At 34.9% G+C, this 72,089-nt stretch overlaps 1 long non-coding RNA gene and 1 pseudogene across 1 annotated transcript; both read left to right on the top strand.

Moving 5' to 3' along the window:
- Positions 1-4,750: 4,750 nt before the first annotated feature.
- On the top strand, positions 4,751-9,615 carry LOC130054366 (uncharacterized). Its single transcript, XR_008802676.1, has 3 exons — positions 4,751-5,679; positions 7,264-7,354; positions 9,315-9,615. It is a non-coding gene; the product is annotated as an uncharacterized LOC130054366 (long non-coding RNA).
- A 10,502-nt stretch (positions 9,616-20,117) lies between these two features.
- On the top strand, positions 20,118-69,415 carry LOC125682710 (receptor-type tyrosine-protein phosphatase epsilon-like; annotated as a pseudogene).
- Positions 69,416-72,089: the final 2,674 nt, after the last annotated feature.

The raw sequence follows: 72,089 nt of genomic DNA, 5'->3' as shown, positions 1-72,089 counted from the left end.
ACGAGTTTTGAAAACATTTCGTCAAAAAGAGAGTGTTAAAAACGATCCCCGGAGAGGAAGGCCCCGAGTGATAGATGAGAGGGGTAATCGGAAACTTTATCGCTTTCTGAAAACTAACAGAAGACAATTTCTTCAAGACATTACATCAACTTTTAATAGGAATGAAGGTACAAATGTGTCCATGAGAAATGTTCGTCGTAAGTTACAACAGGAAGGATACAGGAGGGGCAAAATTAAGAAAACGCTTACAATCGCTAAAGTCAACAAACAACGCCGAATTTTGTGGTGCCGAGGAAAAGACATTGGAAACCTGAACAGTGGTAGAAAGTTATTTTCTCAGACGAAACACAGGTAGTCATAGGACAAAATAACTCTGTAAGTTTGTGGAGAAAATCGTCCGAGAAGAGGAAACCTTACCGTCTGAACCAACCCAAAACGCCCGTGAGAGTAGGTTGTATGTTTTAGGGGTGTATTACCTATTATGGTATTGGTGTTCGTGTACCTGTTGATATAAATCTAAACTCAGCAAGGTATATTGAATTGCTGGATAATCACTTATGGCCCGTTGTTAGCAATTTTTTTTTTGAAATCAGCAATTTATTTTCCAAAACGATAATTCCACCCCCACTCCTCTAGACAGACCAATACTTGGAAATAAGAAAACGGTATTCCAAAATTCAACTGGTCTGCACAGTCCCCGGACCTTAATGTCATTGAAAATTTCTGGCGTTGTATCAAAATCAAACTGTCCCGTGAGTTTGATGATATTAAAAACCGGGATGACCTAATGGCTGCAGTGACAACAATTTGGAATGACCTCTCTCAAACATATATCCGTAGCTTCCATGCTTCAATATATTCAAGACTACGACAAGTTATTATTCAGAAAGACTTTGCAACAAAATACTAGAAAAAAAGGTAAATAAATAATGTTTATTTCATTGAAAGTTGGTTTTTTTCATGCAGCTGTTATTTACATTGTGATGACGTGAGTCATGTTTGTTGCAATACTTTTGGCCACTCATATTCATCAAAACAGAAGCTCATTATAGAGGTTTTATTAATTGTTTTGAAAACAAAAATTGAGGTGTTTACTAAGTTTTCAAAATAAATGGATATTGATCCAAGTTGTTCATATCTATCGTGTATCATGTATAAATTTAGGTAACATGTCTCATTTAAAAGTCAAAGTTTCTGAAAGCACAAAATGAACATGTTTTAAATTACAAAATTAACGTTTCACTTGTTTGTTTGTTTACATAAAAAGACTCGAGTCTTTGTTTACATAACACAGAATCAAAGCTAAAATATTGTTCTTATCCTTGCATTTAGACGGTCCAAATTTTGGATGTAAATATTAAATGAGTTATATTTATAATTCTCAACATAAAAAATGAAAAATATTAATCATCGAAAAACGCGAACCAGTCCCTTTAAAAGCTACTCAAAATCCTATTGATTTTGGGGGAAATGAACAGTTTTGGATAGTGGGAGTTTATCAATGTTGAATTTTTCCATGAATAAGATATTGTATATATAACTTCTTTTGCAACCTATTCACATAAAATACATGCCGTGAAATTAACATGAGAAAAGGTTCTATAAAAGCTTGATTGATTGACAAAACTATCCTATTACTGTCAAATATGCTCTGTATCAAGATGTTCTAAACACGGTAAAAAGTCATACTTATCATTGTTATAAAAGTCCTGTTATAAGCTTTAAGAATTTAATTTCATTGGAAATTTTGAAACCATTTAAGGATTTGTTCTTACATTATTGACACTTTTGTTAGGGTGAAGGTGCCTAAATACGAGTAGCAATTTAAATGTATGAAAAGCACTGTTGATATATATTTCTGTGACAGTGACATGTTTTGAGTTTCTGTGACAGTGAAATATTCATGTGGAATATTTTGTATTTCTGTGGAATGTTGTGTAGTACTGTAGGGTGTTGTGTATTCCTGTGAGATGTTGTGTAGTAATACAGAAGATTGTGTATTTCTGTTTGATGTTTTGTATTTTTACGACAGGAAAAATGGTGTGTATTTCTGTAGGATGTTGTGTATTTCTCTACGATGGTGTGTAGTTCTGTGGAATGTTTTGTATTTCTGTGGAATGTTGTGTAATTTTGTAGGATGTTGTTTATTTCTGTGGGATGTTGTGTATTTCTGTAGGATGTTGTGTATTTCTGTTGAATATTATGCAAGGTGAAGATAACGAACAGTGATCAATCTCATAACTCCTATAAGCAATAGAAAATAGATAGTTGGGCAAACACGGACCCCTGGACACACCAGGTTGGGATCAGGTGCCTAGGAGGAGTAAGCAACCCCTGTTGACCTTCTATATTATGTATTTCTACATAATGTTGGGTATTTATGTAGGATATTAGGTGGTTTTGTGGGATGTTGTGTATTTCTGTGGGATGTTGTGTATTTCTGTGGGATGTTGTGTATTTCTGTAGGTTATTGCATATTTCTGTAGGATGTGTTTTTCTGTTGGATGTTGTGTATTTCTGTAGGATGTTGTGTATTGCTGTGTGATGTTGTGTATTTCTGTAAGATGTGTATTTCTGTAACAATGACATGTTATATTCCTGTAACAGTAAAATGGTGTAGCAGGTGTGAACAAAATCTACATTGTGTACTGCATGACATTTTTACAGACTGGTTTGATGTTAAACAACGTTCTGAGGAATGTAACGGTTTTATGTTTCAGTAGCAGACAAAATGTACACTGTGTACTGAAATTTTAAAACTCATTCATGACTTGTCTTTTATACCAGGGATCCGTTTTTGCCCAACTATCTATTTTGTATTGCTTGTAGGAGTTATGAGATTGATCACTGTTCGTTATCTTCACCTTGCATGTAGTAGTATTTAATTCTAATTTCTGTTTCGTAAATTGTGAACCTCAATAGAATTAAAAAAAAATATTGAAATAAATTCAAAGTATGATGAATACTAGTATTGCTATATACCTAAACAGATTTCTTATATAAAATTAATACGATTCGAAAGTAAAAATGTTACTGTTAAACCAATTCACATATACTTTTGACCGGGCAATAGTCTACTTTATTTCTGTTGGCTATGTAAGTCACGTGGTTCTCGCTCTGCTGCTATGATTACGTAATGGTGATGTTCACTGAGTTGACTGGTGAAGATACTGAATTTATTAGATGGAACGCAGAACAGAAACACGAAAAATGTAATTATTGAATATTGATTAGGATATTACGTATATTTTCTTTTTAACTAGTGGATGTGTTTATAAATGTATACAATTCATCTATCATGTTAAGTCAACAAACATGTGCATCTAGTTAACAAAACAGTTATAGACTCCTCGACTTTGGGCAACAGACCCGTTATCGGGTTATACAAAACAGCTGTTGTTATCAAACCCCGTCAATAGCTGTGTACTATTAGATCCGTCAATAGTGAACAAGAGTATATAGGCTATCACTCCCTTTCTTCATCATGCTAGTCTACGACTTGAAAATATCATATCGTGGTTGACTTTTTGGTTGACTTAAGTAAATCATTGGAATTGACAAATTGACCACCAGGCAGTGAGATGAATTAACATTATAGCCGTATCATCAAAGATGGATTTTAAATTTGGGTATGTAGATACGTACAATATCATATTATGTTTCAGGTTATCCCAAATTTTGTATGACTAGTTACTTACTTTGAGACAAAATATAATTATCTAGACAATTAATGCTGAATTGTAAGGCTGGGATTAATCAATATTGTATGACTTACTTGTCCGTGTCGTTATTTCAGATGATTCAGTCGATGATGATGAGAGGATCTTCAAATCCACTGATGACACAAACATCTAGCGAGACACCAGCGAAAAAACGGAGTTAAAGTTGATATTATCTCGAACAAGCAAGGAAAAGAAAGATAAGTTCCCCGTTTCAGCAAAACAAAATCCAGATTATCCGTAATGGTGTCATAGTTTCAACAGTAATGTTATTGTTGTGAAGTTTAAGATTACGACAGGAAACCATTTTATTATTTATTTTAATGTTTTCTATAGTTTTAGCTCAGGCGAGATTTTCTAATCACATTTTGTCTGTCACATATCCGTCCGTTCGTGTTGTCATCTGTCTGTAAGCTTTTGACATTTTCCAGAACCACTGGGCCATTTTAGGTTAAACTTGTCTAAACCATCTTTGGGTGTAGCTACATATATGTTGCTCGCTGGGGAATTTTGGGACAGACCAGAAAGCTACAGGGCCATCCCATATAAAAACATTCGATTTACGGCGGAGAAAAATGGGCACTGTTGAGGCCTTGCATCTTTGTGTCCCTGCATCGCCGTCTCAAAAAAAAAACAATTCTAACATATTTTCACGCTACACTTGATTCTAAACACCTTCAAACATTTATTATAACCCCATGCGAGCCGTAAACCTCCAACTTCAAATGGAGTCGTTTGTTCACATAAGGCCTCAGCTGTGCGCATTTTTCTGCACCGTTAATCGAAAGTTTTTAAAAGGGATGGATATATCGCTCTCTCATGGGTTGGTCCAAATATTTTCAAAGAGAGCTACATATCGTCAGGTATCTAGAGTTGAGAATATTCAAGTTAGTTCAGATGTAGGTCAATGCCCCTTTCAATTGGATTAAATTTAAAAATTTTTTTTTAATAATCATAAAAGGTGACTCAGTAGAGCAATGTGGGTCACGGCCCTCTCGTTTAATCTGTCATAAGTTTTTAGCACTTTCAGGGGCTTTTGTTTTGTTTTTAAAACAGCTACAATTTGTTTCACACTGGTGCTAACTATATTAGGACATTTAGGTTAGATATGCCTAACATGAAAATTATCATAGCTTATGTAGCCCTTGGAGCTAGTCGTGTTTTTAACTTACATACTTTACTGCAAGGCATGTGGGTCTACTGTTAATGTGTTCTATTTGAAGAGGAATTTCATTTAATATGATAAAAGAAAAGCGGATTTAAACAAATATTCACTATAAAGAAAGGGAAAATATTTTGAAAAGAAAAGTTCAAGTAACCAAGAAGATTTTTAGAAATTAAATTATCCATTGTGTTAAACATGATGATATCTCTATTTCAAACGTTTACGTATGCAAGACAATATATCATTTTTATCGTATTATATTGTCTTATTTAAAAATGTCAGTGCGTTGAATACCCAAAGTCTGTGGAGTACTTGTTAGGAAGTTTTACAGAAATCACATTTTGAAACTCTGTTCACAGAACACACATTATGAAACGCTGTTCACGGAACACACATTTTGAAACGCTGTTTAAAAACACACATTTTGAAGCGCTGTTCACAGAAAACACATTTTGACGCGCTTTTCAAACACCACACAATTTGAAGCGCTGTTCACAGAAAAGACATTTTGAAGCGCTGTTCATGGAACACACATTTTCAAGCGCTGTTCACGGAACACACATTTTGAAGCGCTGTTCACAGAACACACATTTTGAAACACTGCATAACAAAATATTTGATTTTGTTCATTTTCAGATGAGCTGTCCCCCTTCATCAAACTCACAAGCACTGCTCTTGAGAAGAGACTCCTTGTATCCGATGATTTATTGAAAAATAGAGTCCCTGTTTTTAAAAAAAGGCACCAATTATTCCATTTTCATTGGCAAATAGAGTCAAACCACCCATCCTTACCAGGTACAACACTGAAAATTAGATCATATATGACAACTGATATACTACACCAATCATATTATCAGGTTAAGTGACTGTTTTCATGGTAATGTGATTTTAATATTATGAATGTTGTCATGTCATGATATTACTATGATATTACTATAGAAAACTGTAAAGCTTGTCTCCAAAATGTATTCACATATGCATGTAGAATTTCAAGATCTGTAATGGAAAAGAAAAGACCCAACACCAAATAATGAAATATCTGCATGAACATCTTTATATTTTCATGTGCAAGATATATCCAAAATAAGGATTTGTCTTTAAAATTGTATTTTAAGTAACGTAATGATCCGTGAAAGTAGGGGCAATTTTTTTGACACGTCAAAAAATAATAATAAAGAATTACGATTGTCCACTGATTTCATTTTCCGTAAATAACCCGTAAATAATTTGTAATAATTCATATGTATCGCAAACTGGTCGCAAGAACACGCAAACTGCTCGTAAGAATCCGTAAAACACTCATAAAAAGGATTTTTTTTTACGAATCTTTGCGGTTAGTTTACGATATGTTACGGATAGTTTACGAGTTATTTAGGGATTATTACGAATGCCTAAGTGATATTTACGATTTCATTCACGTCGGGTTACAATCACTTTACGGATTGTTCATAGTCATTACGAGCGCCTTACGTATAGACAAGGGTTATTAGGACAACTATCTGTTTGCATCAGCAATTTCAGATTGTTGCTGACAATAGTCGACATGACTGTAATAAACGGTGTCATTATTTTCTCATTACCGTATATACTCGTCTATAGGTCGGTTCGCCTGTAAGTCGGTTGTTTATTTCGTAGGCTATTTTGGAGGAATTGGCCATTGAGTCGCTTATAAGTCGGTATAACTATTTTTCAAGAATAAGTTGACAATTTCAAATCAATGCTCTAGTGCTTTCACCCTTGTTTCAAATAATATTTTGTGAAATGCACTGATGAATAAAATCATTAAAATATGTAAATACTTGTACTTTATGCATATAATCCTAGAATACGTGATTAATATCATATTTTCAGTCACTGTTAAGCATGGTAATCTTTGGAGTACGAAGTTGTTAAATAACTACAATACAATGCACTGTCCAGAAAAAATGCTAATCTTTATACGACTCGCCTATAAATCAAATGTAGAGTTTTGGACCAATTTTTAACTCCCCAAAATCCGACCTATTGGCGAGTATATATGGTACCTATTAATTAATATCATGACATTTGCGCTGTTTTCTATCACATGTATACTACTCCTGAGTGAAAAGGGTGAATGCAAATTTCAGTTCAGAACATTACATACCTTTAAAACAACAACAATTGGATTATTTCACCACAATATTTCAGTTTTTAACTTCTACTACATTAAGCGTAAACATTTGTATTACCAGCAAAAGAGCAAAGCTACATTGGATAACACATAAGTTTATCACCTGTATGTCTGTTTATCTGTCACACTGTTTGATGCTATTACAAATAGCACAATGTATTTTCTTCGAAACACTCTGATTTATCATCTTGTAGTCTACTTAAGTTGCATCTTATTCTGCTCATTAGGTTAAACCAACAGCTGGCATTGAGAAGGAAATTCTTCCCTGGAAGCAAGAACTGACTAAACAGGAAATGAAGCCATCCACCCTTGTCAAACGTAAGTGTCTACCATCGTCAGGGGTTCAAAGTTCATCAAGATTAAAGTCTTTTTACTTTTTGATTTAAATTCAGACTTAATGATTAGAAATACTGCTAGTCTAGGGTACTTGCCTATATTAGTAAATGATAAAGGAAAATAAAGGCATTCATTATAGATTTAAATAGGTGAAAAGTGAAGATAATGAACATTGATCAATCTCATAACTCCTATAAGCAATACAAATAGATAGTTGGGCAAACACGGACCCTGGATATACCTAAGGTGGGATCAGGTATCCAGGGGGAGTAAGTACCCCATGTCGACCGGTCACAACCGTCTTGAGCCCTATTTCTTGATCAAGTAAACATCGTTATCCGTATTCAAAATTGCTGTACCATGAACGGTGTAACAATTGGTATGAACCATGTCAGACAGCATTTGAACTAATAATAGCTTGTATTGCAAACTAAATCATTTTAACGACCATAAAATTTGCGAAATGCTTACTTTAAACGAGATTATTGTATCATCACTGTTTGTCAGTAGCTTGCTTGATTTAAAACCCAAAAATACGCGGAACAACCTCTTGCATGTGGAATCAGTTGAGAGATATGAACTCCATGTACAGGTGATAATGGTATATTTCTACACAAATATGGGGAGTTGATGGAGAAGCTGAGATCATCCCGTGTGTCATAAAGTTGAGTTATTAGTTTGCCGATATATCTTAATGTCGAATTGAAGGCCATAGCAAGAGATCTGTTCTTCTCACGTACAAGTTTCTGAATAGATTCTGGTTCTTTTGAATATAAACACAGGTCAGCTTACAAAGGAGCATAATTTGTGCTCATGGGAATTCCGAATTCCGACATGAACATCAAAGACCACGAAGATATTGTCAATGAAGAACTTTAGCATACATTTTTTTTTACTTCGACTTCAGAATACTAGGCCAAGTATGTGTCTGTGAGCCGGTGAATTCTGTAGAATAGGAATAAAATGATTACCCCAGTAACTTTCATGAATGATTTTGTAAGATATATCCAATTCTTGATCACGGAAATACATATAGAAAGAACACTTGTCATTTACTTTTTATAATGCTATCAACGTGTATATTTAGCTGCCTGTAAAACATATATCGCTGCGTATTCTATGTCCCTGGAACACTCTGCTTGTTTCCCGGTCTCTCCATATGGAGTCATGATATGAATATGCATATTTTTATATATAGTATGCACGAAAGACTGTAAAGTAATCTTTATATTCCTTTATGACCTTGAGATCGCCCCCGATGTGTATTGTGATTTGGAATAAAGAAAACAAACCCTTGTACATATCGACTCGGCACAGGTGAAAGATGACAATATTTTATTTCGAGCAAGGTATATTCTTAAAGGTAACGAGTTGCATATTTAGGTTTTCGATACGGAAGGTAGAATATTTTGCCTCGTTTAGATACAATTTTGGTGTGAAAATGGAAAATGCCCAACATTTGAGTTGAGATTATGGAAATTGCTATATTTGAGAGGATATTGTACCGATCTGTATCACTTTTTAAATTTACCATATCAATGTCGACATGTTAAGTCCAAACGGCAACTGATTTGAGTACATCTTTCATTTGTGCCGATGTGATAAACAACTAAAAATCTAGCGGATAAAAGTAGTTCTAAGTCACTTGTATGACGACGTAATAATTAAGCGAAGGATTTCCCAACGTGATACGATGTTTGTTTATGTATTGACAATTGATTTCTACTTAAAATATACGACGCTTGGAAGAATTTTACTTTAATATGAGTATGCTGTTTTTACTTGTTATTTTACTCGGAACACATTAACCCCGATCTGCACCGGTTAGTAAAGTATGCTTTTACTTACTAGGCACCTGATTTCACCAAGGGGAAATGTCTCCTGCTGCATTCTGAAAAATAAATGCCATTAAACTTCAGGTAAATTTGATTTTGTTTTGTAGATGGCATAGATAGGATACGAACGTTTTACACCTCAGACGACGCCTTCAGCACTCATTCTGTAGTGTCAAGCTCAGAGCGCAAAGTGAGAGCTGATATGGAGGAAAGTGAAGAGGATGCAGAAGTTGGTACGTGGTTAGACAAAAGTGAAGAGCAGTTTGAACTTCGTACGTCAATAGACATACGCCTGAGTATGTTGTCTCCCGTGATATATCATACCCATGTATGTATGTATCAATATGTTGTGATTTTGTAATCTTAAACAAATGATATGCCATTGCACTTCCTCAGACAAACATGGTTAATGATTCGTAAAAATTGAAATAGTGAGTTATATCGTGTTATCTTTTAGAGTGTGTCGAAACAGTGGACTTTGGAGGCATTTTTACAGAACTACATCCAAACTCAAAGTTTATGGTCATTATAACGTTCTAGCTTGTCAATACAACATGTCATTGGGTCAAATGATGTCTGACATGTATCATGTCAATTGTTAGACCGTTTTACACATGGATTTTGATTACGGATTACTCCGTTTACCTGATCAAGATATAGAACTGACAGCAGGTATGACTGGTTTTGTAGGAATGTCAACTTTACTAGGATATCCTAGTCAAATGCTCGGAGGCTTTAATCGAGCGATAAACGAGTACTCAGTCAAAACCACAGAGACTGACAGGATAGAAGTGTACATAAGTTATCAGTAAAGTTTAGCGTTTTTCCATCATGCAATCCTTTAAGAGTATGTCCAAACAGTGGACTTGGGAGACATTTTTTACAGAACTAGATCTAAAGGCAAACATATATGATTTACTTGATCATGAACGAATTAAAAGCAGTTTAAATTCATCTTTACATGATTTGTACTCACAAAACACTGAAGCGTTTAGAATCGATAAGCATTACTAAAAAGCTATCTCATTGAATACTCTACTGTCAAAACTTTAGTGAATGATCTGTTTAAACGAGCCATAGTTGAGTACTCCTTGACATTCCTACTGGTTATTTAGGCATGTTTTATCCTCCTATGCACCACCTTGGGTATGCCTTTGAGTCTGTGTTTGTCCAACTCTATATTTTATATTCCTTGTGAAAGTGATAAGATTGATCACTATATTCTTCACCTTTTCTTTGTGGGACATTCTCTGAGTCAGTTTTTTTTTTATTGTTTTTCTATGTATTCCTCCTTTGTGAATTATGTTATAGGTATTCTAGGGGTGAGGAGGTGTTCATTATTCTGTGTAGGAATATAGACTTCTCATGTGAGTTATTGCAATGCATTACGGAGGTTGAGCTGTGCTTTGTGAGATGATTTATACCAAAAACTAATTAGCATGACAAATAAGAGATTTCAACAGAAATATTACATTAGAGATAGATATTTGACATAATTAACATGCTACGTTCATTGCCAACTGATGTACATGATAAATTTCAGTCCACTATCAAAAATGATAACAGGTTGATAATATAAATTCTTTGGTTGTACATGGTATTTCTGGCATATCTAATCGTGTTTGGTGGTTGGACCAGATAGAATGTTGCTCATAAGTAATAATGAATAATTGCGGATATCTTAAAGACACCTTAATCTTAATCAAAAGAAGTCAATGACTACTAAATTAAGTAGAGGACAAATGCTTAGTACATCTGTCACATCATAAACCTACATTACCTTTAAAAAAATCACACAGTTAACACTCAGATATAATCAATGTCTCAAATTATTGTACAATAAAAAAAAAATCATTCAGTAAATACACCCACTATCTAGAAAACTTCCCAGACTTGTACTTAATTACAGTCAGATATTTTAATTTGTCCATGTATTTCTTATATTGACACTATGACATGATGACCACTAGGTTATGTGCTCCTGTATTCAATGTATATCTAGTTCGTCAATACAACCTCGCATTGGGTCAAATGCTGTCTGACGTGTTTCATACCGATTGTTAAGCCGTTCTTGGCACACTGATTTTGACTGCGGATAACTCCGTTTACCTGATCAGGATATATGGCTCACGGCGGGTGTGACCGGTCAACAGGGGATGCTTACTCCTCCTAGGCACCTGATCCCACCACTGGTGTGTCCAGGGGTCCGTGTTTGCCCAACTATATATTTTGTATTGCTTGTAGGAGTTATGAGATTGATCACTGTTCGTTATCTTCACCTTGCATGTAGCATGGTGTACACTTATAAATGCAATATAATCCATACAATTTAAAACTACAGAGCGTCATGATGCCGATGGTGTATATATTCAATTTCGCATATAAAAGGTGAAGATATAACAGCGATCAATCTTATAACTCTTATAAGCAATAACAAATAGATAGTTGGGCAAACACGGACCTCTGGACACATCAGGGGTGGGATCGGGTGCCTAGGAGGAGTAAGCATTCACTGTCGACCGGTAAAATCTGCCGTGAACCCTATATCCTGACGGTATATGTAAAGAAATTGATTTAAGCATATAATCTGATAATTAATCCTGCAAGATTGTACATACTAAACATAGCAGCTCATTTACGTAGTCAGTCAAAAATGTACTGCACAAAAAATGTAGATTATAATACTTTAGTATCTTAACATGAGCAATACGCATATGACTATACAATTATAACTATAGATATATACAGTAAACGCATATGTATTTTTATATCCTATTTCAGAGTTATTAAATATACCAATTTCTGAACCCCTATATCGGTGTTGTGTTATTCATGCTAAAAAAAATCTACATGTACATGTAAAGAAAAAGAATAGTAGATACTTACTATTAGATGATTACAGTACTCTTGCTTTAATCAGGTTTCACAGCAAATCTTTGTTCAACATATAATTCCGAGAAAATTCGAATCGAATATGTTTTGATGAGACGCGGTGTCAACTTAATGCATTGCCATTGGTGTCGATATTCGGTCATTGTAATACAAAAACACCATGGAAGAGAATATAAAACAGAATTGTTCCACTGATTTACCTTTTCACCATGTAAATATACTATGTACTATATGTTTTCCTTTTTTAAAATATTAAATCAAATCAGTATAATTTAAAAATAAATTGAACAGTCCTAGCTTTAAGATTATCATTTCCAAAAATATTTCATTTCTAATTTTCTATTTCTCAAAATTGGCTAGAAATATTATAATTAATGCTTATTATGATAATTGAATATACTACCTTAGTCATTCTAGTTCACATAACTTGATATATTTAGTAATATATAGGTTCATGAACATTGTACATGGTATTGTAGGTTATTGTTGTGACATGTATCCCGAAATGGCAATTCTTTAAACATTTAATAGCCTGATATTAAACGTCGTAGTAAGAGAAAAGTGTAAAAAAAAAAAAAAAAAAATATGGGAAAAAGAAAAACATTTCCCGAAAGCCTATATCCCGAAAATTATTTAATACGGAAGTTATCAATATCCCAGGCTAGGCCATTTTTCATGGTTCGTGGGTCATGTTCTTTACCTGACACGCTTACTCCTCCTGGGCACCTGATTCGACCTCTGGTGTGTCCGAGGGTCCATGTTTGTCCAACTATCTATTTTGTATTATTTATGGGATTTATTAAATTAATGACTGTTCCTTATTTCCCCCCTTCACAGAGTACATTCAATATTGTTCAAATCAAGCTATTGAACCGGAAAAATAAAAACTATTTTTTGTCATGAACAACAAAACCGTGATTTTCAAACTGATATACAAACATCCCCAGGTACTCAAATTCATGTTTGTTTAAATCATGTCCCTGTGGGGGTAGGGTGGAACCATGAAAAGAATCATAATTTTACATGATAATATAGAAACATCATTGTAACAACAGCGTGTTCATGATTAGTCATACAAACATATCCAGGTAGTACAGATTCAAGAATGTTCAAATCACAACTCCTGGGGATAGGGTCGAATCACATTAACCCCCTTTTTATGGCAGATAGGCATTTTTTACGCATATCCGATATAATATGTGAAATATTTGTTTAAAGTCTGAACATGAGGGCTATAATATTTAAACGATAAGGAAAAATCAACAAATAAGAAAGAAAACATTTTCTGATTGAAATATATTTTTCTTTAAATTTATGGAGGACAAGGTTAGTTATATTGTATTAAAATGTTGGGTGATTTTTTACCTCGCATTCTATACCGCATTCGCTGGACATTGTGACGTTTTGAATTATTTGTGTGAAAAAGGTATAAAATCAGACTAAAGTTGGAATAGCAAAAGAACATACAGTTGTTTGTGATATACTTGATGAAAAATGTTAACTTTTTGAAAAACAATGCCGATTGTTATCACTGGTTCACGTGACAGCACATCATCATAATATTGATTATATATTCTATGGCACGTGTAATAACTTGACAGTTTATTGATAACACAGACAATTACTCCTTTTTCCATATCTAAAATGAAATATAATTTCATAGTCCTTGAACGAAAACTCCAGCATCGTCAAAATGTGTCATAAAATAGTTCATCGGGATTGAGAGTTTGTCAAAACAACCTGTATCCACGTGTACACAACATAGCGTGGAATAATACTACTCAGAATCCGAAAGCGAGTTTGATAGCGATTCATCCGATTCTGGATGATTCTTCGATCAGAATGTGTCAGAAAGTGATCACTTATTTGGCAGTGACACGGATAGTGAACCCGAGGAACGCGAAAATGACACGGAGTCAAATCACTGATATCAGAGATGAAGCCTTCTGGACTGATGATATCGAGGATGACGACTGGTCCTACTCATAACCTACCTCCTGATGCCAGACCTTTGCAGTATTTCTTACGTTTGTTTAATTTAAGTGTTCATTAAAACATGTATTTTCACAACAGGGTTTTATATCAATGGACTTAGAGATGACTGTTCACCAAGCTGATGTGGAAATGATCATTGGTGTACTCTATTCATCTTGGATATTTTTCATAAAAATACTTTCAACTCAGTTATGAATAGTGCTATTTCTGTAAGATATTTGTGTTTGATATGTTTCTTTCAATTGTATCAGTATAAACCACATGGTTATGAAGCACATATATATTTTATAAGTCTGCCTTGCTACAAAATCAAAGTTCACATTAGTTAAAATTCTAGAATGTTATTGTTTCTGTTTTCAAATGTAATTCACAGTAGTACTGATGTTGTCAGATTCCTCTCTCGTTCACTTGAAGGGAACATTGTGTTTCAAAAAATACTGACATTGAAAAGATTCGAACGACTGCAACGTTTCTTCCATCTGAACGATAATACTACTCAAGTAATAAGGGTAACACCAGAGTATGACATGTATTTACCAGGCTTTTGACAATATATGAATAATGACCCCCCGCCCTTCGAAAAGGGGACGGTGTTATATTGCTATGCATATGTTGGTCGGTTTGTTGGTAGACCACATATTCTCTGATAATATGTTTTACAAACTTTTGTTGCTGAGTTTTTTTTCTATCACAGGCTCAATTAGAATACATTCATAAACATTTACATGCAGTTTGTCTTGACAGATTGCATAAGATAAGGCCTGCCTTTGATGAAACACGGAAAATGTTCAGAAGTTAAATGAATTTACCTCAGCAACAGTCTATAGATGAAGGCATGATCAAGTATTAAGGAAGATTTTTAGCTAGACAATGCATGACAAACAAAAATGTCAAAAGAGGCCTAAAGGTATATTTGGAAATGACAGGTATTGGCATACTTGTTCAAATTTGTTTTTATCTTCTGTACATGTTTATGTTGTTTGTGTATTCACGGAGAAGTCTAGTTTAGTTTTAGTTACATAATTGTGTATTTAAATGTATGCTTAGATGTAGGTTGTGAAATTGTGAATTGTAACATTGCTACTTTTAGTGTTGAATGTTTTGATATATCATTTTATTTGGTAAATATAATTGTGTTAGGTGTTCATGAGGTGTGATGAGGCTGCCCACTATTATGACTATTGGTTATGCATGTGAAACACGACCTTTTCCACGGAAGATTTCCAGGGAAGGGGGTAGTAAAGCACTTGTCCAGAGCTCTCAAATTCAAAGGACACCATATCTTCTTTGATAGGCACTATCATAACTAGCAACAGTATCAATTTTTCATGAAAAAAGATAAGCCGAGGAACGTTAATCAGATAACATATTTGAGACATGGTTTATCATTCAAAACTGTTATGAAAGCAATAGGAGAAATAAAGCGCTTAGGTATTTTCTTAATCTAAGAATGATTACCGATTTACTTATTTGAAAGTGAATATTTCAATTCTGCATATAATTTTTAAAATGTTTTTCTACACAGGTTTTTCAACTCAATTTCTCTCGTGAGAACATTAATACAAAATGACATCTCTACTGATGTAGAACCAAAAAGTGCGACTCGGAGGGATTTCCGTCAAAGTTAAGAAAACCAGACCTAAGAAGAGAGACCATGTAAATGCAGCATGATCAACTTATTGTCACTGCATTGAAGGCAAGAAAACTGTAATACATATACGTTATGATTTTAGATATGGCTGAATATAATGTATACAAAACATGAATTCTCATTGTACTTGTTGTAGCTGCCAATATCTGAAGTATAATAAAGTTTTATCAACCTCTTATATAGGTACACATTCTGAGTACAAACTCAGGCCCATTTGGTGATGGCCCTGTTGTTCAGCGAATCAGAGGAGACAATTTTCTCGAGGTTATGCAACCCCCGCATGTTGCTGCCTATCAAACATAAATGAGTGGTGTAGATAGGTGTCACATCGTGCAACAAATCCTGTAGGCAGGTCTTCCAAAAACTTCTGGATCAAAATTTTATATTGGTAAATATAACGAGGCATCTTTAAAAATCTTCAGAACAGCAGGACCATGATTAATTACACCAATATGCAAGCATCTATAGGTAGTGCAAATTCAATTTTGTTCAAGGGTCATACTAGGCGATCAAACTTTTATATGGGGATATTTTTTCACGAGTAAGAGGGTCACATTAAATAATATAAAATTGCAGATATTTATAAGATGCATGGATTCAAGTTCATTTTATACCCCGTGAGTAAAGTCACACGCATATAGCTTTTGTTTTGTTTGTCTTGTAAGAAGTTGAAGTGTAAAATTAAAACTAAAGCGCATAATTGTATAAACACATGCATATTCAAGCATAGAGGTACAGAGACGGGGTTCACAGAATCAACTGCATAAAGAATATACGAAGTAATACTTATAGAGTGTGTTTCAAATTGTGTAATCACGCATATGGGTGAGGGTCAATAATGATATAGATATTCCATCTTCATTTCGAATGAAACATCAGTGCGTTTATTAACATATACATACAAATACATAATTTGATATAGCTACATAGAAATGATAGTGTGAAGGTTGACCACACTACCAGACCGATTTACGTAAGGTTCTTTTTTGGAAGTAGTAATAGGGACTCTAACTATTTCAGGTTTTGGACAAATAGTGGGCAGACTCCCCAGGTTGTTAGAATTGGATACCAGAGATGATCCCTTGACTGAAGAAGGAATATGCTGATTACCTAATGAAGTGGCAGATTGCTGTTCGCGAATGAAGACATTGGGTGGATAGAACTCCAGTGACGGCGATTCAAGCGATACTAAGGATCAGCGGTGGTCCGTACAGTGTAAGATCGATGATCAACTTGGTTTGTTACTGTCGACAGAAACCAAATATTCTACTTTTTCATTTTTATGGTATCTCCCTTACGGTGTAAGCGTGTGGACTGTCGCGAATAGTGTTTAGCTTGTTTCTCACGACTATGGACAAGCTGATTGTGGCAGTGTTCATTCTTCTCCATGCTGACGTTGACCATGAGTTATTGATAAGATGGAGCAAAGTCGTTGACTCATCAGATGTTGTACCGGGGAAGTATTTAAGTACTCGAGGATGCCGAAATAGGGGTTTTCGTGGTCGTATTTACAATTAGCTAATATGTGCTTTCTCAGCAAGCCCATTAGACTGATATTATTTGTGACTTGAGGTCCCATGTACGAAGCCGTACTGTTTTTCTGAACTTTGCAAACTCGTCGCATGTATGCTGCGGACTGCCGTCAGATAGAAGTATCTCTGGTAACCTATGGCGCGAGAACGCTATGTACATATAGTGAATAATGGTACTGGCTAGCATATTGCGAATTGATTATTCTTCACAATATCGACTATAGTAATGTTTTATAGTGACAAGGTCTTGTCCCTCCCAGATAAACAAACCAGATGGTACGACTGACCAATGACTACTTCTTGTATAGAAACGTTTCATGTCAAATTGATACTGTAGGTGTGGACGTTTGTGTCTGACAAATACAAAATATCAGAATGCCTTACGATCTTAAAGTTCAGTAAACCTTGATGATGTTCATTTAGAGAACCCACATTTAGACATTACACAATGTGGTCGATGCATCTGAAATTTAAAAAAATGTAAGTTTTCAGTCTGTTCATTTCGTCTAAAGCAGAGTTATCAACTTTGATTTTCTCTGCATCAAAGAATCATATTGCTAGGCCACTTGTTGATTTTGCTCAATTTGATAGTGTATACATTCTGCATGGAATTCTACTGGTCATATCTTCTATCATTTCGTCAAACGTAATGGGACTTTCATTTTTTTTTTAACTTACAGAATTTAGATAGCAAAGGTCATCAACAACTAACAGAGAGATTGTCAAATAGTTAATTTTCATAAGATTCATGTTTGAAAAAGTATACGTTCCCATTTCTGAAATGTCATCAATTAAAAGTATTTCTATTTGGTTGCATGATGATGAATTCAGCAATGCAGAACCTGGATCCCTGTAAACAAGCTGTAAACCTCTTTGCTTCATAGGGAGAGGAAAAGCATTGCGTAATGTAGTTCCTTGGTTTAGTTGCTCGGATGATAGGTTTCCAAAGTGAAGAAGTTGACATTCTACGTCAGCGTTAATTGACTTATCCCTATCTTGCTCTAGATGTGATGGTTTGGTTCAAAATGACGAATTTTACCAATGTGTATTGCTGCATTTGTTTTCAATAATGTGGTGTACTTGTACTCTTTTGGGAAAAACAAATATTTCATCACTTTCAAAACGTGCTTGTATTCTTGCTGGTTGTTCTAGTTACCCAACAAACCCAACAAACATATTTCTTTGCCTAGATTTCTTGGAACATGGAAATATTCATATCTTGTGATCAATCATCGAAAACCACTCTTAATCTACGCAGAAATAATCTGATATTCCTTTAAAGATGCTGGAGTTCTTCATTAATAAAATATCCATAGTCTCTGGTGATGAAACCTTACTAAAATATGTTGAATTTCCAGGGACATGAAATGTGTCCCTATAATAGCTGACATGTTTTTATATTCTTACGAGACATAATTTCTTTAAAAGGTTCTGCCTTGGGAAGAAAGTGTCTTACTTTGGCCTTCGGCTCGGCGTTTGGATGTGTTGACACTTTTCTTTTGTTGGTGGTACTGGTTTTAGTTTATGTGTCGGTTTGGCGTATCGCAGTTAACTTGAGATGAAGTCCTCCATATCTACTTCGTATTTGGATATTTTATTCAACATAGATGTTAACGTTAAACTAACAACCCACCATTATGACTTCAGTTTTTCTATTGTCAACTTCTCATATCTATGTGACGGTGTTCCTTTGTGGCTTGTGTATTGTTATCGGTACACGGAGATTTATAGTGTGTGTGTTCAGTGCACGGGGACGTGTAGTATGTGTGATCAATTTATGGATCGGGGCAGGCTACTCGACGATTGGTTGATGTTGTAGGAATTTCAGTCATCTCGTTTGAAATCAGCAGTTTGCAAATCTTATGGTCGATATGACGCTCTAATTTACAAATACAACCTGTCATTAGATCATATACTGTCTGACGGGTTTCACAACACTTGTTAGGCCGTTCTTGGCACACCTTTTTGACTAAGGATCAAACGGAGCGCCTATTTCTATACATGGGTATATGTATTATGTATGTATGTATATATACCATTATGTATGTATGCATGTATATATTGTATTTATGTGTGTATGTATGTATGTATATGTGTGTGTATGTATGTTTGTATGTATGTATGTATGCATGTATGTATGTATGTATATATGTATGTATGCATGCATGCATGTATGTATGTATGTATGTATGTATATATGCATGTATGTATGCATGTATGTGTGCGTGCGTGCATATATGTATGTATGTATATAGGTAAGTAGGTAGGTAGGTAGGTAGGTAGGCAAATAGGTAGGTATGCAATGATCTAGACCTTTATATGTATATATACATACCAAATCGCAAAGGCCTATGTCAAAACGCAAAAACGTTATTGTGCAGACAAAATATGTCCCAAAATACTTTTATTTGACATCTACACTAATCAACAAGGTCAAGGGTCATCAGAAATGGTACGTGGTACACTCTCTCATCATGGTATACCCACATACCAAATATCAATGACCTATATCAAAAGACGAAAAAAGGAATGGTTCCGACAAACTTTGCATGAGAAGAGGAAGAAGAAGAAACGGAAGATTACATACTAAAGCAAGATGTCCTCATCTGGAAAAGGGGAAACAATCCAGTTATTTTTGTACATGCTCCCACATTGATAAAATTGGAGGATCCTTGTAACCAAGTAAATATTTGGGTAGAGAAAAACCACTTCTAGCATCACAAGTCGGGGCGTGTTCACACTACGCTATTAATTCTGAAGATAAGAGGATCGATATTCTACATATAAGTTTGGTATCAATTTGTGATATATCAGCCTGGTGGCAAACGTGACTTATTTATGTAAATGTTGTACGCAGTGTCGTATGTATCAATGCCATTTATTCTGAATTTTGTTACTATCAGGAATAAACTATCCAACAACATCCAATGAAGTTCTGACATCACAGATAATACAATCCAACCTTACTCCAGGTACCTTTGTTTGAATGTAAAATAGATTAACTTAACAAGATCATTCTGTTTTAAACATTTATTCAGCATACTGTATAATTTATGGAATCTAGGATTGAAATTTTCAAACAGCACAACCATTGACAGTACGGTAAAATAACATGTCATGCAACATTGTAAAGCTGAGAGCTGAGAATGTTTGATATTCTAAAACATCTTCAGTATTGTAACCATGTTTTCCTCATATTTGAAGCTTCTCTTAGATATGGAATACATGTACAATGACGTATTCTACAATAGACACCACGTAGTATTGTAATATAATACTTATACTGTGTTTATACTGTAGTAGTCTCTGTATTAAGAATCCTTCACGGTAATTGTATTTAAGTAAAACTTCTTTATGCCAAAGCTAAAAATGTTGCCTTCAATAAAGCTAGTTCTTTGCCAAAACAACAGAAAACCAGTTTGCTTCCATAATCATCATTTATTTGAAATGACGATATTCAAGCATCGTATATAAATACTAGGAGGCCAATCCGAACATGTATTGTATAAAACAAACCAATAGGCCCCAAAACTGGGCAGATCACTTACATTGTGTACATGTTTCCTCCCAATATAAAAATGATAAAAAAGGCCAAAAAAAGGTGGCCAATGACGACATTCATGCATCGTATGAAAATACTAGGAGGCCAATCGGAACAAATATTGCATAAAACAAGCCACCTAGGCTATAAACCAAGGTAGATCACATATATTATGTACTTTTTGCCTCCCAGTATAAAAATGATAAAACAAAGGCAAAAAGGTGGCCAAAATTATGTCACTAACAATGTGTTATACAAGTAACAAGGTATAAAACCCGAATTGAAGGCAAAATACTACATTAATCAGATTGCACTAAGTTAAAGCATCATTTTAATATGGAGACATAAAAGAATGCAAAATAAACAAATCAAAAGTAATGGAAAACACCCCAGTCATGCGACACATATAACATTCCAAACCGTATACAAAACTGTACCGTTAGAGTTCCAAATTACTGCTCGCCCATTCGCATTGGCAACTATACTTTGCGTGTGGGTACCCAACATTTCTGTTCTCGTCGCCCACTTGGCGAACGTAATTATTCGATCAACATTTTTCTTTCTGTACAATTCGAGTTCTAATATAAACGGAGTTCAATTTCTAGTTTAAATTTTACCACTTTTCGATACATTCCTAGGTTATCAAATCTTCCAAAACGTAAACCAGAAGAATTTGAATAACGTAACGGTTACGTCAGACAGATAGTCTTGAACCTTTTAGCATTTTTTTTTCGATAAGAAAACTTTGACATGGGTCAAGACAACCAAAATTACCTCTGAACAAAACTAATAGAAGAGCACTGAAAGGCTATATATGAAGTACCGACACCAGATGAATAAAGGTGTTCAATAAAATTTGCTAACCTAATTAAAGGGACTGGAAAGACAATGCTAAGACTGAAAGATTAATCATATTGAATTAATAATTTCCAACTTCTAGCATAAGTAATACTTTTGCTGGCGAAAGAGATCTACCTAACAGCATTAACGAGTCACTATTTCAATGTTTATTAACTCGGGTGGAATATATGTTGGTTCCAGGTCCATCTATGGGGCCTTGAGGCGTACTTCCTGAAATTTAAATTGAGATAAACTGTCAGTAATTGCATTCTCTTTCCCCGGAATATGTTCAACTTTGAAATGAATGTTTTTGCATATACACACCACCACTAGCCTTCTAACAAGACACATACTTGTAGGTTAAATTGAAGACTGACTGTTTATAAATGTTTATACTGTTTATAACACATGTTATTGCAGAGTTATATGTAAGAAATAAGAAATATTTGTTTACCAGAATATCATCCGACGTCTCAAATGATAAAACTATGGGAAACAATCTTTGACAGCTATTTGCAAATCACACAGAGAAGGAGATCACTCAAAAGCAAACCACCGTGAACCCAAAACGCCTGCAATCCTTAATGACCCAGCTGCATCAGTGTATAACTTCAAATGATCTGAAGATATGAAATTATCATCCTTGAGGATACATTTGTTATTGAAATTCTCAATGAACAATAACCAAGCGTTAATCTCTAGCCGGGCTTCCTTGTTAAGTCGGACTTTATAGTGTTGAGGCTTAGGTTTACCCAAACTAAGATCTGTTAAACGTCGCAAAAATGCTCTTCCAGATGTAATAACGGAAATTGCAAAATTCAGTAAACCTAGGAGCGATCTCATACTAACACTTTTTTCTTTGTAAAATATTGTAAATTATTACGAATTTTCTCAATTTTTTCAATGCACAATCTTGATTTGTTAACCTCTGAATCAATCTCAATTCCATCAATGATAATGGCCGTGGATGGTAAAACAGTTTTTTTTCATATTTGATTCGAACACCAATTTTAGCACACATGGAAATTAATCGATTCAAATCCCTTTCATAATTGGTAGAACCTTTTTCATCAATAAAAACAATCATCTGTCATATGAGACACCCCACCTACTTGAAATTTACTACACATGACCCACTGCAGGGCACAACTAAAAGTTTCAAAATTTCTACAACTACTTCTAACCCCAATGGGTAGACATTTATCAGAATGAAACATGTCTTCCCAGCAAATTTCACACAATGTTTAGTAACTAGAGTGTATGGAAATTATGCGAAACGCATAAGACTGTGTTTCTTTTCAAACCTTTTAACTAATTATATTACCAAAAAGATGGTATCATATTGAACTTTATCTGCCTCATCTAGAATGAGATTTAAGAGAATCTTGTATAGGAAAACGCAAGTAATGAATTAAGCGGAATTTCCCAGGAGTAGATTTTGGCACAACGCCTAATAGAGAACACACTATCTCAGGAAAAGCCTTGTAGATATGGTTGAAGGAGAGGAGGAGCATGGTTGACCATTATTTTCCTTCTGTGGCTTACTGACAGAGCAAAAATTACAAGAACCTTGAGAAGACTTTGGAATTGTTGAGGCCCTAACCATGAGCTCCCCTAGAGGCTGTTATCAAGGCAGATAGCTAAATTATCTCAATTTTCTAATAATTCTCGTCATAATACCGCCAAGCCATATCGTCATTAGCAGCATGAATCTGACGGATGGTAGCCATGTATTTCATCAAGTGAGATTAAATATACTGACACAAAAATCATAAAAAGCATTCGTCCATTGTCTTAATGGGATCTTTTTACTCCCTTCTGATGCAGAGATACCTTTTTTTCCTGAAAATCTGGAGGTTAAAGTGTGAAGTTAAATTTTTAAAAATGCCATTTTTGTTTTCTTTTACTATCTTGGGAGGGGTAGCTCCCTAAGGTATACCTGCAGAAAGAGACAAGGGAACAACATTTATTAACGAATTCTTGTCACATGTGGATAGGGACTCGCCTCCAAACAACTGATCTAGATATATTAAGAATGGTAACTGGGTTGTTTCCTTACTCAAAATGAAACCATTGTCACCATTAACCAGTTGACTACCTAGGTTCCGGTACTGAAGAGCGTGATCTTCTTTCTGGTGGAGAATGTGTCAGTGGAAGTCCTGAATCTACACTGAGGGAGGGCATACTTCAGATCAAGGACCCATTTGGTATAACTATTATAGTGTTGGGTGGGTTATTTGTAAATTTTCAATGAGATTCTGTTTCTTTGAAATAGCATCTGCCAATATGTCATAATCAATTTTAGTAGTAACCATAGTAGAATTTCCTGTTGAGACATGGGTGATGGCGGACATTGTCCTCTGTGAATTTTCAATTATTATTGATCTTTGTGGTCTGGATTCGATGTAAAACAAAAAAAGGAGAAACCCAAGGATACATAATAGTTAATCCTCAGATAAACTGACAAACTCTGAGACCTAATTAGATGTACATGAAGGTCAAAGGTAGGGGTGGTCAATGCATTTCCATGGGTTTTTGTTTTGTTTTCCTTTTCAATGAGAAATCGTAATGAATAATATGGAAAATACATGTCTAACTGTCATGATATCAAGGAGATCCAAATATTATAGGAATGATTTTGGATCTTTGGCCTACATACCGATTGGTCAATGCAAGAAATCTGTTTGATCAAGATATCCTCCAAGATGAACAAAAAACCCAACAAGAATCTGATCAATTGATTAAACATAATGGGTTTACAAAACCCAAAATTGTACTTTAACAAAATTGAACCTTTTACAAGAATATATCACAATGTTCAGAAAACGGGTACGATATTCAAGATCGAACAGAGACCGTAGCAGAATTATCTCCAGAAATGTAGATATAACTCATCTAATAGAGAATTATCAACTTGCTGTGGCCTTCAATTCGACATTTAGATATATCGACGACGTGTTCTCTATTAACAATGATAACTTTAATTCATATGTCGATTCGATATATCCCTGTGAGCTCGAAATAAAAAGATACCACAGAGTCGTCCACTTCTGCTTCATACTTAGATATTTTATTGAAAGTAGACATTAACGGTAAACTGACAACTCAGCTGTATGACAAACGTGATTATTTCAGCTTTTCCATCGTCAGCTTCCCATATTTATGTAGCAATATCCCATTATTACCTGCATATGGTGTTTATATCTCTCAACTGATTCGATACGCAAGAGCTTGTTCTACACATAGTCAGTTTTTATACGCCCGTCTTAAGACGGGACGTATTATGGTATGGCGTTCATGTCCGTCCGTCTGTCTGTCTGTCCGTCCGTCTGTCTGTCTGTCTGTCCGTCCGTCTGTTAGCTTTTTCGTGTCCGACCCGTAACTTAAATACTACAAGACCTAGAATCATCAAACTTTGTCTGTAGATACATCTTGGGTAGAAGATGTGTCGCACATTAAAACCAGGTCACTGTTAATTTTCATTAAGAAGATATGGCCATATATGGCAAAAACTTGTCCGGCTCATAACTTGAAAACTGTTAGACCTAGAATCACCAAAATTGGTCAACTAGTGCATCTTAGGTAGAAGGTGTGTCGCATCCTACGTTAAGGTCACTGTGACATTTAATTAAGGTGATATAAAAAAATGTTTTAATGGGTACAATCTATACTGTTAACAATATGTGACAGGGATATCATGTGCCGTGGCGGTGCACTTTAGTAAATCGAGGCAAGCTACGGACAGGGTTTTCAACTGTCTCGATCGAAATCAGCATTTCGTAAATTATATGGTGGTTATAACAATCTCGTTCGTCAATACAACCTATCATTGGATCAAATGCTGCTTGGTGTGTTTCGTACCAATTGTTAGGCCGTTCTTGGCACACTGAATTTGACTACGGATAAGATAAGTCCGTTTACCTGATAAGGATATAGGGATCACAGCGGGTGTGACCGGTCGACAGGGGATTCTTATTCATCCCAGACAACTGATTCCACCTCTGGTGTATCCAGGGGTCCGTGGTTGCCCAACTATCTATTTTGTATTGCTTGTAAGAGTTATGAGATTGATCACTGTTCGTTATCTTCACCTTTCATTAAGATGATGGTTTTTCATCAACAAATTGTTCAGTTCAACCACTTACTCATTATAGGAACCAATCCTTTTCGTCCAAAAAATGTGTCCTATAATTACGAATTTCGCTTCACATCACATCAACAAATAATTTGCATAACTGACGATATCTCCAAATACTGTTCTAATTGGTTTACCCATGTCCAAGTCATTTCCTCCAATCTGAATAAAAACAATGCCGGAAGCCATCGCAAAAGTCGAAAGTTGTGCACCCCTGGCTACCCGACACACTAATAACAGAATACCAGTGCTAAGGTAATGGATTACAAAACAAATCCATGTAGAAGGAAGATAACTAGCGCAGAAAAATAGCAGCCACTCTCTACATGGCACAACGAATTATGAAGATGCTATACACTGATTGGTCCCGTATGGGATACTTATTAACATCCTACTCGACATAAAAAGTACGAGGGACCCAAGAAGGTTAATCAAATAAGTGTAATTAATCAAACAAGAACTTTATTTAAGATAATTTACTACCATATTTTTTTTTTGAGAATACGCTTCATTCAAGATTTCTTTCTGAAAAATTTAGTCAGATTATCTGTGTAGTTTGGTTATTTATATCGATACAATTACATGCAATTGATTTGACTGAGCAATCGATTTTAAGAATTAGTTTATATCATGTACATCAACGATATTCCAAGTCATGTACTTTGCGATATTGTTCAAATCTGATTGGATGAAATGTTATAAGAGTTAATAGGACTTACCGGTAAAAATAATTTGTTAAATTTATTTTGTGATAGAATCTGTTGATTTGCTGAAAATATTCACGTACTGATTGTATTCATAGATAATTCGGTCCATGAATATATTGGTGGGGGACAACACGTCCAGGTCACTTGATTCCACTACATGTGTATCCGGAAGTTCGTGTTTGTCCTATTCTTAATGTTGCATTTTATGGGATTTATGAGATTAATCAATGTACGTTATCTTCAATTTCTTCTTGTATTATTTGTTGGGACGTGTCCAAAGTACACACAACGTCATTCATCCACAGGTAACAGATCAAAAGCTGTGACTAGTTCTACCTGTAATTTATCAATATCGGCCGCAGGAACGACGACTTATCCGCAGTTGTGTTAGAAAATACGAATGGGGAAATGAGAAATCACTTTTTATTGTTTTGGAACAAAAATTCCTTACCAATATCAAGCATAAAGGTTAAGAATAAAATGTTTCTAAAATATAAATATAAGTTTTGATTAGTAACATAAATATGTTTCATTTTTATTCATTATTGAATAAGTTTGTTTTACTGCTAGTGCTCCCCGGCAGTATGCAAAATATAGAAACAACACATCGTGCGATTCCAGATATCAGTTAAATTAATGAATTGATGAAAACAAAAATTGTCTTGGTTTGAATATGTCAAAGCTGTATACATTTCTACATATATATTTTGGTTGTTGCTCTGTTTAAAATCCGCGACTTGCAAATCAGAGTTGGCGACATGTACAGTATATTCACCACTCAAGCAATTATACACTGTACTGCCGCTGTGGTCTAGAGGTTAGAGCGTTCGTCCCGCATGCGGAAGGTCGTTCAAATCCCGGTCGCGACAAACCTAATTTGTTAAAAAAAGGTAGTGACAGTTCCACCGCCAAACGCTCGGCATCAGGTGTGAATGTCTTTAGAGCAATTGCCTTATAAGCATCTGTGGACGGTGTTGCAAAAATCTGAGACTTGAGGTTTGTTGGTCGTTTTTAGACTCTCAGTTCGCACTGATGGAATAGGTAGGAATAGGTAGGAGTTTTATCAAAAATAGGTCAGAATTCGCAAAATACTAAGGTCTTATCATAAAGAACATATAATCCTGCCTTAAATAGTTCAGGATATATTGATTAGTTAAGATTTTTAAAAATGTCAAACATCAAGGTCAAATGATCAAACACCATGTTGTACAAGGTTTTGTCATAAAGAATCAATATACAAAATAAAAGATCCGCCTAAAATAGTTGGGAATATATCTAATAGGTTATGATTTCTTGTCAAACTTCAAGTTCAAGGTCAGTAGGTGAACGATCATGATATGAAATAAAAGGTCTTCTCCTAAGAAATACGTATGCAAGATACAGCAGATCTATCTTAAATACTTCAAGACGTATTGTTAAGGTTACATTGTCATTAAAAGTAGGTCAAATCTCAAGGACAAGGTCCCAAGATCACATACTGTTGTATCATATGAAAATTCCGTTCATAAGAAATGTACAGGCATATACAAAATATGAAAGTCCTAGCTTAAATAGTGCAAGAGATATTTTTGAAGATTTCCCCATACATTGGCATGTAACACTTTGGTCCCCCGTTGTAGCCACACCCTATTCCCGTGGACCTTGAATTGCACAAACGTGTGTCAGAACAAACCCTTAATGTAGCGCAGCAGATTTTAATAGCAAAAGGCAATTAAACAATTAACAAGATTTATTTAACAATTGGTAATTGAAAGAAAATAGTTACAATAGCAATGTGTTAACTTACGGTAGTTGAACAATAAATCCAAACGGAATCTATACACAAAAATGACAATTCCAAAATCGTAGTTCCCGGTATAGCAATCCAAAGAATAGAAAGTGTCTAACAAGATCTTTTTATGAGAAGAATTTATATATATATATATATATATATATATATATATATATATATATATATATACATATATATATATATATATATATATATAATACGAATGAAATTTCTAGTACAATCTTTAAAGACAAAGATGTAACCATTACGTACTATTTCTACTAAAAATAAAATGTGTTGTGATCTAGAACAATCTAGGTCGCAGGTGTCACATAAATTATAAACATCACTTCCCCAGAACAATCTAGTTCAATTTAGTGCAAAACAAGCAATACAAAACACGTGCATCAACTGTATGTTAGCAAACATGTAAATGTGAACTTTTCTGGGCCAGTGGTTTTTGAGAAGATTTTTAAAAATGTCCCTATATACTCGAATGTAAAACTTTATTCCCCTATCGCGGCCCTATCCTACCCCAATGGTCCAAATTTTGAACATACTTGAATTTCCACCATGTCAGGAAGCTGTGTGCAAATTTCAGCTTTTCTGGCCCAGTGTTGTTTTTTTTAGAAGATTTTAAAAGATTTTGCCTATATATTCGTACGTAAAAAATTGATCCCTTATTGTGGCCCCACCCTATAGCTACCCTCGGGGACCATGATTTTAACATCACGTTGTCAGATGGCTATCGTGTAAATTTCAACATTTCCTGGGTCAGTATTTCTTCTGAAGAATTTTAAATGTTGCATTTTCGTGATTATCTACTCTTCGAAGGAGACATGATCCTTCATTTGAGTGAACTTGAATCCGCTTCACACATAGATGGTGTGTACTAAGTTTGATTGAAACTGGCTCTCTGGTTCTGAAAAAAGAAGAAAATGTGAAAAGTTTTAAGACAATTAACAGACAAAAATACGGACATACGACCGACAACGGGTGATCAGAGTAGCCCACTTGAGATTTCAATTCAGGTGAACTAAATATGAAGTTAAATTCTTATTGATACCGTATAAGTTTTACATTATGACCCCTGGGTCGAGGCCTCTGCTGGTGGACTGTTAGTCCCCGAGAGTCTCTACAGCCCAGTAGCTAAGTACTTCGTTACTAGCTTGAAAATACGGATGTATATTTAATTGCTGTTATAAAATTTAGAAATTCATTTCAAAATTAAGGATTATCTCCCTCACGCATAGCTTTTATCCTTCGACGAATTTGACTCCACTTTTTTGGCACACTGTTTTCCCTATAATAGCTCTAAAACTTCATTGCTATTTCGGATTTCAAACATTTCGGTTGAGCATCACTGAAGCGACGTTATTTGTCGAAATGCGCATTTGATGCATCAAAATCGTACCCTATAAATTTACATTCTTTTGTTACATTAATCAATACATTAAATTTATGTTTTGAATAAAACCGGCTAACAAAATAAAATTCCATAACCACATCTGGACAGTCGACACTGCATTTAAATACAATGTCATAGGACAAAAACTGTTGTAGAGTATATATTTTGGTAGGATCTTTATTATCCGGGTTTTTTTTTAAAAATCTACTTTCAATGAGAAAACAAAAACCTAACCAAACGATTTGTACCTACGCCTGCATCTTGAAGAAAGGTATGAAATTCTGACTGTTAAGAAGGGGAAGTGCCATGAGGTTCCCTTCAGTGAACTAATGGATAATAGTAGTAATGTTGCGATGGCGAGGGTCTGAAAAATATGCTTCCCCTGTGTCCACACACATTTAAATGACAATATGTACTTAAGGTACTTCCCCATACCACATCTTACTATTGAAAAACCTAAAGATTTCTATCAACATCTGCATGTATGTGGTCGAGGATGTATGTTGACCGAATTCCCGAAGAAAATTATATTTAGCGGCCTTTCCCAGAGTACAGCCACTTCTAGAAATAAAACACATCACCTTAAAACAAGCATTGTCAATATACATACATTTTTAGGCACTGTCAATATTTAAACGATAGAAATATGTTTATTTCATATGAATTGAAGAAAATGTACTGCATTTGACTGTTTTCAATATTTTTTTTATCTACTGAACCATGCTCTTGGTTTAAAAGTGATGCACGCACAGTGGTCAAATTTTGACTAATCATAGCCTACCATATCCGGAAAATTGTGTTTTCAAAAAACCTTTAGATTTTTTAAACATTTCAATGTGTTTTACCTTTACACTCCAGCAATCGTTATTCATACGAAGTAGATAGGGTATCGGATAATTTGATAGCCTAATGACCCCCTCTAGGTTAAAAACCTTTTAAAAAACGCATAGTGGAAAATGATGTCTAAAATTCCTATCTCTGCAAACATATATCAATCATCATTTACATTACTAAATTACCATTTCAAGAAATAGTACAGGGTGGTTTTTGAAAAACAGTTTAAAATATTAAAGCTTCAAATAGCTAAACACCATATACGGTACCAATTTTGATGCACCAGATGCGCATTTCGACAAATAATGTCTCTTCAGTGATGCTCAACCGAAGTGTTTGAAATCCGAAATAGCAATGAAGTTTTTGTGCCCATCAATACTCACTTGTCCGAAATGTTTTCCACTGGTACCGGATAAGCGGACAAACGTAAATGTTGACCACTGGGATCTTCAACAAAAATAGGCAATTCTTACTACTAGTTGTTGAGATTCACTTATTGAATATCTGAAACCACAATAAACTTCTTAGACACTGTTTTTTACAAGGAAGTTGTATTTTTAAAACTCCGTAAATTCGATGACAACTTCCTTCACTCCTGTCCTTACTATGCGCTCCATTGTCCTTGTAACTTCACTTTGACGCCCTCGCATTTTTGCATCTCCGCTCAGAATGCGAAAAGGTGTGTGGTCTGGTCAGAACATGACGGGAGTTGGGAAAGGAAAATGTTTGAAGTGACGAGATTTCATACTTTATCATGTATTACAAAACAAAAAAATGCTACTTAATTCTGCAGAATATCCCAATTGCTGAAGAAATCGTTTCTCCTGTCCTTAAAATCTCAGCGAATATGCGTCCTTATGTCCTTTATTAGCGCAATTATTTTACATTGTGACCCTGAAAACATATATACAGACAGCGGTATTGATGGTACATGGGTTTCAACAGTCTCGTTTAAAGGCAAATTTTAGCAAATTCTATGGTTGTTTTAACGATCTAGTTTGCCAATACAACATATCATCGGGTTAAATGTTGTCTGACGTGTTTCAAACTGATTGTTAGACCGTTCTTTGCAAACTGATTTTGACTACGGATAACTACGTTTACCTGATCAAGATATAGGGCTCAAGGCGGATGCGATCAGTCGACAGGGGATGCTTACTCTTCCTCGGCACCTGACCCACCTCTGGTGTGTCAGGCGTCCGTGTTTTGCCCAACTCTCTATTTTGTATTGCCTATAAGAGTTATGAGATTGATCAATGTTCGTTCTCTTCAAATCTATATATTTTTTAATTTCTAGGGTGAAAAAAATTCTAAGATAAGCTGATTTAAGTGTCTAATGTTGGACAATATTTTGGAAATTCTGTCATACTATTCCACAACTATTAGCAGTAAATTGTAAAATATATTTTAGAATGTTGTGTGTTTGCCCTCTGGATATAGAATTAATGACTTGGACTTAATCTTGTAGAGCTACTGATATGTGATGATTGATAGTTATAGTGTATTGGGTCCATATCTCCCAAACGCAGAAGTGATTTATAATTTGGAATAGTCCAAGGACCTGATCGCCACTTTTGAATAGGTAAGGTCCAATAGTAAATATTAATTGGGTTCAGGTCCAATAAGAACCTGCAGTCGAGAAATCAGTCAATCGGATGTGAACAGCTCCAGAAGAAAGAAGGAATAGATAAGCCAAAAATAGAAATAAGAAATAGGTTTGGAGAAAAAGAATAAGCACTAGTGGAAAGAGCTTAAAGAATTGCAGTGGGGTACTGGGTGCAATTATCCTGAATAAGGGTGAGCCACCCTGTACTTTCACTAAGCAATAGGAACTGGGCTCAGAAACACGGTACAAGTAGTCCAGCCAGCGAACCATCCTCTGTATATAATTAGAAACCCTAGATAAGTAACTCGGAACCAATCAACGCTCGGATAGAAAAATAGAAAAAAAAATATGTTAATGATCAATCATTAGCTCAAGTAGAGTAAGAGGTAAATTATAAATACATGACCCCATCTCTTGTAAAGAACCCAGTAACGCGTTACAGTAAATTTCGTGAACTATACTGAAATAAAAAAAAAAACATCGAAATAATCGGGATTTAAAATATGTAAAATTTTGAAGACAAGAATGATAGTTCTATATCAAACTAGTCGGATAGAGACATCCACCTAAGATGCTGCATTATTTCTGTTGTAGGTGTATAAATATTTCTACTTAGACTAACTTTAGTAGCTCGCTTTTGAAGTTGATATAATTTGTGAAGGCCGTCCTTTTTTCATATTGCCCACATTGCATGAAATATTACACAGCGTCATTAGGTTCTACATTGTAAATGTATGTCAACAGACAGCCATGTATGTAATTTTCAATATGATAACCTAGCTGTTTAGAATGAAATGCAACAAACATAAAGTAAACTCGAAGGGGATATCATACATTTTGAAGTCACTTTAAAACTTTCAATTTCTCATGGACACTAACTTTTGGAAGAAGCGAAACAAAGTTGCAATTCATTACAATCACAGTATAAGACTCTGTTTATGTGCTCGCTGCCGAACATGTTTTAGCCCATATTCTCCAATTGTATAAAAACAACTCAGCATGGACATATCTAAAAACGTTTCTGTCTTTCAATTCTTTCCATAAATGTATAGAAATTTCTTTTTCAATCATTTTTTTTTTATTCTATAAAGAGTAAATGTTATAAGCTTCATAATGGTCATTCAATGTCTCAACAATTAGAAATATGACAGCTGTTGATCACATCACTTTGTTAAATTCAATAATAAAACTTCCTCCTTGTTGTTTTAGGAATCTGAATATGCAGACACTTGTCCTTTTCATATCAATGATGATGACTTTGTCTTATGGATATCGTAAGTAAACAATATATGATTTATATATATCGTACAGTTAACGTTCTCGTTCGTACCACGGTCTAGTAAACCAATTGTTACCAATTAATACACTGTGCTAACACTCAAATCGAAAGAAGGGATATATCTTAGGAAGATATCCCGATAGTGTACAGGTCAGAACACCAATTAGTTTTCTTCATACAAGGTAGGGAAATTAAATCAAGTGTAACTAGTATTCGTTTGCTATCATAATAGTATGTTAAGGTGCAGTGGACATTTTGTAAATTTGCAGCATAATTATTGTTTCACTTGCGTTGGAAATAGAAATGTATTTCATTTCGTTTTATAATCAAACTTGACACCGACATCCTGTCACAATCCTATCAATTAAAAACATAAATTTAAATTTTGAGTAATTATGACGATACATCTAGTAGGTACATGAAGTATTGGTTGTCTTGTATAGAATTATGTTTTTGTGTGAACGTAATTTTGGAAATCAGTTATTATTTCCACCATCAGTTAGCAATAAAATAGATTTCTTTCAATTAAAGAGATCATCTCTCAGAAAAAGGGGACCGAGCAGGCTACGAAACTACCCTTCTGCCCAGGAGCTAAACCATGTTATTTATACCAATCCAGTAATGCTGTAGATGGAGAGATTAACACGTGTACAAGGACAAAAGATATAGGATTAAGTTCTCCAGTTAAATGGACATGGTGGTATGTTGACCTTGAGAACGTACTCAGAATCTACAGCATCAGAATACAGTTCAAAGACTATGGAGAACACTATGGTATTGGTCTTTATTGTTTAATGATTTATGACTTGATATATAAATGTTTTCATTTTTCTTCGTGTCCAGTTCACTGAAATAATCTCTTCCTTCTTAACTCTCACTAATAAAATGTTAATGAGATCCCTAATGGTCACCAATTAGAAGTTCCTTGAATGTTTCTTAATTTCCTGGCGGCATGCTAAATTCAATCCTCTATTATATGCAGACATACCCTTCCAATTTTTTCTTTGTTTTCAAACATTTAGATTGTACGCCAGTAGTCCATTTTACCAAATTACAGAAACTACTCTACATACAACAAATTCGAAACGTTTTTGCAATAACATTTTTAATAGATAAAAAGGTTTGATTTGTTATAGTTTACAAAGTAATGCAAATTTATTGGACGTGTACTTTGTATATCATTAGTGAAAGCAGTGATAAAAATACAATTCCTTATATGTTTTACATTGAGAACGTAAAACATTGACAATTACGACCTTTAGGAAACCCTGCAATTACGTGTAAACGGACGTCAATAGTCAGATTTTTAATGAAATGATATTGTTTGAAAAATTTTATGCTTGTGTTAAAAGTGTATACTAGTATAACGTACATTAATCAATCTCATTAGGAATACAAAGTTAAGAGCATGGCAAACGCGGACCCTAAACACAGAGTTTGGATCAGTTGCCTAGAAGTAAGCATTCCCTGTTGACCGGTTACACCCTTCATCTTGATCAGGTAAATCGATGATCAGTAATCTCGTCTGAGATTTGGCTTGACTGAATATTTGGGCTGACACATTTACCGAATCCCAAAGCAGTCCTTCATAATTTATGTCTGCTTTACATCTAACTTCTACCTGCTCTAGCAATTAATTTGCACCTAGATGGCATTGTCACTTGCCTTCGACTCAGGTGAGCTGAAATGAATATAAGAACTTCGGGAGATAACAAAAATGTGCTATGAAAGTCAGCCTTTGACCAGAAAAAGTGATAGTTTTTATTATGAAAGTTACATTCCTAGACGGTAAGTAATCCAATATTATTAGTGATACAGATTTGGTTTAATGATAAACTAACTTATTTGAAGTGAGAAGCAATGTCACATAGGTGCACATTCATTGATAGAACTGACCGAAGTTGAATGAATTGTATAGGACTACTCCGAGATTCGGTGAAAGCATCACAGTACAAATATCCAGCAAACCGAATCTCGGCCGAGATCAAGTAATCAGTAGTCAAAATCAGCATGTGAAGTGGTATGAAACTTTACCCAATGGCAGGTTGTATTGGTAAATCAGGTCGTTATAACGACCATAAAATTTGACAACATAAAAAATGACACTAAACGAGACTTTTGAAACCCCGGTCGTGTAGAATAAATTTATTAGTCAGTAGCCTGTCTTAATTCAAAAGCTGATTATACGCAGCACAAGCTCTATTTTGTATCAAATCCACTGAGAGATATAAACACCATATACAGGTGATGATGGAATAATCCCCATCAGCTAATGTGAACCGATTACATATGTGAGTCGCAGAGCTAAAGTAATCCTGATTACGTTAATGATTGGGAATGCACCTGCTAATATACTCCCATTCCAATGCAAGGTGAAGATAACGAACAGTGTTCAATCTCATAACTCCTACAAGCAATACAAAATAGATAGTTGGGCAAACACGGACCCCTGGACACACCAGAGGTGGGATCAGGTGCCTAGGAGAAGTAAGCATCCCCTGTTGACCGGTCACACCCGCCGTGAGCCCCATATCCTGATCAGGTAAACGGAGTTATCCGCAGTCAAAATCAGTGTGCCAAGAACGGCTTAACAGTCGGTATGAAACACGTCAGACAGCATTTGACCCAATGCGAGGTTGTATTGACGAACTAGATCGTTATAACGACCATAGAATTTGCGAAATGCTGGCTTCAATCGAGACTGTTGAAATCCCTGTACCATCAACTTGTTTGTCAGTAGCTTAGCCCGATTTAAAAACAGACTATACCCAGAACAAGCCCTTGCATATCGAATCAGTTGAGATATATAAACACCATATAGGTGATAATGGAATATTGCTACATAAATGTGGGAAGTTGACGATGGAGAAGCTGAAATCATCCCGTTTGCCATACAGTTGAGTTGTTAGTTTGCCGTTAATGTCTACTTTCAATAAACTATCTAAGTATGAAGCAGAAGTGGACGACTCTGTGGTGTCCTTTATTTCAAGCTCACAGGGATATATCAAATCGACATATGAATGAAAGCTATCATTGTTAATAGACAAAACGTCATCGATATATCTAAAAGTCGAATTGAAGGTCACAGGGTGAGATTTTTTCTTCTCACGTAGAAGTTTTTGAATAAATTCTGCTTCATATGAATATAAAAACAGGTCAGCTAACAAAGGAGCACAATTCGTGCCCATGGGAATTCCAACAGACTGTTGGAAGACCTGATCACCAAAGACCACGAAGATATTGTCAATGAAAAACTCTAGCATATTTTTTTTATTTCAACTTCAGAGTACTTGTGCGTGGAATCAGAGTGGTGTTTAAAAAAGTAAGTTTTTGAATGACTGATCACTAGATATGAATATTTCTGTTTTCCGTTTTTTGTTGAAGAAGCAACTGTCTATGATGTCAAAAAGTCTAGTCTTTAATTTATCGTGAGGAATGGTCGTGTATAGTGTTGAAAAGTCATAGGTTTTAATGCTATTGATTTGGGAAAAATTCTTTGATTTCAAGTTTACTAAAAGTTCTTTAGAATTTTTTAGAATCCACATTTGATTAACACCACTTCTAGCATATGTAGTCGCACAGTAAGTTTGAAGTTTCTCCTTGACAGCTGTTAACATTTTCGTGAGGAGCAAAGATAGGGGCTTGGTAGAGCACTTACTGGATCCAGCAATGTATCTTTGTTTATAGGGGTTTTTATGTAGTTTAGGAATCCAGTATAAGTACGGTATCTCATATTCATTCGACCCATTGACTGGAATATTAAATGTGTCGAACACTGAAGCATGTTTTTGAAGAATTTCGTCTTTTGAAAGGGCAGTTGGAGTATAAGTATGATTACCAAAAGTGGAATTAATGCCAAGTTCGTTTAAAATATAGTTGTAATAATGAGCCTTACAAACACAAGTAGTTGATGATCTAGATATCAACCAATCCACTAAACTATGTTTTGAAACATACTTTGTTTACTACGTCACGTTTGATTTTGATTCGTGCATTATAATGGTTATTATTATTATCATTGATGTGATTGTATAACGCCCCCCCCCCCCCGCCCCACCCACCCCCGTTTTCTAGCGGAACACATTTTGGCGGAAAAGAAAGAGTTATATCTCTTGCAAATACCGAAGTCGCAATTTGATGCATATATGGCAAGTGAAATTTTGGCGGAAAGCTATCTAACCACTAAAATAAGCCAAATTTATCACTCTGAGGGAAAAAAACCCAGCCGCTATAAGGGATTAAGGATTTCATAGGATTCTTTTTTTCCTTTTTTATATACAAATTGTAACATTGATAGCGCTAAAATTTCCCATTTTATTTTCATGAAACTTTCAGACATCATTAAACATAACATGAACTTTAATTTGTTTTCGAAAATTTGACGTTTTTTCTAATTCTTAAGACCATTTTGTGCACGCAACTCCTTCAAAATTAATGACGATAGGTAACTGAAACGACTATGGTACACGGTTCAGTGTTCAAGCAGCAGTCATACCTCACCGGATAAAACTGATAGACGTCCAACGGATGACAAAATTGTCAATCTGTTCGTCTCCGTTCCTTTGCATTTCGTGCCCGTTTCTCTTTCAGGTCAACGCGTTCCTTTTCCGCCGAAGTCCAGTTTATCCAGTGGAAAGTTTTAAGCATGTTAAAAAAACTTGAAATGTACACCACCGGACTATGGATTCCGCATTGTGTATGGTACCTATACATTGTAATGAGTTTTAGTCGGAAATCAGAATGTAGTGTTTTACCAATTTCTACCCAGAATTATCGTTTCTTACACTCACATATATCTCTGTCAACGACTCAAAATAAGCAATGTTATTCCACATGTAAATCCACCTTTTTTACGGCTAATAAAACTAAGAACTACTTTATAAAATATCGAGAAAATGTAGGACAAGCAACCATTTGTAGTTTCTCCCCCATTACTATGCATTCTTCATGTACCTATGTATAGGTCTGGTGCAATAGAACAACCCAATATTCGCGTTTCAACCCAAATCAATGCTTCTTGTGTCACAAAAAGACTTGACATCTGCTCAGTATTTATTAGCTGCAATAATGTAGCCCTCTCTGATTTTTTGTTTTAGAGAGAGGGCTACAACTCCTTAGGATCTCCATAATGGTGCAGACTCGGGAGTGATTCACTCCCGCAACATTTGCGCTCATTCTAAACATTTCCTGACTTTATTTACGTAAATAAAATGATATTCTATGTTTCTTAGTCAATATATAAATTTACAACCTGCAACTTAAGATTTTTGAGGCTCTATTCTACCGCTTTCAACAATTTCGATAAATTCCAATTTCTCCATTCATATTTGTGCGCCATGTTTGATGTACTGAAGTTTTAACTTCCGATTGTCAAGTCATTTGCATATGCCATATAAGGTAGTATTTACATCAATGGACAAGTATGGAGGCGAAAGCTATTTCGTCGGTATTGAAAAGGTTTGAATTTAATATCAAGTTAAAAACCGAACAGCAGAGTGTAAATTCCTTCTGCAACAATATGATTTTCCTTTCTTTGTCCAAGTGGCTCGAGTAAATACATTTTCGCGCTGATTGTCAATGTTTAGGTTTTTCATTAGATCCACCTACGAGATCTCGCGATAACAAGCATGGCGGAGCAGACGAAGAATTTTGCATGCTGTACATTATATTTAATGAAAAACACCTTTATTAGACATGCCCGAGCACAAAGTTGGTACTCCATTGGGTGTAGACAACATTTGGGACTACTACACAGAGTTTATTATCGGTTATTCATAAAATTATTTTGCACCATTACGGAGATCCTATGGAATTGTAGCCCTATCCCGAAAACGTCAGAATAAAAAAAAAATGGATAGGGCTACATTATTGCAGCTAAGTATTTATTTATGTACGTATATTTTTGTAACTGAAGTCGAAACAATACTTTATTTGAGCATACGTGCCATTTTACAAAAAATCTTGTAAAACCCTCGATACCTTGACAGAGGTGTATGTGAGAGCAAGGGACAACAACTCTAGGTAGAGATTGTTACTTTTCCAGCGTTAATATCCGGTAGATATGAGGCACGGCCGGACTACAACCGGGCATGTAGCGGGTCAACTAGAGATGTAATGGACACCAACCGCATGTTTACGTAAAAAAACGCATAACGCTGGTGAATAACGGTTGTTAAACATTACAATGTTCACGGGACCTGTGTTGTATAGTAGTCGTTCCTTCTATCAATCCCCCCCCGAAAAAATATAGTAGTTTTTCTCCTCGAAAATATTGCTTTATAGTAAATTTTACCCCACGAAAATAGTAGGATTTCCCCCTTTTTATAGCCAAATGACAACCCCACCCCTGAAAACTTACTATATAATAGATTTATCCCCCTCTTCTCACTCCGATTACATTTACGGCGGATCTTTCCCAGACATATTCTTTCCATTCTGAAATACTTTTATTCTAAATATCCTCAATGGAGAGTTCATTTCCGAATTCTCTTGATTTGCTTCATGCATTAACAACTTCTCAATAACGGCTGGGCCAATCTTTACCAGTTTGATATGTAGCATCTAAATTTATAATGGAAGGTAATGATGAAACTGAAAGTATCTACCAAATTGTAAATTCCATGACACCCGAAGCAGGGGCTCCTGTGTTAGGGCGTGCCCATATTAGTCATGTAGTGAAAATGCATTAGTCCTTTAAAAATATTCTTCTTTACTTTTAGGCAATTTTAGAACAGACACACTGATTATATAGTAATGATGGGCAAAGAATCCTCTTCCAAAATTGTAAATTTCATGATCCCTGGGGTAGGGGCTGCAATAATGCCTGATTGCAAGGGGGGGGGGGGGGGGGCTAAAATGCTTGCATAGTTAAAATACCTTTAGTATTTAGAAATTCAAGATATTTCTTTATTCTGAATGAGATTAAACACATAGGATAGAAAGACCACAGATAATCTAGCGAAATTGTTTATTTTGTAAACCAAGTTGAAGGGTTTCAGGATGAGCTGGGGGGGGGGGTGATCAAAGAGATGTTTATGATGCTTAAAATCTTATATTTAGTTCCTTTGATATAAGATGAATACTTAATGATAATCAAGATGCTGTCTACCCAGTTAATGCATTGGTGAAAGACTTTGGAGGGGTGTCTGAAATTCCATCTATTAATTTGCCAAAATCTGTTGATATATTGAACACTGGATGCTTTTTTAAAAAGGTTGGAATGCGCTCTACCAAATATTTCAATTGTATAGGTTGTGGGGGACTATGCAAATAAGAGCCTTTCAGACAGGTCCATGTAATGGGCTCAGGTGACCGTCAAGGCCTGTGGGCCTCTTGTTAATTCAAGATATCGATACGATTAAGACTGCAGAATATCGTTGAACATAAAGATTTATTCTGATACATTGTACAAGTGGGCTTACTCTTTCTTTCCCACAAAATACTTTATATATGTATATTCCGTCAAAAAGACAACAAGCCACGACGATTTTCTTTATCAATACTTTTTTCAAATAACCTGAAAAAAAACTAACTTCTGGTGAAGAAAAAGATGGGTGGGTGGGCAGGTGGTCGCGTATGTGTATGTGCGTGATTATATTATGGGATTATTCTATATAAAAAACATAGTTTCGTATGTTTTATATTTTCTCATCAATACCGTAAAGTATAGCTGGCGTTAATGCTGGCTCTTTGTGTCTAGCATCTTTTTTCATTGATAGACGGGTGGCATCCTTATTTTGATAGCGAAAGGTAGAAGTCTATAGGAAAAATAATTGGTTTATACATTTTTCAATTTGACATAAAGTGTTAATCGGGGGATAGACGGGCATAATTATGTTTTATTATAATCATTATGTACCGAGATTCGATCTCTTCATGGTGGATTAATTACGGGTCTACTGTAAGTGTATAACGCACATCCTCAAAGTTGGGTTAATTCCCCTGGAAAAAATGCACGGTGTTCCCCCAAGATTTTTTCACAAAAAAGCATACCCTAGTGTGTTTATTTCGCATTAAAAGATAATTAATATGATGTCTATTCAGGTGAGCCGAGGTGTGACTTATGACTTAAGTACACTTATACCAGAGGGCTCACGGCGGGTGTGACCGGTCAACAGGGGATGCTTACTCCTCCTAGGCACCTGATCCCACCTCTGGTGTGTCAAGGGGTCCGTGTTTGCCAAACTATCTATTTTGTATTACGTATAGGAGTTATGAGATTGATCACTGTTCGTTATATTCACCTTGTATTAAGCTAAAGTGTCAGAGTATTCGATTAGGCTATCCAAGTAAAATTGACATCCCTAATGTTTATGTTCTGTTGAACTTTCGACTAGACTAGTCCAATTGAAGCCTTAACCGCCATGCATATAAACAGTGTGATTAAAAATTAGAATTCGATAAAATAACAGGTTTGCGATAATATTCCTTTTAAAAACACACACAATATTCTAATTATCTAATTTTATGTTATTTGTATACATGTTCTCCATAAAAATATGAATTGAATTGTATTAATTCTTTTCAATTTTAGGAAAGCATATCCCACTCCCCCGTAAATCCGCTAATGATAACAACACACTTGTGGAATCTTTGTGAGAACGACAACAAATGAACTGAATAAATGAACGATACAACACGGTCATTCTCATTGAATTTAACAAGCTTACATGCAGAACAAAACGCATTTTTCATACGATGTCGTATTTATTATTAAATTGAATATCCATTGTACCTGCAAATACGCGAGGAAATTTAATGAAGAACTTAATAATACCAAGTGATACATTTTTTTCTCTGTTACGCCATTCGAGTAAATATTCATTTAGTTAACTTTAAAACTACTTAAGCAATACAAAACGACGTCAAAATGACGTTTCAACGTAAATGCATTTATTTCATTATTATATTCAGAAGCCCGTAGAAAGAAAGCGTGTGGAGGAAATTGGATAAAAATAATTGTTTTAGAATGCAGATGTAGACTTTTGACCCCAAAAGATTTGAAAATTTGGAAACGGGGCCATTTTTCATGATTTATGGCTCTAGTCCTTTGTCTCTCTGAAAATAATGTATCTACATTTATACACTTTTCGATACTCATATCTATGCAGTATCAGCATTTATTTTGCAAATCCCGACTATCTTTCCATATTTAATATGTGTAGAGGGAGGGGAGATAACCTTACTATGGGGGAAGATCTACTATATAGTATTTTTCTCCCTAAGGGGAAAGGCTACTTTATAGCCATTTTTTCCGAGGGAGCTACTATTGGACTTTTGCGAGAAGGGCTGCTTTTTACAGTCAAAGGCTGGCTTTGACACAAGCATACTATACAGAAACCTTTCCGTGACATATCTGTATACATGAAAGGTGAAGATAATGAACAGTGATCAATCTCATATGAATAAATGATGAACCGATGCAATGTACAGAAATGTTAGTTGTCCAGACAGTATCGAGTTGTCCCGGTTCATTTCCATACTTGTACGGTTTTTTGAGCAGTAAAGTCAGTGACATAATATCCCTATAAATATTTTACGCCATGCAAATGGTTAACATCCATTGTTGTGTGCCGTACGTTAACAGTTGACCATTCCTAACTTCTTCCTGATAACTACCATTTCATTTTTTGTTCAAATTTGGTATAAAGCATCTTTGAAACAAGGGGGCGTAAAGTATAAATTTACTCCAACACCAGGGGGACATTAAGGATGGAGCAAAAAATATATCAATGTTAAAACATCTTCCCTACAACCTCAGATCTCACGGCGGGTGTGACCGGTCAACAGGGGATGCGTACTCCTCCTAGGCACCTGATCCCACCTCTGGTGTGCCCAGGGTCCGTGTTTGCCCAACTATCTATTTTGTATTGCTTGTAGGAGTTATGAGATTGATCACTGTTCGTTATCTTCACCTTGCATCTGTAAGAAAAACTAAATGCATTGATATAATCATGTAGAGCATGCCTCATCCGAAATTGTAAATTTCATGACTTCGCAAGCTCGTGCATTTTGACAGCCAACGAGTGCCAATATTCACAAATATAAGTTCAATAACCCTATATCATTATTATTGAAGACCGAATACGTACTTCATATCGGATAGAATGAATAGATACAAAATTCAATGGGGTTCGAATTGACTGCTACCTAATATAGACACCTCTACAAATGAAATCATTTAAAGTTGTAAGTTTTCGGTTCGCATGGGGCTTTAATAAATGTTTGGACAGAAATATACTGGGAAAATATGTTAGGAATTTTTTTATATTATGATGTAAGAATATAGCGATCTGCGCCGTAAATCGAAAATTCTTATAAGTGGTGGATCTTTAGCTCTCTGGTATGACAAAATCTTTTCCAAGAGAGCTACAGATCTGCATTAATGCAGATACACATGTAATTCCGAATTGTCCATACGCTTATCATGCTCTATGTTGTACCTGTGTGGGTTTGATTGAATGAATTGTACATACCAGTAGTTATTACAAAAACTCGTAACATTGACTCTATAATCACGGACAAAAATTAATAACATCAAAAATATAAGACGAACATCGTATTTCAGGGGCAGATCCAGGAATTCTTGACTTTGGTTTTCAAAGGGGGAGTTCTACCCTCAAAAAACGTTATTTTTACTTTTTTAAAACAATTTTCTTGCGAAAAGGAGGGGGTAAGGGGGTCGGACCACCCTCCCTCCTCTGGACCCGTCACTGTATTTAAAAATCTATTGACGTGTCAGATCGTTGGTCTCAAGAGGGGGATGTTCTTCGTTGAATGAGATATAGTCAGTTTTTAAATCGAGGTAAGCTACTGACAAACAAGTTGATGGTAAAGGGATTTCAACAGTCTCGATTGAAGTCAGCATTTCGCAAATTCTATGGTCGTTATAACGATCTAGTTCGTCAATACAACCTCGCATTGGGTCAAATGCTGTCTGACGTGTTTCATACCGATTGTTAAGCCGTTCTTGGCACACTGATTTTGACTGCGGATAACTCCGTTTACCTGATCAGGATATGGGGCTCACGGCGGGTGTGACCGGTCAACAGGGCATGCTTACTCCTCCTAGGCACCTGATCCCACCTCTGGTGTGTCCAGGGGTCCGTGTTTGCCCAATTATCTATTTTGTATTGCTTGTAGGAGTTATGAGATTGATCACAGTTCGTTATCTTCACCTTGCATGATTCGTTCAGGAAAATTCCATAAGGTTGATTCAAGACTAAAATCACGGATTGGAGAAACGAACAAGCATTTTTTTATTTATTCAACAATAATCAAACCTAATTTCTTCTGTAAAATAAAAATCAAGCGTCAATAAACAACGGATTTACTTCATAACGTATTATCTTTAAGTTGTCATTTAAAAAAAGTAGAAAACTGGCTTAGATCCACCAATGCGTGTCCCACTACTATATTCTTATTTTTGCTATTTCAGGGTAGGTTGTGGAAAACGAAAATCGAATTTTAATTAATTTTACGATACTTACTAATCAAGTAAGATTCTAATATAGGTATGGGCTTCACCTCACATATGAAACAATATCAAAGGTGCAAGCAGTAACTCTATAGCAAGTATTTCAGAGTTTATTGGTAAACATTGTTAATCTATAAGTATAGATACATATCGAAGAGAACGCACTTCTCTTCAACTTACATAACTGTTTGATGTCTTTAACTCATAATTTCAGTCATGAGACAAAGAGGACGTTTCGCTGGTTTTTCACTCTATGTGTCGAACACAACTATAAAGGAGGATGGGTATCTATGTTACAAGAACGGACAGGAGTTACCGCCCTTGGATTTCAGTACAACCTGTGTTAAACATGGACGTTACGTTATATTTTATAATGAAAGACTTGACGGAACAACTTATCCTACCGGATATGAAACAAAGACAGTTCACACTGAATTGTGTGAAGTAACAGTAACAGGTAACATTGTGCCACATCATTATACAGTTTAACCCATATAGTGTGTGTAAATAAGGTACTATATTTTCTTGATGTTATATCTATAGGTTGTAAAGAATCCGGTGTGTATGGATATAACTGTGATGCACCCTGCCCAAACAACTGTCAGGAAATGAGATGTGACATTGTCAATGGAACGTGTTTTGGTTGTACTGCAGGATGGGTGGGAGAATTTTGTAATATATGTAAGTTTACATTTCTTGTATCATTCCAAGAAAATCTATAATATATATACACTAGGTTGATGCTAAAAAAAATAACCATTGAATTTTTTTTATTTTGATATATGTTTATGATGAAGCTTCGATATAAGACATAATAAAAAAAATCAATGTAGGTAATCGACCTTGTTTTTCAGAAATATAGCGATTTTAATAACACCTTCTTTAATCCTTGTAAAGCGTAAAAAGTGAAGAAAAATAAGTAGAGAGCAATATACAAATAGAGCTATAACACTTTTATTGTAAAAGGGATCATAACTTGTCATATATGGTTCCAAACAACCTTTCACATACTTGTGTATTACACATCAATTTCAAGTTCAGCAATCATTATTAACATGCAACAACATTACTTCAACAAAGCTACATTGGCTAATTACCTTAAAATAGTGCACAATATTTGCACACAGAGTCATACTTTTGCTTAAGCTGCAAAAAAATTACCCATAAAATTTCTTATTCTATTCCATTAAGTAGTTAATCTATTAGTAAGTTAAATATGAGAAAAAAATTATACACCATAATGGGGTTCAATATGGAACTAGCAAAAAATTCCTAACCCCACCCCCTTTTAACAAACTACACATTTTCGTAAGAAAGGGGTTATTAAAAGATGTTGTAAACAATCCATAAAAAAAAAGCTGGCTGAAATTCGAAGATTCTTTTTAATACCTTTTTTAGATTAATAAACATAATACAGAAAGTATGTATTTCAAATTTTAGCTTATACTTTGTTGTAGTTCTCGTTGTAGACTTTTGTGCACTTACACTCAGAATATAGATTTATCATACGTCATCATATTTGATGATTAATATTAAGATTTTTCCCAAATAAAAATTCCCACAAAAAACTGAAATATAATTTATATTTGTTAAAACAAATGTCTCCATTACATTCCAACCCCTTTAATATACTGCATGGTATGGAGGAGAAAGAATGAGCAGGAACATAGACGTCATGAATTGCACTCGGTGCATCGAGAAGAAAGATTCAGCCATGCAGCAGAGATAAACTACTGACCTTTTTATAACTTAAAATGTTTAAGCATTCCCAAATTACCTCTTTGAAAATTGAACATGACAATAAGAAGGTTTCTATAAGCTATTTCAAAGGCGGATCAGGAATTGAAGTTGGGGGGGGGGGTGCAACTGTATGAGGCAGGGTTCTGGGGGCCGCCTTGAAGTGGGGGCGATTCCCCCAGAAACTCCTAGATTTTACAGATTTTAAAGGGTTTAAAATATGTCTCCTATGTAGTCATTTCTATTATTTTCTGACATTTTTAATAAGGTGAAATTAATAAAATAACTCAAATTTTAAGGATTTTTGGAAAAAATAGCAGTTCTCCCACTAAAAGCAAATCAATTAATCAAGAGTTTGTCAGACATTTACTTCTCTGAGAGTGGAGGAAATTATTGCTTCTTTTATCGTATATATTTTTCTAAACAAGAGACCACGATTTACTTTGAAAATTTTAGGGGGTTCGCGCCGGTTGCATTTCAACCCAATCGATCCATGGATTGATTGATTGTATCTTGTTTAACGTCTCTCTCTCGAGAATTTTTCACTTATATGGAGACGTTACCAAGACAGGTAAACGGCTTCAAATTTAGGCCTTTGCTCGGCGCTTACAGCCATTGATCAGTGAGGGTTCTTTAGCGTGCCACACCTACTGTGACACTGGGCATCCCTTTTGAAGGTCATCTCCGAGGACCACTGACATCCACACCTGATGCCGAGCGTTTGGCAATGGAACTGTCACTACCTATTTCAACAACTCAGGTCTGTCGCGGCCGGGATTCGAACCCTGGCCTTCCGCATGCGGGACGAACGTTCTAACCTCTAGACCACCACCGCGGCTCGACCCATTGAATTCAGGCCCATATGAGCTATCTTGCTCTCACAAATATATATGTCTCTTCATAAGTTTACGAGTCCTCACACTGAAACAAAAACTCGCTATTGGATAACTCAGAATGCTTGCATATTGCATTAACTATTTGTAATTTCTCCCAGTTCACAGTATATATGCACTGTGTGTGTGTGTGTGTGTGTGTGTGTGTGTGTGTGTGTGTGTGTGTGTGTGTGTGTTAGGGGGGGGGGGTGTAGAAAATGAGAAATTCAAACACATTGATTAAAATTACAAAATGGTATTTTATTTTCATTTAGAAATGTTTACTGATTTTCATATATCAAAAACTTAGAATAATCAACAATAACACTTCCTCTATATTTATGCAATATATATAGTCTTTAAAAAAGACATCTAATACATGAGTACATGTACTTGTTTTCCATTAAATTCACACTTTAGTATGTTGCACAATATATCCATTGCTCTGGGATCACAAATACATTATTGATTCTATCCAAGTCCCACATTTTGCAGAAGTTCTTGAATTTTCTCTGTAACCTGTAAAGTTGTGGGGTCCAGGGGATATGATATCATCAATGTTAATGAAGTACCTGTTAAAATATATTCTGTATATTCAAATATTGAAAAAAAAATGAATATCTAATATACTAAGAATTGTCTTTATAAATGTCTGGTGTTAAAATGAAAAATTCTATCTTAGAAAATATTGTACCTTTCTTGCTGATTTTCATGGCAAATTGCTGTTGAAGTTGTTGGCTCGAAGCCCATTTAAACTTGCACTGGTCCTTAGGATGATGCTTAGAAAAAAATCATCATAATTAATATTTGCACTGTCAGAATTAATTATACTGTGTTAGACATATGTCAATTTTCGAAATTGTGTGTCTCAATGCATGTTCAGTGAACTTTAAAATGCTGATATATGGAAAATTACATACATATAACATGTATTTTATTATGTGCAAGGTGAAGATAACGAACAGTGATCAATCTCATAATTTTTAAAATCTTGTCTGAAATCAGTATTACATATGTAACACTATGCTAAATGTGTGCAGTGCAGCAATGTGAACTCTTGCAGTAGTAGTACATCTGCATGATTGTTATTTATTTCATATTGTTATAGCTACCTTCTATTTAAACTGTACATACACCCCCCCCCACCCCCGGGTCCTTAATGAGGTGAATAAACATCACAATTATCATATTGCAATATGAGATGACAGATATGTTTTCATAAACTGCCAATTCATTCTAATAATATCAAAACAACTTAACTCTAGATTTATCAGACCTGTCTCCTTTACCGAGTCAAGGGTCAAGAGAAGGACATACATATCTTATTTTCATACAATACATGTATTTGCCTATGAGGGAGGGCTTGTGATTTTACAAATATTTTAAATCAAGTTTTGTAGACCTACATGCTTGTGTGAAACATGAAACCCCAGATTTGAAACATCTCTTAGGTCAATGAAATTTCAAGATACTATAAGTACTATCATATATACCAATTAGAATTTTAGTGCAACACAACCAACCCCCCCCCCCCTCAAACTTGTGAGAGCCCTGGCTTTTTTTTTTAAATCTGGCATATACATGACATCCATCTACAATTACATGTGCATGTAGGAGTTATATTTTGGGCACATATGGAATACATAAATGAACAAACAAATGAAACAGCTCCAAGTTGTGCGTTTATAGATCTATGTTATTATAAAATCGCGTTGTGAAATAGCAGAGGAAAAGTGGGTTGAATACAAATTTAATTTGCCATTTTCTTCACTTACCAAACGAAATTATGATTTCGTTGTCCACGTTGAATGCATCTATCGAATTCCTCTTCTCAGAAGAAACTTTGTTTAAACTTTGAAGGACTACATAAACAGTATAGAAACTCGCAGCACTCGGACATCACGATCAAGCTACATCAACAACTTTGTTTACATAGTGCAGCTATGCATAGTAGTGAATTTCGTGAGGTAAAAAGGACGAAACATTTGGTCCACTATTATTACGTTGACGTATTCCTAATCTAAACTATGGCCAAATTTCTCTATCTTTCGTCGAGACGACCCTCTCACACAGCAACAACTTGTACTTTCGGAACCCCTTTTTGTTTTTCAACTACTCTATGACGGTGTACGGAATCCCGAAAAATAATTTCACGTGAAAATACACGATTTTTACTGATCACGTGGTTGCCATCCGTCTCTACCTTAATTGAGATATGACACGGTACATCGCATCAAAATAAAAAATATTTTATAGCATGTCCAGCTGGATATTACGGCCTACAGTGTAGATTTACGTGTATTGGACACTGCAGAGACAACCTGTCCTGTAATCACACCACTGGACAATGTGACTATGGATGTGGCAATGGATGGGCTGGTATGCATTGTAACACAGGTAATTCATTTGTCGTTATCTTAAATTGTAAAGTATCCACGTTTACTAACCGTTGTGGAATATTTGATGGTTAAATACCAATATATTTTAAATTTGATAAATACGACAAGAAAGTAGCAATGGATATGAAACGGAAATGTGAATCTTTGTTGAAAGTAACACATTTTTACTAGAGTGTCCTGCAGAATCATACGGTCCAGATTGTGTGTATAACTGTAGTGGGCAGTGCCTGAGTTACCTCCCATGTAACAGAACAACAGGGATATGTGACGATGGGTGTAATCCAGGATATACCGGGGAACTCTGTGACAAAGGTGAGATGTTTGAATTGTGGTATAGAAGCATTCTTGTTCATTCTGATCATTCATGTAAATGTTTTGTTTCTCTACTGGGTTCTTTTCTACTATAACATTAATAACTTCTCGATTATATATTTATATTTAGATCCGATTGCAATGTATCACTTCCCTTTGAGCTCGAAATAAAAAACACCACATAGTTGTCCACTTCTGCTTCATACTCGGATATTTTATTAACGGCAAACTGACAATTCAACTGTATGACAAACGGGAGTATTTCAGCTTCTCCGTTGTCAACTTCCCCTACTTATGTAGCAATATTCCATTATCACTTGCATCTGGTGTTTATATCTCTCTACTGATTCGATACGCAAGAGTTTGTTCTGCGTATAGTCAGTTTTTAAATCGAGGCAAGCTACTGACAAACAAGTTGATGGTACAGGGGTTTCAACAGTCTCGATTGAAGTCAGCATTTCGCAAATAATATGGTCGTTATAACGATCTAGTTCTTCAATACAACCTCACATTGGGTCAAATGCTGTCTGACATGTTTCATACCGATTGTTAAGCCGTTCTTTAAACACTGATTTTGACTACGGATAACTCCGTTTACCTGATAAGGATATAGGGCTCACGGCTGTTGTAACCGGTCGACAGGGGATGCTTACTCCTCCTAGGTACCTGATCCCACTCCTGGCTTGTTTTGTATTTCGTATAGGAGTTATGAGATTGATCACTGTTCGTTATATTCACCTTCATGTATCTAGGTTACATGTATATATTTACAATAATTCGTCTAGTTACATTTGGAAATCCTAGAAGTAATATATTGTGCTCAATATTACTTCATACACTCGGTGTTCCCAAATTATCAAGATTTGTCTATGTTGAGAAAAATTAGAATTCAACCCAATAAAACATGTAATTATAGATATTTTGGCTAATTATATCTAGAAAAGGTTATTACAAAACCTCTTAATCGAATTATGAACATTACCTCAAACTTTGGAGAACAAACGTAGAGGAAAGAAATTGATAACCTTGCTACAGAAAAATGGCTTATTATTTCTAACAATATATATATTTTTTTATTTCTAACAATATATTATTTTGTGTGCATTGACATATTTTCCCATATATTTTACAATGTATATATTCTAAAAATCGATACCTTTGAAGGTGAAATATTTTCATAACTTTAACTACAGGCTTCGTATATGTAACAAGAATACCCCATAGATTTATTGGTCTGATATCTCCCAAAATAAAAAAAGATATCAAAGTAAGGTTTTTGCTTTAGTTTTTTTCTTCAGCGTCCGTATTTTACCTGTTCTCAATTTTATACTATTTATTGAATTTATAAAATCATTGTACTTTATCTTCACTTCTTAAATGTATATATGCCGTATTAAAATGTATTTTATTCGATGTTAAAAACCAGAACAATTTTTTTTCAGTATAATAAACTATTTTAAAAAATGAAACGATTTGACATTTTCGACAAATTATATACATGTATTAATGGAGTGCTGGTCTACTCAATCTAAGGGGGTGGTTTTCTAATGCATATTTATGAAGGAATGACATTTATGGTGGTTGTGCGCAAGCGAGCGCAAAAAATATTATTAAAAACACCAGTGCATGCCATGGGAGATGTGGATTTATGGTATGCATTCTTACTGAACAGTGATTTCATGTCAAGACATGTAATTTAACTCCCCTTCCATTGCTCAAAGTTGTTCTCTCTACCCCGTTTCCGTCCGACTGTCTTTTATCGCTGAATGTGTTCCGCCAACAGCATGCAGGCCATTCACGCTTTCACGAAGCCATGTAATTGTTGACTTTAGAAATTCTGCGTACAACGTCACGTGCTCATGAATATTTCAAAATGGGGCATTCACTATCCAACTCAGAGATTACATGATTAAATAAGAAATTACCTTGCTTACTTTTTCATTCAATTGAGTCAAATTGCATGATTTGCATGAAGTGTATAACATAAAACACATATTTTTTAATTATACGATAATTTTCAAAAATTACGGCATATATTGCTTTAAATGTAAATACGTTTCTGACATATATACATTTCCCCAAGTTTTCTCTTGTACTACATATAGGTGATGTAACCAAAGTGCTCTACTGTATTTGTTCTCCCGTTATCATACGTTTGAGAGAATGTTTTCATTATCAGAATCTTCGTGGTCAGGAGGTTCTGCAGCACAGTCCGATACGACAGATTCTGGCGCAGTAACAGGAGCCGTGGGAGGGGCGGTAGGAACCGTAGGTCTTATTGTCGTCCTCATCACAGGCATACTGTTTATACGGTATTAGTACTTCATCTATTGGTGGATGTTAACATATTACATAATGTTCGTTTTACCTATTTCCCTTTGTGAACATTATGTACGTAGTCGAATGACTCCATCTTATTGGATAGGTTAAAATGAATTTGTTAAGGCACTAAGACTAAAATATAAAGAAAACGTACATTTAAAACTGAATCCTGTATTGATGTAGATGGAGAAGAAAGAAGGAGAGAAAACATGAAGACACGGAGACGGTAGCGTTTTCTTCTGTCCCAGAAACGTTAACAATAGGTAATTCTGCTGCTGTAGCAGATACCTACATGTTAATGATATCAAGTTAGAACTGGGCGCCACCAGATAACTGAAAATTTGTTGAGTGTGGCGGAAAACATCAATCAATCAATCAGAGACAAATAATCAATATTAACGTAATTATGTTGTAAATCTTTGTGTTTTTTAAATCAATTATTTTGAGAAGAAAATTTGAGCACAGGAAAAAGTAAATCTTGTTGAATAATTATATTATATTAGCATCAGGTGTCGTAATTCAATTGTTATGATATTTTTCAGGTGATAAAAGACATGAAGAAAAGGAAATGCATGGAGTCGGAAACCCAGGCTTAGAATTAAAAACTGAAGGGGGAATGCTAACGACGAATACTAAAATAGACATATCCGTCGCGGATTTTGATAAAGCAATAGTTGTTTTGTCTGAAAATCAGAATGCCAAGTTTAAAGAAGAATACATGGTACGTATCTGTTAATTGATAAAGTTATGTAACGTGTAAACCGTGAATATGAATGGTTCATTTGAAATTCAGTAAATATTGCGCTTGGTTGTCTATAATTTCTTGATATCTGAATGTGGTGTAGTACACATTTTAGAGTTATTTCTTTTGAGGCTTTAAATTGGTGGTGTATTTGTTTGTTTTGAAAACATAACTCCTGTATTAGGTTTTTCGTTGTAAGTGTGAAATCAAGTCGTTCAAGATATTTGACGAAGACTTATAATAAAGATTAAGATTAAGAATCAGTTCTCACTATTCTGTACAGAAATAAGATGTTTTAAAAATATTTTCTGTTAATGTTCCAAATAGACTTTTATTGTATTAACATTATTTCTCTACATATACAATTTTGTTGTTTCATTCACTGGTGTGTAGACAATTCCTACAGGAGAACTACACCCGTGTAATGAAGGAAAGAAACAGGAAAATGCCACCAAAAACCGATCCACCACGATTTTACCGTGTAAGTTTCTTAATTTGACGTTCTTTCAACTAGTAATAAGTGTTGTGATAAATATCAACAGTGTATATTTTGTTTTGAGTAGATGACCATTCACGTGTTGTTCTGGAAACATCGCCAAAAGAGTCAGACTACATTAACGCGAATTATATTGAGGTCAGTGATTTGAATCGATTTTTTTTAGCGGTTAATGTTAATTAAGTACACAAATAAAACGCTGTATCGCCAAAGAAATAAAATCTACATATATAATGCAAATGAGTAGCCATCATTTAGTTTTTATACAAGAAAGGCAGATTGAAATTGTTGAAAAATCAATGAGTAATTTTATTCATGATATTAATCTTCAATTTCGTCATGGACACAGGATGTGCAAGGAAAGAAATCGTATATTGCAGCGCAAGGTAAATACACAATATATATCTTCGTATATCGATTTTCAAGTGTGCGTTATTATTCCAACATATTTTGTGAATTTGTAACATTGAAATAGACGACTGGACATGTCATTTTCTTTTGATGATTTGTTTACTCTTATTCCTTGGTGTGTTCCAATATGCCTGTTTATATTTATCAGGACCAAAATCAAAAACAATTGTTGATTTCTGGAAAATGGTCTGGCAGGAAGACATCAGTGTAATTGTTTGTCTGACCAATCTCAAAGAGGGAAATAAGGTTAGAAAGAGACACTTGATATCACACTGCATTATATATTCAAAATCAATCATTAATAACATGCATACAAAGGATACATTTTGTACGTATGCAATAAGGTGATAATAAACTGATCACATGGCTCTACATGTACGTAACGTGATCTTACTCGCAGTAAAGTTGCATTATGATGATAAACTTTCTTCCCTATCTTTATCAGAACAAATGTGCCCAATACTGGCCAAATTCCAGTGACAAGATAACGAAAGGCAACATCAGCATACGAAACCAAAAAGAAAACGTATACGCAGACTACGTCATCAGACACTTCCGCTTGCAAAACTGCGCCGTGAGTCTCACAAATTTACGTCATTAAATATTCTAAGTCAGCTGAGAAAATGGGTCATGCTCTGGCCAAAATTATATTAAAGTATGTGAAGCAGAATTATCTGCAAAAATAAGATTAAAATTGTCATGCAGAAAATGTACACCTATGATTATGAAGACAATTAGATATAGCGCTCCAAAGTTCTGTACTTATATTTGAATGCTCTGTTAAGGATAATACTAATTGAAAGGGAAATGCAACCCTAACCACATTGTTGCCTTTATGAATAAAGTGTCACTTACTTATATCGTTAATGACAACTTTAACAACAAAATTGATTGCTTAACAATTAAATCAATATTAATCTTTCATATATTTAAAATTACCCGTCGCTAAGAGAAAGGCCATTGAAGTTTTGATTTAGGACGTCACACCGTTGGTTCCAGTTTATTTCATCAGTACGTAAACATGACAACTAACGAACAGTTAAGTTTTGAGCCGTATAGATTTGAGTCCGTTCTTTCGCAAGAAGAAATTAAGAAAAGAAGACGGTCAATAGAGTCGCAAACCAGGCAGACGGTACACGTTTATTCATACAAATGTCTCGAACGTCAACTTGTCATTACGCAAACGATGGATTCACAGTTTATATAGTCTTTTATTTTCAGGTGACTTGGTTGGGTCAGGAATTTCTAAAAAAGCTTTTTAAAAAAAAAACATTTCCCCTTCACATAGTTAGTGTAATTAACAGCTTGACAAGAAGGCATCAGTCTACTTATTTGTAAAATCTACCACATGCACATCTTTGATGATCTTAGAATTTCATCAAAACCAGAACAGATTTTTGTGGTCTTGAATACAAAAAAGTTCCACATCATGACAACCTCTATATATATCGGGAATTTCAATTTTTAACGTTTCCAACATAGTACTGAAGCCTATCTAGGTTGCACATCAAGAAAATAGAATGGTAAATCTTTATCATATAATTAATGCTATCATTTATCATGTAAACTTTTTGGGGCACTTTTAACATTGATTGGCAAGCCTAGCAGCTAAAAAACATGTAATATGCGTTGTAAGTACGTTTGTAGATTAGTGCAGTTGTAGTGCTAGATGTATTTCGGTCGTCCCGAAAATTTGACAATCTGGTTGTTCGTGTCGTTGGTAGTTTTAGAGCTTTGTATATATATATATATATATATATATATATATATATATATAGATATAGAAAGTACGGAACAAATCTACTAGCAGCATGTGACCAGTGCGCTAGATCACTCGACCATCTAGGCAAGTAAAAAAAACTTGCTTTCGATGACGATGGAATTCTCGCCACGCTGGCACACGCTACACGGTCATTGAGAATGGAAATGGGATACAGTTATTTAACGTACATTTATGAGGATCATACATGATACACATTGCATTCGAAATATTTAATATAAAGCACAGAAATAGCAATGAACTCTTAAACGGAACATAACTGCCTTGAGTGAAGATATAATTAATATAAAGCACAGAAAATTTCACTTCGAAATCTTTGAAATCCGAAATAACTATGATAACTATGAAGATTTAGAGCTAAATATAGCCAAAAACAGCGTGCCAAAAAAGTGGAGCCAAATTCGTCCAAGGATAAGAGCTATGCATGAGGGAGATAATCCTTAATTTTGAAATGAATTTCTAAATTTTGGAACAGCAATTAAATATATATATATATATATATATATATATATATATATGCAAGGTGAAAATAACGAACAGTGATCAATCTCATAACTCCTACAAGCAATACAAAATAGATAGTTGGGCAAACACGGACCCCTGGACACACCAGAGGAGGGATCAGGTGCCTAGGAGGAGTAAGCATCCCCTGTTGACCGGTCACACCCGCCGTGAGCCCCATATCCTGATCAGGTAAACGGAGTTATCTGCAGTCAAATCAGTGTCCCAAGAACGGCTCAAAAATCGGTATGAAACACGTCGGACAGCATTTGGATCAATGCGAGGTTGTATTGACGAACTAGATCGTTATAACGACCATAGAATTTGCAAAATGCTGACTTCAATCGAGACTGTTGAAATCCCTGTACCATCAACTTGTTTGTCAGTAGCTTACCTCGATTTAAAAACTGACTATACCCAGAACAAGCTCTTGCATATCGAATCAGTTGAGATATATAAACACCATATAGGTGATAATGGAATATTGCTACATAAATGTGGGAAGTTGACGATGAAGAAGCTGAAATCATCCCGTTTGTCATACAGTTGAGTTGTCAGTTTGCCGTTAATGTCTACTTTCAATAAAATATCTAAGTATGAAGCAGAAGTGGACGACTCTGTGGTGTCCTTTATTTCGAGCTCACAGGGATATATCAAATCGACATATGAATGAAAGCTATCATTGTTAATAGACAAAACGTCATCGATATATCTAAAAGTCGAATTGAAGGTCACAGCGTGAGATTTTTTCTTCTCACGTAGAAGTTTTTGAATAAATTCTGCTTCATATGAATATAAAAACAAGTCAGCTAACAAAGGAGCACAATTCGTGCCCATGGGAATTCCAACAGACTGTTGGAAGACCTGATCACCAAAGACCACGAAGATATTGTCAATGAGGAACTCTAGCATATTTTTTATTTCAACTTCAGAGTACTTGTGCGTGGAATCAGAGTGGTGTTTAACAAAGTAAGTTTTTGAATGACTGATCACTAGATATGAATATTTCCGTTTTACGTTTTTGTTGAAGAAGCAACTGTCTATGATGTCAAAAAGACTAGTCTTTAATTTATCGTGAGGAATGGTCGTGTATAGTGTTGAAAAGTCATAGGTTTTAAGGCTATTGATTTGGGAAAAATTCTGTGATTTCAAGTTTACTAAAAGTTCTTTAGAATTTTGTAGAATCCACATTTGATTAACACCACTTCTGGCATATGTAGTCGCACAGTAAGTTTAAAGTTTCTCCTTCACAGCTGTTAACATTTTCGTGAGGAGCAAAGATAGGGGCTTGGTAGAGCACTTACTGGATCCAGCAATGTATCTTTGTTTGTAAGGGTTTTTATGTAGTTTAGGAATCCAGTATAGGTATGGTAACTCATATTCATTCGACCCATTGACTGGAATATTAAATGTATCTAAAACTGAAGCATGATTTTGAAGAATTTCGTCTTTTGAAAGGGCAGTTGGAGTATAAGTATGATTACCAAAAGTGGAATTAATGGCAAGTTCGTTTAAAATACAGTTGTAATAATGAGCCTTACAAACAAAGACAATGTTGTTACTAGCTTTGTCAGCTGGAACCAAAACATATTCCTCATGTAACTTATCTAATTCTTTTATCACTTCTGGTTTACTCAGCACAGAAGGATAGATGGTTCGTACTTTTGTTTTCATGTGTGTAATGCGGGATTTTAATATCCCTCTTATGCTTTTAACCCATTCTGACAATGTATCAAGTTCTTCTTTTTCATATTTAGCCCATCGTCTGGCATAATCTTCGACAGAACTCATAATAAAGATGAAGTTCTGTCGCTAATTAAAAGACCGAGGTTCTCTGTATTTAGGACCTTTAAGAATAAGTGATTTGAGGTCCTCATTTTCAACTATATCAACAACACTAGTAATGACATGTCCATCTGGACTGTAGTTGAAAGAAGATGAAGAACAAGAACATGTTGGTGGATTACGTATAAGATGGTCTATATCTATGCACTGCAAAGTTTGTTTATAATTAAAAAGTTTGGATGCAATAGTAGAAGTATAGCTGTAGGAAATACAGGGTGTAGACTTGAACTTGAAATAAGTTGGAATACACGACTAAACCCTTTTATGACGAAGAATGTTGCTTATGTTGAGGGCATCTATTCCTTTGTTTGTAAATTTGAGCTTAAGGAACTGACGGCACGATTTGGAAGGAATATCATCCATGGTCCGTGCTGGTTTATAGAGCCTGTGGTAGGCAACATCCATAATCATAGAGTTCAGTCTATATTCAGGTGTTGAAAAATCCAAGTATAGACTAGCCATAGATTCTTCAAATAACGTATGTAAAACCCTCAATGGAATAGAGTAAAGTTTTGTACGAATATGATGTGGACCCAAATTGTCTGTTGACGTGAGGCAAAAGTGAATCAAACGTGACATCATTTATACTTGGTCTTTTATATGAACTATGTCCGTGACTGTGTTTTCGTCTTTGGGTATTGGGAAAGAGTCTCATCACATTAACGTTATTTCCTTGTGGACTAGTCAAATTTCCCACATCATATACATTATCATTGGATCCATATGGAAATGCAGTACCTAGGGTCCTGATCCAGTGATCTTCTCGTTGTCTACGGAAAGGGGTGCTTAATGTAGGATTGTTTGTGTGATGGTAATTTTTTTCTAAAATCCTTACCCTCATGGACAAGATGGAGTGGTCCGGTGCATTAAAATGCTTGTAAAGAAGTTGGTTACCACCATTATTAATTTGAAATCTGTGTCCCGATATTCTTTTATTAAGTGAACCCTTGGTTTCTCCCACATAAATTAATGAATCTGAGAATAACAGGAATCAGATGGAGAAAATCCTAATATATACTGAGTTTGGAGTACATATTGGAATGAACATACGTGTAATATACTTTATATCTAATGTATAATTCACAGTTTGCTACCTAATTTTGTGTCTGGATAGTTCAAGATTTTGGAATTTACAACATACGATGAAGATAAATTGCACTATATTACTAAAGTTAATGTGGTAAAGCTTAGATTGTTCCCATTTCCCACTCTAACTGTAACATTAAAAAGTAACAATTAACAATTTCTACCTTGATCGCAAATGCATGCATATATAAAAGCCTTACTAACTTCCAAACAAAAATGTTTATTTTGGTACGTTTCGTTTTTAGATGTATCAGTTGTAATGTCGGAAATTTTGTAATAACTGGATCAGTTTAATTAATGCTTTACAGCATGATAGTATGACCATGATAAAACTACTCTGCATGACTGCTGCCATACATGTTTGAAGACTATAAATCTTCATTTAATTAGTATAGTGAGATTGGTATACATATGTAATTGAATTCTAGGAGGTATATTTAGTAGTGAGTTTGGTATACAAATGTAGTTGAATTCTAAGACAAGAAGTACATTTACTAGTGAGTTCGGTATACATATGTAGTTGAATTCTAAGAGGTACATTTAGTAGTGAGTTTGGTATACATACCTGTATGTAGTTGAATTCTAAGAGGCACATTTAGTACTGACAGTATTGATCAGGAAAGGTGTATGCACGTTTTACCGTAATTAGCATAATACAATGTAATTTTAATAAGTGTTTTATATGTAAAATTTGTACGGTATCAATTTTGATGCACCAGATGCGCATTTCGACAAATAATGTCTCTTCAGTAATGCTCAAGCCGAAATTTTGGAAGTTCGAAATAACAATACATTTGTAAGAGCTAAAAGGAAAACTAGAATGCCAAAAACTGAAGCCAAATTCGTCCAAGGATAGAGCTATGCATGAGGAAGATAATCCTTAATTTTGAAATGAATTTCTAAATTTTATTACAGCATTTAAATATACATACATATTTTCAAGCTAGTAACGAAGTACTTAGTTACTGGGCTGTAGAGACCCTCGGGTACTAACAGTCCACCAGCAGAGGCCTCGATCCAGGGGTCATAATGTAAAAATTATACGGTACCAATTTTGCTGCACCAGATGCACATTTCGACAAATAATGTCTCTTCAGTGATGTTCAACCGAAATGTTTGAAATCCGAAATAATAAACTTGTAAGAGCTTTTTTTAGGGAAAAACAAAGTGCCAAAAAAAAAAAAAAAACTGGAGTCAAATTCGCCTTAGAATAAGAGCTATGCATGAGGGAGATAATCCTTTATTTTGAAATGAATTTCTAAATTTTATCACAGCAGGGTTATATAGAATTTTATATAAAATTCCTAAAACATAAGGACATGTAAATTTTCTTTCTTGTTCAAAAGTTAAAATATATTACTCCTTCCTATATTTAATTGATAAATCATGGGAATAGATCGCATTCCATATGGTAAATGTATTTATTTTACTTGTAAAAACATTTGGTTTTCATTTTCATCATTTTTTAGAAAGGTTTTTAGCAAGTTTCGATAGAGTATACGAAAATTTTAGAACCTGGAAGGTATAACTCTCGTACGAGCCGTGTAGCTACTGAAGATTGAAGAGCTTAGAACTCTCATATCTTCCTTAAAAACAGTGAAGCTCAAAGTTATAGTGATTTGGGATATTGATATTTATTTCCCGATATTATTTTGTAATATACGAGTAAAACACCTGCAAGATGGTATTCATTTCTCTATGATCACAGGATTAAACTTTAGAGTTCTTTTATGCAGGAAGTTTATACAAATTTTCTTAAGGCTGGGGTAGATCTGAGATTGATATCAATATACCTGTTGGCGTTTACAACTAAGACTGAAATGCATCCTCAAAAGTTTCTTAACTTGCATGGCTAAACTAATTTGTAAAAAGAATGGAATATAACTTTCATTTTACGTAATGGCTAAAGACAAATCCTTGAAAACATTTTAACAGCATGTCTACCCGTCATAATTGTAGTGCAATATAATGAGATTAACTCATGATAAAATATGCAAACCATTTTGTGAAGAATTGAGATTCGAAGAATATGATGCAGGTGGCAGAATCCAGAATTTTAAATGTCGTATTCTGATTATGAAACATCAGTATACAATTTGTTCAATTTATATGAATTATAATATTTTAGTACGTACCTTTTCGTCACCTTTCTCTGCAACAGATATATCCAATATTTCCAACTCTCCATATAGGTGATCATTAACTGTTTAATTTCAGGATAAAGCTGAGCGTGACGTGTGTATGTTCCACTACACGCAGTGGCCAGACCACGGTGTCCCAAAACCGCTGGCTCTCGTGGTATTCCATCGACACGTTCTGAAAACTTCTGTCGAACATCCAGGGAAGTACACTCTTGTCCACTGCAGGCGCGTATTACTCTTCATTCTTTCATATTTTTCAATAGCAACATAGTATAATTCATCCACTGAATATCTTCACACTGTCGAAGTCATAACAGTGATATTTTCAGTGTGAAAATAACATTACTTCATGACATCAATGAGAAACTGTTGGGAATGTACAAGCTAAGACACAAAATATATTCAAAATTCTGAAATTGGATTTTAAAAATTTCGCGCAACAGACAGGATTTAGCGAACTTTGATTACCTTTAATATAATTTACCATGCTGATGATGTCATTGTTGTTGAATGGTTTTCCCCCAAAATAATCCTATTTATCAAATACTTTTACTATACATGACTAATTGAGATCCATGTCTAATATACTAGAATGTTAACCATTGATAATATCAACTACTTCTATTTTAACTGTTGATTATATTAATGAATTTCATTTTAACCGTTGATTATATTGATGACTTCTATTTCAACCGTTGATTATATTGAAGACTTCTAATTACCTCTATTTAACAATACAGTACAGGGATTGGTAGAACAGGGACGTACATAGCATTGGACGCGCTTAATAAGGGAGGGGAGATAACCGGGAAAGTTAATATCCGGCAGTATGTAGAAACCATGAGAAACAGCCGTGCTAACATGATCCAGGGCGACGTAAGTTTGTGTTTTACTCTCTTTGATTCCTAGTGGATAGTTTTACGGGATATTTTGATCAGGTAAACGGAGTTATCCGTAGTCAAAATCAGTGTGCTAAGAACGGTCAAACATTTAATATGAAACACGTCAGACAGCATTTGGCCCAATGATAGGTTATAGATAATAAATTTCAATTGAAATGGTAATTGTTACGTATGTGTTCTCGTTTATGGGTGTCCAGGTGTTTTCAAATAATTCTCATTCAGACGGAACTTCCAAATCAAAGTCCTAGATCTGGTTAGTAGCATTCAATTTTCTGTGAAGAATTGTTGGTAGATGTGCTATATCATGCCTGTATTCCTTGATGTGTTACATATCATATTCCCATGGGCACGAATTGTGCTCCTTTGTTAGGTGACATGTTTCCATATTCACATGAAGCAGAATTTACTCAAAAACTTCTACGCGAGAAGAAAAAATATCTTGCTGTGGCCTTCAATTCGACATTTAGATATATCGACGACGTTTTGTCTATTGACAATGATAACTTTCATTCATATGTCGATTCGATATATCCCTATGAGCTCGAAATAAAAAATACCACGGAGTCGTCCACTTCTGCCTCATACTTAGATATTTTATTGAAAGTAGACATTAACGGTAAACTGACAACTTAACTGTATGACAAACGGGATGATTTCAGCTTCTTCGTCGTCAACTTCCCATATTTATATAGCAATATTCCATTATCACCAGCATATGGTGTTTATAGCTCTCAACTGATTTGGTATGCAAGAACTTGTTCTTCGTATAGTCAGTTTTTAAATCGAGGCAAGCTACTGACAAACAAGTTGATGGCACAGGGTTTCAACAGTCTCGATTGAAGTAAGCATGTTGCAAGTAATATGGTCGTTATAACGATCTAGTTCATCAATGGAACCTGTCATTGCGTCAGGTGCTTTCTGACGCGTTTCATACAGATAGTTAGCTCGTTCTTGACACACTGATTTTGACTACGGATGTCTCCGTTTGCGTGATCGGGATATGGGGCTCACGGCGGGTGTGACCGTTCAACAGGGGATGCTTACTCCTCCTAGGCGCCTGATCCCACTTCTGGTGTGTCCGGGGTTCCGTGTTTTCCCACCTATCTATTTTGTATTGCTTGTGGGAGTTATGAGATTGATTGCTGTTCGGTGTCTTTACCTTTCATATAGATATGTGTATTGGGTTAGTTTAGAATGTTAGATCATTACAAATAATATAAAGAGAGAAAATCAGCTTTTTTAATACCCATTTATAATACAATTCATATTTAAGGATCAATACAGAGTTGTCTACTTGGCGTTACTTGAATCATTCCGAGGAAAAGGAAGGTCTGTATCAACCAAGACATTTCTACGAGAATTCCAGGATCATTCCTGTTACTTCAATCTCGGAGAAGTAGCCAATAAATCGCCACTTTCTGCTGAATTTCAGGTGATTCTACATGTATATATGAGTCTCTAATAAAATATCGGCATATCTTAGCCTGAATGATTTGAACAGTTTGTCGGATACTCTAGAACGATATTTGTGATTTTGTACAGTAACATGTGACATGAGAATGATCTATAAATCATTTACATTCAATGCAACTATTAGATACAGCAATATGTACAGTGTACTTGATAGATACGTTCTGCATGCTGTCTTTCATTTCATTTTCATTTTCAGTCTTTCACAAGAAATGACCATTTCATCAGTGCTCAATATCCTATCCCAGATTACACAGAGGACTTCCTGAGACTTGTGAAGGCTTATCATGCACCTACAATTGTATCCCTGAGCCCGTTGGTGGAAATCGAATCGGTATGGTCGAGAAGAAATCCTGCAATTTGTATAATGAGCAGTCTTGTATCTTTTCATTTACCAATCATTTGTCAAGTCACTGCGCATGATTCTGATGTCACAATGACGTCATGTGTAATATTTGTAGTTCTACGATGTTAGACATAAGCATCAAAATTTAATATTGAGAGATTAAAATTAATGTGCACTTTTAAATCATGAAACATTTATTTAATTATTTGATTCTAATCTTCATGGCAAAAGGGATTACTTCAGCCTCTTCATCGTGAACTTCCCATATTTATGTATCAATATTCCTTTATCATCTGCATGTGATGTTTGTCTCGTAACTGATTCAAGATGCGAGAACGTATTCTGCCTATGAACAATTTTTAAATCGAGACAATCTACTGACAAATATGTTGCTGTTAGTGAGTTTCAACTGTCTCGGTTAAAGTCAGCATTTTGTAAATTCTATGGTCATTATAATGATCTAATTTGCAAATATTGCACAACCCTTCTATAACCAAGCGACGTAGATTTTATTAAATTTATTAAGAACTAAAGGCAATGGCAGATCTGAAATTAACAAATCACACACCACGTTACACATGCAACAAAATATACAATTACATAAATTCATATTCGTATTTCCCTTTAAAGAAGTCAAAATATTCCAATGAAATGTACATGATCGACTTTATTACTTTACTTCAAAAATTAACAAAATTCATAGTCCTTGATCAAAAACGGCCATTTCATAGTAGAGAAATATACTGATAAAAAAAATAGTTCAACGTACATAATTATCAATCAGTTAATAATAAACATTTCAAATCTATACCTTAAGGTGTGGCACAACGGGCAGCTACATGTATAGGTCTACTCCCTCTAAAACAAAGAGCCTGGTTCAAAAAGTGCCAAAAATGGCCCATGCTAAAAACAAAAACGTTTTGCTGTAGAATATATTTATAGACTTCATACTTTCTTAAAATACCTTTCGTTTTACAATATTTTGATTATTCATTCCGTAAGAGGTTTTTAAAATAGCATATGCGTCTGAATTAATTACGACGTTCTGGTGACAATTTATGACGTTACTCTTTGACAATTAACAGACCGTCATCTAAATTAAGATCTTTGTCAGCACTTTATATTGTTCATACTGAAAATAACTTATATAATCAAATATTTCCAAAGAAATGATGATAATAAATACTGGGTGATTATTACATAAGAAAAGAAAATAATCGGGTATGAAATCGTTTTGGTACGAGTGAAAACGACACCGCTCCCAACAAGAATATTTCGGTAAGTGTAAACATTACTTCAGAATATACTATCAAAGTTTTCTAGACATTAAGATTAACAGAAACTTTATTACACATATTCTTTCAGTAGCTGTATAAAACCATGCAATCAAATAAACGGAACACAAACGGGAGTTCTTTTTATCGACACACTCGGTTTGTATTCATGTGTACTTTCACTTCGTCATTATTATAATGTTTCCGTACGGTGTACACACTATGGATCAGAGAGCGCCAGGAAATTATTGGCGTTGCCCCTTTAGGTCATTTTAATGGTAGAGATATATGTACAATGGCATTGCATTAGCAAGTAAGAGTTACACCTGCTTGTATTGTCGATTTCCTTTTAAGGAAAAAAAAAGAAGAAACACAGTTCATAACAATTAGTGTGCTTCAATACTTATATCACCAGAGACAGTACCACTTATGGTAAAACAATGATGATTTAAGGATTTGACATGTTTATTAGAGTTTATATAGATTAACAATCCACAACCGAGTTTATACATATAATGCACTGATGAAGATAGCCCGCGAAACTTATTTATAGAAGAAAAAGTTATTAAACTGGTTTTAGCTAGAGTGAGTGAATTCCTACAAAAAAAACCTGGCCAATAGAATGTTGTGAATATATTTCATTCAATTAATATAGCACAGCTTAGTATTGAAAAATGTAGAAAATTCAATTAAATATAAAGATCACCCTGCCACACTTCATTAGGTGGAAAATTGTCTAGAATCGTTCTTTAAATACTTATTTTGACTACGGATTACTCCGTTTACTTGATCAAAATGGCGGATGTGACTGGTCAAAAGGAAATGCTTCCTTCGCATCCGATATCACCTCTGACCAATCTGTCCAGGTGAACGTGTTTGTCCTTTTCTTAAATGTTGTATTCTTTATAGGATTTATTACATTGGTCACTCTTCGTTATTTTCACTTTTTCATTAGTCTATTTACTGAATTCAAACAAGAAAGAAATTGGCCTTGTAAATTGTGCCAAAGATGTTTCAAAAGCAACACCATTGAACATGAATATTAATTATGAAGATTTTTTTATGTCTATCACAACGTTGTACTGTGATGCCGTAGGTGAGGGCATTTTGGGTAGAGTGACCTCAATCGCTAAATTGGAGTAAGAAAAGGAAAGTGGTATCATTGTATGCATACCAATTTAACGAATTTCGATGTTTAAACTGTTGAAACTTCTACGATATGTGATTTATTAAATTTTTATTGATATGATGACAATGCTCATATATCATTCTACTAATAGTTATGAAATAGAAAGGTTTGGTGGGGTTCGTAGTATCGAGTGAGTACATTTTCTAGGTCTACAAACTATCCTTTCTATGTAGTGTGAATGAGTGAGTACATTTTCTACGTCTACAAACTATCATTTCTATGTAGTGTGAATGAGTGAGTACATGTTTAAGTTTACAAAATCTCCTTTCTATATGGTTTGGATGAGTTTCTCAGAATTACAACAGAGATAATCCTCATAGTTTTTAAAGAAAATTTGGAAATTTTACTTTGTATGTGTTTTATACATTTGTATTGATTTCGGGTGTAAACCTCACAGTAAATTTTCAAAACTGTCCCGGATTTCATTTTAGCGTTATTGTTTTATAAATAACGGTTTAAATCTCACACTCAAAGGTTACGTTCGGTAACATAAGTAGTGTGTGTAACTTTGTAAATGTACATGTAATAAATTTATGCTGTTTCATTGTACTCTATTTCTGGATTAAATTCCCGATCTTTCAACTCGACATAAACACATGTAATTACAAAATGCAAGCAGTCTAGACGAAAATACCATACACTCCTTGTGCAACTTCAGAAACCAACCAGTCATTGCAGTTACTTACATGCTTCAAGACGGTTTACGATTGGCATGAGCTTCACATTTTGTATTGTATAATCCTTTCGTTATTGTAGCCATGCCCATAGTTTGTGTTTTCTTTTTCAGTCTTCACTTTGGCTTCCTGCTAAAAATGAAAGCAAAACGGTTGGAGCATTCACGACTAAAATGACAGATTGTACACAAACGAACACAGTCACCAAGACTAGCATTACTCTGCACCAACAGGTGTCCATTTACAAAGTTTTCTGATGAAATTTTCTTTTTACATTTCATGAAGTACTGTTTGGTATTTATAATCCAAGATTCGTTTCGTCTCAAACACGTGATTGCAGGGAGCTAGTGATATGCACGTTTGCGTACTGGAATGTAAAAGCTGGAAAGGAGAAAGCGACTCCTCAAACCGGAGAGTTTTACTTGATCTCATCAACGAAGCGAGAGTGGAGGAAAGGACCCACCCGGAGGGAAGGATTTTGGTTCTGTCGAGGTTTGATTTTGATTTTTTTTTTTTTTTTTGCAAACATATGTAATATCTTAAGAATTAATCGAAGATCAAGACCTGGGGATTAAAGAAAGGCTAATTTGGTGAAGGGTAAACCAACTACTCTCTTAATCTAGAAATAGCACAAATATACCCGGTATAACACTTGTGGAGATTATATATCGCTTCTAATAAAAAAAAATCTTTCAGAAAATAGTCATTTTGTCGCATAGCAAATGAATTCAATTCATAAATTCTATTATCATCAGAGTAATGAGATAAAATTGTATATTACTTAGTGATGGGGCTAAGCGATGTGGATAATTCTTGGTTGTATTCAATGCTCTGGAACAACTTACCATGGATACAGAGGTGGGCATATTTACAATCACAAGACAACTCCAAGTCCGACGGCCATATAATTGAAATACTTTCATTTTCCACTCAATTTTTAAATACGATTTCTTTTCCTTTACACATCAAATGTACAGAGAACTCCGTGTTTTTCTAATTTCAGGAATAATATCAGTGTTGTTACGAGGCCATTGCTGATCATCTCCAAAATGACACAGTGTACGCGACTTGCCGAGGACACAATGAATTACATCAACCAGCTTTCTTCCTAATAACAATGGAAACACATTGAAGATTTTTTTTCAATCACTGGAGACCAGTATTATATATGTACTGGTATTATTAACTCACACACTTCACGTATTGTATTTGCTTGTCTCTTATTAACTATTCTTCCGCTTCTTGTTCTTCTGCCTTAAAAAGCTAGCAACCGGTGTCCGTAACCAGTAGATGAAAGTATTAGAAACTCAAGGATGTGATCAGGCAATATATCTAGTTTTGTAGAAATGTTTTTGTTTTCAGATTAAATGGGGTTAAGTTATATTATGGGGGTGGGTCCAACATAGAACTATGTGTGAAAAAATTAGTTCCAAAATTCAAGAGATATAACTTTAAAAAATATGATAGCGTCCTGGGATCTTCGGAAATGAGAAGAAGATGCCAGGGCATACAAACTAGTATCAAGGTCAAAGGACCCCAGTGACCTTGACCTCTGGCCATGAATATAAAACCTGGTATAACTTTGCAACCAATATTGATAGAGACATGGGATCTCTCATATGAAAAGACTAATAGGCAACAAACTAACATCAAGGTCAAAGTACTCATATGACCTTCACCTTGATCATAAAACGCATTACATTATGGGACCAATAGAAACATGCAATCGATAGAGATTTGATACTGAAATGGAGCTGAGTCGAATCACACCGTTCCCACGACAAAACCAGTATTCAACGTCTCCTCAAATACAATGCAGCATACACATGCACATCCAGTCACCGCTTGTTCTCTTCCTTTATATCTCATTCAGCTTTTGAAAAGCATTGTACCTTTAATTTGGCGTCTGATCCGTTTAATTCCGCACAGTAACTCTACCTGACCAATCACACTCCGTCAGCCATTTTTGTTGCTGTTTACATTCTTACTTTCATGTATTCCTACGCGCCATTTCATACAAGTTGATTAAAGCTTGTTTATGAGAGAAACTCTTTGTTTTATTATTTAAAAAGCACATATTTAAATGACAAGAAATGAAACTTGTAGCGCATTAATGAAAAAGTTGTCCATCCAATTTTTCCTGTGATACCTGCATCAAGAAAAGAATTATAAGTTTCATTTCTTAAATTAATTACATGTATATGTTTCATTTTTTAAATCAAGGTCTTTTGGAAAAATAGTATTACTCGGAGAAAGCCCACTTTTAAAAAGCCAGTACTTCCTTTGGGATACTTTTTAACCGGCAGGATATAAAAAAAACCTATTTTCTCGTATCTTGATTTTAAAACACATTGTTGCAACCCTTAGAACTGTTTGGATTTGGTCTTGTTTAGTTCCAAATGTGCGGGGGATAGAGAGACATCGACGATCTATCGGGGTAATGAGAAAAATCTAGGCTGCTGTTTGTTCCACTTCTTGGTCCCTTGGATACGGATTCATCCGTAGTCAAAATCAGTGTTCCAATAACGGCCTAACAATCGGTATGATACGCCAGAGCTTGTTCTGCGTATGGTCAGTTTTCAAATAGAAGCAAGCTACTGACGACAAGTTGATAGTGCATGGGTGTCAACAGTATCGTTTAACGTCAGTATTTTGCCAACTCTATGGTCGTTCTAACGATCTAGTTTACCAATACATCCTATCATTGGATGCTGTCTAGCGTGTTTCATACCGATTGTTAGGCCGTTCTTTGCACGCTGATTTTGACTACGGATAATTCCGTTTACCTGATCAAGATAAAGGATCCATGGCGGTTGTGAACGGTCAGCAGAAGATGCTTACTCCTCCTAGACACTTAATCCCACCTCTGGTATGTCCAGGGGTCCGTGTTTGCCCAACTCTCTATTTTGTAATGCTTGTCGGATTTATGAGATTGGTCACTGGTATCTTCACTTTTCATAAAACACGTCAGACAGCATTCGGCGCAATGATAGGTTGTATTAACAAACTATATCGTTATAATGACCTTAGGATTTGCGAAATGTCGACTTTAAACGAGACTGTTGAAACCCATGCACCATCAACTTCTTTGTCAGTCGCCTGTCTCGAATTTAGAACTGATCATGCACAGGACAATCTCTTGCATATCAGATCAGTTGAGATATATACACACACCATATGCAGGTGATAATGGAATATTGCTACATAAATATGTGAAGTTGACGATCGAGAAGCTAAAATTATCCCATTTGTCATAAAGGTGAGTTGTTAGTTTGTTGTTAGTATCTATTTTCAATAAAATATCAAAGTATGAAGCAGGATTGGGTGGTAGTTCCCACAATCACCGATACCATTTGCGCCATATGAAGTCGAATGAACATAGCTTGTTTGTACATGAATATACAGTATAACAAATATATATTACATGTAAAAGGTGTGCAAAGCGCCCTGGGTTTGAGATAAAACGTACATATACATTGATATGTGGTGAAGTATCGTTTAATGAAGACTTTCGTACCAATGGTATTTGAGTATTCAGACGCCTTAATTAAGGAGACCTGACACTATAACCGAATTTTCGGCAATAAACTAATGTCTGGTAAATGTACATTCACTGTGTGTTTCCCCTTAATTTCTATTTATGTACATTGCTTTTCATATACAACGATGAAGACACAGTTTGTTTCAATTCAGTTAGATCCAACTTTTTATTGTTGAATGTCCGCGTATCAATACATGTATATTCATTCAACGAGCTAGTTTTTCAACTACTGAAAAATAAACCAAGGTGGTAAAACGGTGTGTATTGATATGTAGATCAACTTGCAAATCAATAAAGAAAAATAGATAACATTCCTGTTATGGACTAGTTTTATTTACCATCGCTTGAATGTGGGTATCATTACCAAATATGGAAGCAAGTCAAAGTCAGGTGAATTTAAATGTTGCTTTCAAATAACTTACAGGTCAATAATATCTATACTTTACTAACTTGAAAGTGTATCTGTATTTTTAAAAAAAAAATACAGAAAAATGTATTTATACAAATGTCTTTGGTTTGTTAAAAGGGAGACTGAGATCACAAACATTATAGAGATAATTTGCACAACCCATTAACAAATCACAGAAACATTCAAATGTTTCTCAAGTATATATAATATTGAAATGAAACATCAAACTAAAGAGAGGATATATATGTTGGTGTTCGAGAAAACAAACCCTGTAAAATTTAGATTTTGCAGAGTATAAGATAAAAGAAATGTAAAAATCACCGGTAGATTTCGAATCTACTCGAACAAGAGTCGCTGTCATTATGAAACTCTTATTGGTAACACCTCTTGACTCCAACGTATAACTTTCAATCATGAGCAGATCACTCAAAATGCTAAACACTCGTCTGAATTTCCAGTGAACAGTGTATCAGGCCGCCTTAAGGATTTTGATATGAAGCTTTGTCCCAGGTCCAAGCTATAACTTCAAAAAAAAGGAATGTACACCATGGAAGGTGAAGATAATGAACAGTGATCAATCGCATAACTGTTATACGAAATACAAAATAGATAGTTGGGCAAACACGGACCCCATATGAGAATGCTTGTAAATTATTTTGAAAAAACCCCTAAAGAATTGTTCTTGTGAGAAGTTATCACTACATGTGCCATTCTTAAAATTTTGAACTCGGATATGAAACATCCTGCTCACGATGGTATAGATTGA

The sequence above is a fragment of the Ostrea edulis genome, chromosome 4 (assembly GCF_947568905.1).
Source record: "Ostrea edulis chromosome 4, xbOstEdul1.1, whole genome shotgun sequence".
In the NCBI taxonomy this organism is placed as follows: Eukaryota; Metazoa; Mollusca; class Bivalvia; order Ostreida; family Ostreidae; genus Ostrea; species Ostrea edulis.
The sequence above is the reverse complement of the archived record's forward strand: the minus strand, read 5'-3'. Positions and strand labels throughout refer to the sequence as shown.